At 35.5% G+C, this 72,089-nt stretch overlaps 2 protein-coding genes across 3 annotated transcripts; both read right to left on the reverse strand.

The window, feature by feature from the left end:
• Nucleotides 1-15,535: 15,535 nt before the first annotated feature.
• Nucleotides 15,536-58,324, reverse strand: pdgfra (platelet-derived growth factor receptor, alpha polypeptide). Of its 2 annotated transcripts, none has more exons than XM_056480869.1 (29): nucleotides 58,112-58,324; nucleotides 55,291-55,369; nucleotides 53,522-53,779; nucleotides 53,192-53,443; nucleotides 50,631-50,782; nucleotides 48,459-48,621; nucleotides 47,936-48,122; nucleotides 46,897-47,012; nucleotides 46,497-46,787; nucleotides 45,714-45,980; nucleotides 45,349-45,479; nucleotides 44,637-44,805; nucleotides 44,361-44,550; nucleotides 43,575-43,690; nucleotides 42,813-42,939; nucleotides 42,427-42,623; nucleotides 40,215-40,309; nucleotides 38,144-38,276; nucleotides 37,663-37,767; nucleotides 36,953-37,063; nucleotides 36,611-36,764; nucleotides 33,824-33,984; nucleotides 29,639-29,751; nucleotides 27,464-27,586; nucleotides 27,217-27,328; nucleotides 25,434-25,533; nucleotides 25,240-25,345; nucleotides 20,528-20,766; nucleotides 15,536-17,056 (listed from the first exon to the last, which is right to left on the reverse strand). In XM_056480869.1, exons 2-29 carry the CDS (start codon nucleotides 55,346-55,348, stop codon nucleotides 16,912-16,914), a joined length of 4,371 nt encoding a protein of 1,456 aa, XP_056336844.1. In that variant the 5' UTR covers nucleotides 55,349-55,369; nucleotides 58,112-58,324; the 3' UTR covers nucleotides 15,536-16,911. The 2 variants fall into 2 exon arrangements, with proteins under 2 accessions (XP_056336844.1, XP_056336845.1); XM_056480870.1 differs by having other exon boundaries at nucleotides 55,291-55,402.
• An 8,416-nt stretch (nucleotides 58,325-66,740) lies between these two features.
• gsx2 (GS homeobox 2) lies at nucleotides 66,741-68,259 on the reverse strand. Its single transcript, XM_056445252.1, has 2 exons — nucleotides 67,799-68,259; nucleotides 66,741-67,534 (listed from the first exon to the last, which is right to left on the reverse strand). Exons 1-2 carry the CDS (start codon nucleotides 68,184-68,186, stop codon nucleotides 67,194-67,196), a joined length of 729 nt encoding a protein of 242 aa, XP_056301227.1. The 5' UTR covers nucleotides 68,187-68,259; the 3' UTR covers nucleotides 66,741-67,193.
• Nucleotides 68,260-72,089: the final 3,830 nt, after the last annotated feature.

A 72,089-nucleotide genomic window follows, 5' to 3' on the forward strand; every position in this document is an offset into this window, starting at 1 on the left:
ATGATTTATTTAAAATTATCAGCCTGACATTTTTACTCCTCCAAAATACTTTACTACTCAAAATATATTGTGTTCAAAGTGTTAAAAAGGTTTTTTATTTTTTACCCAGACATTTATACCCACTATATATATATATATATATATATATATATATATATATATATACTAAAACAATTTATTGCTACAAAATGTTGCGTATATATAAAATAAATGTATTTGATATATTACAACCCTCCTCTATTATTCTGAATAATATTCTACACAAATAAAAGTGACCTGATTTGACTGAGCTCATCCTTGCCGCCACTATATCACATGATTCACCATCTGAAGAGTCACTCACTGAACAGTTAACATAAAGAAGAAAAATGTCACAAAAATAACATTAAAGCAAAGTAAATGCACGCACACACGCACACACTCGCATACAAACAGTGCTACAGTTTAGTCCTCCATTAAAACTCAAGGGCTGGCATCCCCTGCCTTCAGCTTCGATCTGTGAGAACTCACATGATATTCATGCACAAAAACACGCACATATAAACCATTGAGAATGGGAGGGGCCTCAGGTCAATGTCCCAGAATGCAACAATAAGCGGCAGTGTTCGTGAAGTCCCAGCACTGACTTTAGCAACTGCACAGGAGGGCTTGTAAAGCCAATGGCCTGACTTCTGTGCTGTGCTGGGAATACCTACAAGCACTCAGAGAAAAACCTTCATTCCCTTAAACCCCCCACAGATGACAGATGGACGTGAAAGGATTATTTGTTATTGTTTTCAATAATTACTGTATTTTGGCTAATGAATACAGTGGATTTGCACGACATGAAGCCCTTTCATGTTCTGCTTGAGGTCTGAGAGTCCCCCATAGGCCATCTTATTTATCTCATGAGAACTGACTGGGAGCAAAGTTGCACTTAAACAAGCCTCCATTATTTCTTTTTTTTCTGATGATTATCTTTAAGTTGTACTAGTCATGTTCAACAGTGTTTATGGATTTTGTCAAGATCAAGTTATGCTATACAGTCAGAATTATTAGCCCACCTGAATTATTAGCCCCCCAGTATGTTTTTTCCCCAATTTGCATTTAATGAAAAAAAATTTCAACACATTTCTAAACAAAATAGATTTAATAACTAATATCTGATAACCGATTTATTTTATCCTAGCCATGACAGTATAATATTTTACTAGATATTTTTCAAGATACTAGTATTCAACTTAAAGTGTTAAGGTACTAACTAGTTAAAGCTTAACTAGGTTAATTAGGTTAACTAAGTTAGGGTAATTATGTAAATCACTGTATAAGAATAGTTTGTTCTGTAGACTATCAGAAAAAAATATATATTGCTTAAAGGGGCTAATAATATTTACCCTAAAATATTTTATTTATTTATTTTTTATTTAAAGATGTTTCATTCTAGCTGAAATAAAACAAATACAGTTTTCTCCAGAAGTAAAAAATATTATAGGAAATACTGTGAAAAACTCCTTGCTCTATTAAACACCATTTAGGAAATATTTGAAAAAGTATAAATTATAATAATAATTTTGACTTCAACTGTAGGTTAGAGTAATAATTAGAGTAAAAAAAGAGAGGTAACAGCAATAATTATTCCTCCAAATCGTTTTATGCTTTTAAAAATGCATCATAAGCAGTATTTAAAAAAGCATTATAAGCCATTAACCAAACCAGAGGTTATTCACAGCATTACAAAGTTTGATACGAAGCAAATAAAGAAGTGTGTGAAACTCTGACAAAAAGATAAAGGTGCAAGACTGTATACTTAATCATGAGGAAAAAACTACAATCTAGAACTACTAGAATTGTGAATGATGCAATGAACTTACAAATGACAGAACAATATAAAACTACAATTAAAGTTGTTATTTGTATCCACAGAAGCAATACATTTCAGTTGTAGGCCTCCTGGAAAATATGCATATATATAATGTAGATTTTTCTTGGGAGAACATTTTTAATAATAACCACGATTGGTTTAATTAGTGGGCGACGCAGTGGCGCAGTGGGTAGTGCTGTCGCCTCACAGCAAGAAGGTCACTGGTTTGAGCCTTGGCTGGGTCAGTTGGCGTTTCTGTGTGGAGTTTGCATGTTCTCCCTGCATTCACGTAGGTTTCCTCCGGGTGCTCCGGTTTCCCCCACAGTCCAAAGACATGCGGTACAGGTGAATTGGGTAGGCTGAATTGTCTGTAGTGTATGTGTGTGAGTGGAGGAGTGTGTGGATGTTTCAAAGGGATGGGTTTTATATATATATATATATATATATATATATATATATATATATATATATATATATATATATATATATATATATATATATATATATATATATATATATATATATATTCAATACATATTCTGTATTTAAAGACCAATCAGTTATTGTAGAAAAAAAAAAAACATTATTTCTCTATGGAGGAAAATTACAACTTTGTACATTTGTTTGCATAATTTTTGAGACTGAAATTTACATTTGGTAGAGCAGAAACTAACTATATTGAGCTTAAATTAATCATTAAACTCATTAAATATGTACAGCATGTATCTGAACTACCTGTAAATATTTTTTTCTGCCACTTTTGTTACACTTAATGCATCTTGACAGCATATATGTATTAATATTTTATATATAGGCAAATATATTGCTGATCCCCAACTTTTAACAGCAATATTTTTCAGTAAGAGAAGCTGACAAACATTATGATAGTCCAAGAGGGTCACTTTTTCAGATCTTTCATAAAAAGGAACGCGAAGGACAAAAACTAAAGCAGAGAAAGACTTCTTCCTTTCCAAACCATATGTGCTGATTTGTGTGAAGGCATCCAGAAAACAAACACAGAGAATAACAGTCCCCCTCATTTCATTGTTGTAGGGATTAAAACAATGAGAATAATGCTGGATTGAAGGAAAGATGTCTCAAAGGGCCCATTTTTGTGGCCTAAAGAAGTGGTGAGGTTACACAGGGACAATGTATATTTGAATTTAATTGAGAGGGACAGAGAATAGCATAGATCAAAAGAGACTCATGACAAAATAAAATTATATTCTCAAGGAACTAAATTTGAGTTTGACTTCATAACCTTCGGCCTGTGTTTGACATGTGGAATTCCTGCAATTCACTGATCTTCACAAAAGGAGAAGAGTTTGTTCAGCGGGACGTCACTATAGATCAGATTTTGACCTCGTCAAATGAGGTCAGTTGACTTAAGTCAGTTGACCCCTTGAAATGATATATTTGTAGAATCGTGCATTAATCTTCATAGCCGTCCCACTGCGGATGTCCTATAGTTTTTCCATAGTGTTCTTCAATTGTGAGGACACATCCAGAACTGTTAAGATCCCTTCTTGCGTCCAATTTATAGAGGAACTACAACTTGAAGATACTAAACTGTATGCATTACACATTTTATGTATCAATTGCTTTTTAAACTCACTGTGTGAACGGCATGACAAAACTTTTAAAATGAGACTTACCTTCTCGTTTGTCTGTTAAAGCTTCTAGACTATTCGTTTATGTGAAGAACTTTGAACATTTTTGCTGGCAAAATGAAAGGAGTTGACGTTTACACATCACACTACTGAAATTCCTTGTCCATTCTGCAAAAACAAGAAATAAATGTTTATAATGTTTAGAATAATGCAGAAAAAGCCATTGTGCATGCACTGTAACATCATGCAAGAAGCATTTGCTTTTCTTGTAACTATAATGATATAAAGCAAGCAAATAAAATCCTTGAAACCAAATGAAAGACTGACTTGAGTGAATTTAGCTGTTAAGCTGTTAACTTGGTCAGATGGTTTACTTTTTTGGCTTGTAAATGTATTTTTTTATCATTAAATAGATTATAAAATACCTTTATGAGATTCAAAAGTGCAGTGTTTTACTGTATGTGTGTATCTGTGTGAAAGAGACAGTGTTTGTTTCTCAGCTTATAATTTGCCTGTAGCACATAGACTATTCACATGATAGAAAAAAGCTTGATCTTAGATCATAAGACCCAATATTCTCTTTATTAGTCTCTATACCTACTTTTTTTGGTGAAATTACAGCACAAAAAGAGAGAAAACAGCAGGGTATTTGCGTGCAGATAAATGTTCTTAATACTCATGGCATGTGTACATAATGCTTGCCTTCCAATTGTTTCATTTGTACGTAAGGCCGTTGATTTGTTCACTTAACCAGGATGTCTAAAGCTATAGGCCAGGTGACAACCTGCTGAAAACTGGACAAACATTTCATACCTGCCAACACATAGCATTGTGGCTGGATTAGTGTAGAAAAGAAGTTAATAGTGTTTACTGAGCAATTAAGGATTAATAGTATCAAGCAGCCGTGAAAAATCCCGTAAAAACAAGTCATGAGTGGACTAGTTATAACAACACTTTTGACTGACGAATAATGCCTCATTTCAGTCATTTGCTGGCAAATGCCTCCAATATAAAAAAGTATGAGTGTCTACTCACACAAATGAAGCAAAAAGGAATAATGATCTCTCAGATTCAAAGGATAAGTAAAAGTAAAAGGATAAAAAAGATTAAACGACCAAAGCTTTCTCATTCTCAATTCCTCTGGATTTATAGTTCAGTTATTTGTTTGAGTGAAACTTTTTTTTTTATTCCGTAAACATCTGATCAACTTTAAAATAATTCTGTTTTCCTTTAAAGCCTTTTGTTTTGCCTAAAATAACAAAAAAGTGCCATTAATATAGACATATACAGTTTCAAGAAGGTCACTGGTTCCAGTCCCAGCTGGGTCAGATGGTATTTCTGTGTGGAGTTTGCATGTTCTTCCTGTGTTTGCGTGGGTTTCCTCCGGGTGTTCCGGTTTCCCCCCACAGTTCAAAGACATATGCTATAGGCGAATTGGGTAAAAAAATTGGCCGTAGTGTATGTGTGTGAATGTGAGAGTGTATGGGTGTTTCCCAGTACTGGGTTGCAGCTGGAAGGGCATCCGCCGTTTAAAAACATATACTAGATAAGTTGGCAGTTCTCTCCACTGTGGCAACCCGTGATGAATAAAGGGAATAAGCCGAAGGAAAATGAATACATTTTTAGATATTACAATTATTATTATTATTTTTACTTCAGAAGAGTAAATAAATCACTTTTTAGATATATAAACCTGATTTTCAAATGCATCTTGACAGTAAATAATGAGAATTAGCACCTTCAAGTCCGAGGCCACGGTGCTCCACCGGAAAAACGTGGTTTGCCATCTCCAGGTTGGAGGAAAGTCTTTACCCCAGGTGGAGGAGTTCAAGTATCTTGAGGTTTTGTTCAAAAGTGAGGTAAGGATGGAGCATGAAATTGACAGGCGGATTGGTGCAGCGGCAGCAGTAATGCGGTCGATGTATCGGTCCGTTGTGATAAAGAAGAAGCTGAGCCAAAAGGCAAAGCCCTAGATTTACCAGTCAATCTACTGTACGTTCCTACTCTCACCTTTGGGTCATGACTGAAAGGACAAGATCTCAGATACACACAGCCTAAATGAGTTTCCTTCACAGGGTGGCAGGGCGCACCCTTATAGATAGGGTGAGGAGCTCTGTCACCCAGGAGGAGCTCGGAGTAGAGCCGCTGCTCCTTCACATGGAGAGAAGTCAGCTGAGGTGGCTCAGGCATCTGTTTCAGATGCCTCCTGGACGCCTACCTAGGGATGTGTTCCAGTCATGTCCCACTAGGAGGAGGCGTCGGGGAAGACCCAGCACACACTGGATGGGCTATTTCTCTCGGCTGGCTTGGGAACGCAGGATCCCCCAGGAGGAGCTGGAGGAAGTGTCTAAGGAGAGGGAAGTCTGGGGTTCTCTCTTAAGACTGCTGCCCCCGCGACCCAGCCCCAGAAAAGCGGTTGAAAATGAATGAATGAATAAAAGAAACAGCTGACCTAAATAACAATATATTGATCTGAAATTTAGTTATCAGTCCTTATAAAATCCATACCCAAGAGATCTAACACAGAAACTTTTATTCAAGTGGTCTCATAACTTTTCCCATACCTGTATTATAAAAAGTACCAAATGTTTTGTGGTATCGCTGGATTTAAGACACATGTTATACTTTACATTTTTGGGCTATGTTTAACAGTAAAAGTAGTTTTCACAGTGGCTCAGTGGTTAGCACTGTCGTCTCACAGCAAAAAGGTTGCTGGTTCGAGACCCAGCTGGGTCAGTTGGCATGTTCTCCCTAGGTTTGTGTGTTTCACCATGTATTCCGGTTTCCCCCGCAGTCTAAAGACATGCACTATAGGTGAATTGAATAAACTAAATTGGGCGTAGTGTATGTGTGAATGAGTGTGTATGGATGTTTCCCAGTACTGGGTTGCAGCTGGAAGGGCATCTGCTGTGTAAAGCATATGCTAGATAATTTGGCGGTTCATTCCGCTGTGGCGACTGGTGATGAATAAAGGGACTACGCTGAAGGTGAATGAATGAATGAATGGAGCACAATTTAATCTAAAATTGGCTACATAAATATCCAATATGTATGAAAATATATCAAATCTAAAATAAAAATAACAATTGAAGTTACATAGTAAACTCTGAAGTCTTTTAATCATAGGAGCCAGCGTTGAGGGAAGAGCCATTTTCCCGTGCACCTTTTGTCAGTTTTCAATTTGTATTTTATTGCGGGTGTTATTGTCTGAGTGATAAATCAATCAGGGTATCACTTACAGAAATGGCGTTTTAATCTAGATGCGATACCCTATTCAAACAAGGAAAGCGGTCTGAGCACCGGGCCGTGGAGACGGGCTGGTAATGAGAGACGGGCTCCGGGGAGGTTTTCGGGGATCCAAAGGCGAACAACAACAGCACAAAAGCCCATCCGAACTCACTCTGAGCCGATATTCTCTCGGCCGAGCCAAGCGATGAGAGGTGATGAGAGAGCAGTGGGGGATTCGGTTACACCTGAAAGACTGAGAGATTACTAATGTGATTATGCTTCACATGCATCTGCAGCCAAATACATCATAAATCCAATTCTAGCCCGCTGCTTTCGCATAAAGCACAACAAAGCAATATCTCATTTCACTTCATTGCCCTCTATGGATTGAGTTAAACGGCTCGCTTGTTTTGATACACGTTGCGAGAAAGCACCAGGTCTTGTCTTGTTTGCATCAATACGTTCAAAATGTTCTGATTGTTTTCTTTTTAAGGTTTTACTCTTCAGACGACAGGATGTGCGATTGTTGCACACATAAATGACAGCTGGGCTCAACACACAACACTCTGACAGGTTAAAAATGTTGAGGTTATGTTTACAAGACCTGTTGAACTCACTTGTTCAGCCGTTTATGGCGTCTGTGTAGGGAGACACGTTTAGGGCTCAATTAGTGAACTATCTGGTGCTTTATTTTCAGTGATGATGTCAGCCTTAGGCAGGTCTGGACTGGGAAGGGAGGATGATTGTTGAGCGAACAATTAGGTGGGAGTATTTCTCTAACCGACATCAAGTGCAGAGATCAATTGTGAGAAAAATGTACATATGCGTGATTTTGGGTGCAGATAATATTACTATTAATGTTTAATGTGTAATATTAATATATAATGTTTGTGATGAAAGTTGATTGAAGGTGAGAGGATACTTTAGAGCGCGTAGCCCTTTTCTGACACATAAGACAAGTAACCTGCTTTGGTACACAACAAATGTAACATCAAAAAAAGTTTTATTTATGAGATAAAATGTAACATTTATGGGATATTGAGTCATATTTTCAGAAAAAAAAATTATAAATTATAATAACAGGTTGAGATATTGAGTTCATTATTGTGTGCTACAAATACAGCATTTTGAGATCAGAATTATAAGACAAAATGTAATTTATGAGATACTAAGCCATATATTTCAGAGATAAAAAAAAGTTGAGATATTGAGATTATAAATCATAATAACAGGTTGAGATATTGAGGTAATTATTGTGTGCTAAAAATACAGCATTTTGAGATACTGGTCACTAATTATGAGACAAAATGTCATTATGAGATACTAAGCCAAGTTTTAGGGGAAAAAAACAGCCTGATCTCACGAGAAAATGTAAGTATTTTACGTTTTGTCAGTTTAGTGGCTAATTCGTATGAAATTCATGAAGTTCAGTCGTACGAAATTGTACGATTTTAAAAAGGAGGCGTGGCACCTAACCCCACCCCTAAACCCAACCGTCATTGGGGGATGAGCAAATCGTACTAAATTGTGCGAATTAGATCATACGAATTAGCCACTAAATCCAAAAAGTTACGAGTTGCCGTGAGATTGTTTTGGAAAAAACTAGAAATGTTGAAAAAATGTGTTTGGAAATATTGAAAATCCCACTAAGATAAAAATTGAGATATTGAGATATCATAATGTTATAAGATACTAAATGAAATACTTTAATGCAATAAAAAAATTATATTCTGAAATAAAGCATCAGATTGTTGAGAAACTAAGCCATTTTTTACAAGAAAATGGTTGAAAAGCAAAATTATATTAAAATAATGATATATTTAAAAAACTAAATCAAGAAAGTAGTTTGTATATTGAACTTTTACATCGTGAAGCAATAAATGTCAACATTTTGAGATACTTGGTAATAATTCTGAGATAAAATGTCAAATTTATAAGATACTAGGCCATATTTTAAGAAAAGAATTAAGATATTGAGACACTAAATTCTATCTAATTGAGATTAAATCAAAATAAGAAAATGTTGGCTTGATTGTGATTTAAAAACTCTAAATTATGAGATCTAAAAGAATTAACCAAAAGCTGTGATCACCTTGATTTTTTTGTTTACTTGGACACTTCAGCAATAGTTATATGTCATCAAACTCTGTAAAACTTTTTTAAAAGATAATTAAACTTAAAATACATTCAAAATGCAAAGTTAAGCAAGTTATGCATTTTTTTTCAGTTAATAGGTCACCCCATGACGTATTAATCTTGGACACAGCTTGTTGTTTTCAGTTTTTATGTTATAATTATGACTTCCATAATTATAGCTTTCATCATTTTGACTTTTGTGTGATGAAAATGTTCTTCCACACAAATATTCTATTTAAAAAGCATCTTGCATTTGATAAATCTCCATCTCTTTCTGGTATATTCCTGGACTTTCTTCCTCACCCACTCTTGTCATCCTGTTAACATGATCTTCCACTGGCTCTTCTTTTGCATAGAACTGTCAAGTGACACTATGCAGCTCTTTAGTTTGCATATGTACATAAAGGCTCACGCATAGCTTTGCTGAAAGCACCTCCCATTCTGTAAAAGGCAAAACTAGAATGCCATTTTCACGTTACACCAGATAAAGACTCTGACTCTGTACTCCACTGACCCTCAGAAATTATAATAACACTGATAATGAGAACACTTGATGCTGCAAAAAATTTGCTTTGCACATACTATATAACACTGGCATTATAAATAACCCAAATAGTGTTTTAAAGTCATTAAGTAAATAAATTTCTGCTGAGTAAATACATTAAATAAATAATTAATTATGAATAAAATTAATAAATATGCTAAACAAATTATTTCTTCTGTAGTAATATTTTCTTAATATTTCTCACATTTGTTTGAATAATGTGAACATTACATCTTTGCAGATTCATTGTGTGACCTCATGTGTAAAAAAATGAAGCTAAATAGCTTGCATGTGAGATGTTGATAATGTTCACACTACATTTGATTAAACCACAGAGTATTTACATATACTGTAGTTACTTGATGAGTTAACCAGAATTTCCCACAGAACTGAGAACTGGTAAACATAATAACTTATCAAAATAAATTAAATATATATTTTTTTGCTATGTTCTTCTGTTAAACTTAAAGAAAAATAATTAAATAAATGCTTTTGTGGAAAACTTTAAAAATTCAGTCTTCTGTACTTGTCACACTTATATATAAAGTATATTAAGCACAAAAGACTGAATTTTATACTGAATACTTGACTTATACAGACATATATAGCCTATCTGGCCTATACTTGTATTAGCATACATGTTTTGTCCTAGTTACAATGCTTTGATCGAGATCGACTTAAGAGTATGATTAAGAATTCCAAGTGCAATTGGCTTGTAGCCATGTTTACTTTTTAGACTGAGTATCCTATTAATCATTTTTCCACCTAATTATACACACCCTCATATACACCCTCATAAACAAGACAAAAGTCTTGTTGCCTAGACAAGTTTTAGGAACAATAAATAATAACTTGACTTCTAGTTGATCATTTGGTATCAGAAGTGGTTTATATAAAAGGAAAAGGCCTCTAGATTACGCTTATTTTACCAAAATAAAATATGATCATGGCTTGATGTTTAATTATTTAATTAGGACAGTAAGGTCTGACTTTGCTTAGACAGTCTTGTCACTTAACAGAAATAATGTACAGTATAGAATATAAAGTCATGGTGCAGTGGAAAAAGAATTAATATTGTGTATGACTCCCGTGAGCTTGGAGGACTGCATCCATACATCTCTGCAATGACTCAAATCACTAATTATTAAAGTCATCTGGAATGGTGAAAAAAGCATTATTGCAGGACTCCCAGAGTTCATCAAGATTCTTTGCATTCATCTTCAATGCCTCCTCCATCTTACCTCAGACATGCTCAATAATGTTCATGTCTGGTGACTGGGCTGGCCAATCCTGGAGCACCTTGACCTTCTTACATAACTTCAATTTATACCTCTACATCAAGTTACGCCTCCTTCATGTTATGCCCCTATCTTGCAGTCCGCAGACAGACACTACTCAGAAATACTGCACTAAATTAAACATAATAAATAAAATTAAAATAAATAAAAATTACAAAAATGCCATTGTTTTTAATAAGCAAACTGTATGTTAATTACTGCATAAATACACATTTTTTACCACAACCCCAATTCAAAATAATATAAATATTAAGTAAATTTGATTGAATTAGCTAAAAGAAAAACAGTGGGTACTTTACAGTTGTTCATCCCTTTTTGACTGGCTAAGACCACAAGTTTGATTCCCAAATAAGGGACACCAGAGGGTTAAAGCTGTACTAGAGACCTAACCATCAAGCGAGGATAATGACTCCTTTAAGTTTATCCAAGGAAATGGAAATTTTTCTTTGAAATTTAAGTTTTGTTTTTGAGGCACTAAAAATAAAACCGATTTGAATTTCAATGTTGTTTTTTCTACAATAAATGTTTTTAACAAAATCTCATAGTATACTTAAAATCAACGTTGAAATAATTAACCTACAATCTGCAACCTATTTATCATTACCTCAACCCATGTTCATTTAGTGTTATTTTATTAATTATTTTTATTTGTTTACTTTTCAATGCATGTGCATTATCTACAAATTATGTCCTTTCAGGTTAGCCACATCATTTCCAAAATACATTAGGTTTTATCAAAATACTTTTAAAAAAGGGTAAAAAAAAAAAAAAAAAAAGGTGTTTCAGTAATGAGAAAAAAAAACTGTCAAAATAAAAAACCCTGTTCATTTAAAAATAAATGTTATTTCAGAATCTCAAGTAACTCCACATCTGTCGAGGTGAATTCGCTTTTTTGCAGACTGTTGCGGTAATGAGATTTTTTATTACTTGTTTTGGAAATTATGCTCAAAAAGGTACTAAATGATATGTATATGTTTTCTTATTAATGTTGACAAATCCTTCAGACTTCGTTTCAATTATCTGCAAAAACAAAGTTAATTTGAACATTTTAAAAAAATTCATGTTCAAAATTTTTGTAACTAAATTTTCTAAGTTTGAGAATGACCCACTTAGACCTAGAAAATTCACCTTCCAAGCACCATATGGAAATACAATTCTAAATTAATGTACACAAAGTTTATTGATACTCACTGTAGTTTAGACTATACTACTATACCACTGAAATATTATGTATACTAAACAAAATACAGTTCTTGAACTTTGCTTAATAATACATTTGAAGAATTCTTATTTTTGGAATGGTTATCTTTCCATTAAACCTAAAATGTTCCTTGTAACACAAATGGAGCAGTCAACAGTAGGTAATGCACCATGATAATGCAGAAATAAATATTATGAACCCAGAGGTCAGTCTAAAACAAGGCACTGAGTGAACTCATTTTGGCAGTGTCCAAGTCACAGTACAAAAAATAAATAAAGTGATTAAAACCTATTGAAATCAGTGTGTGTTTTGAACACCCACATAGAGCCCTTCAAAACAGCAAACGTCATTGGCCATCATTCATTACGAGTATAGTCTAAAATGTGTCCAAGAGCTTGGCTGTGAAGAGCTCTTCCCAATGACCTTTACATGAGTGCAGGACACTTTCCACTAGACCTCCAAACACTTCCATAATTCTCACACACTTGAAATATAACGTTTTCACTAAATGATGAAGCTAACATGTTTACATCCCAATAAAAACATATTAAATTGTCTCCCGGCATCTATGTAGCCTGTATCTCTATTTCCTGGGTCACAAAAACTGTCCTTTAAAGGGGTTTTCCCCATATAGAGACGACTGCTTTCAAATCATTGTACACTTAAATAAACGTTTCACCTTATCACATTTATCATACACCCTATCTCGTTCTCCTCACTAATCCGTATATTTGCATATCCTGTTGTTGTAAAACCAGAAACTCTCTCAATGTTTAACTTTGGTATCACAAGGTAAGACGAAGGCGGTGCAACCAGAACTCCAGCTGTAACAATATTTAAACAAACCAGGCAAAGCAGAGATAGCAGCGAGTGCACGCGCGCACTCACTCGCGCGCTCACAGATAATGCCATTGTGCACTCTGGTGGCCATTCGGTCTTACTACATAACAATACCTTGAACACTTTGAATTCGAATTGGCGATGTGAATTGTTCCTGGTTAAGATTCCTCCTTCGAAAACATGGTAAATAATTTAATAATTTAATTTGTATGCTCAACTGTAGTCGAGATCGGTTGTTGGCATACTGACATACACACACCTTTAAAGAAAGAAATTATTTACCTTTTGTGAATGAGTTAACCGAGAAGCTGAAATGGATGTTTGAGCTCCATTTCAGCGTTAGGCTTCACCAGGGCGAAGATTTTCAAGCTTTTAGCATGATGTAAATAACTTTTATGTTTTCATACAAAAAACAAGCAAATGATTCCAAACGCGCGATTGTGCTCTACTAATAATCCGTAGTGAAAAATGTAATCCGTAGTTTTACCTTAATCTCTAATGGAAATATTTACACGTGACATTAGTAGCTAGTTTTTCGTGTTAGTCTATTCGTGGTCTGCTTAACAGAAATGTGAATTTCTAATAATTTGATTTGTGAGAAGATTCCACCTTGCTTTCCGTAATTCGCGCAAAGCTGCTTGGGAGAAATGTCTAGCTTTCAATATAAGACGTTCCTCATTAAAAGGAATGGTTTAATTATGGAAAATGACAGTGGTAAAAATATAGAAACGTTATTATTTAGTTTACAGTTTACTATGTTGGTGTAGTAAAACTAAAAGCACACATAAATTAATAGACCTACAAAGAAATATAATTTACACACACACACACACACACACACACACACACACACACACACACACACACACACACACACACACACACACACACACATATATATATATATATATATATATACACTCACCAGCCACTTTATTAGGTACACCTGTCCAATTGCTCGCTAACGCCAATCACATGGCAGCAACTCAATGCATTTGGTCATGTAGACATGCATGGTCAAGATGATCTGCTGCAGTTCAAACCGAGCAAAATGGGGAAGAAAGATTATTTAAGTGACTTTGAATGTGGCATAGTTGTTAGTGCCAGACGGGCTGGTCTGACTGTTTCAGAAACTGCTAATCTACTGGAATTTTCATCCACAATCATCTCCAGGGTTTACAGAGAATGGTCCGAAAAAGAGAAAATAATCCAGTGAGCGGCAGTTCTGTGGGCGCAATTGCAGAAGACCACACCGGGTCCACTCATGAAGGCCACTCTGTCAGCTAAGAACAGGAAACTGAGGCTACAATTCACACAGGCTGACCAAAATTGGACAATAGAAGATTGGAAAAACGTTGCCTGGTCTGATAAGTCTCAATTTCTGCTACGACATTCTGATGTTAGGGCCAGAATTTGGCGTCAACAACATGAAAGCATGGATCCATTCTCCCTTGTATCAACGGTTCAGGCTGGTGGTGGTAGTGTAATGGTGTGGGGGATATTTTTTGGCACACTTTGGGCCCATTTCAGCCTACCTGAGTATTGTTGCTGACGATGTCCATCCCTTTTTGACCACAGTGTACCCATATTTAGATGGCTACTTCAAGCAGAATAACGCACCATGTCATAAAGCGTGAATCATCTCAGTCTGGTTTCTTAAACATGACAATTAGGCCGTTAGGTGAAGCAGGTTTTCGTTTCATTCTGTTCCCATATATAGGGCACTACATTCTTTTCATTCGAATAAATTGATCAATTGGTATAGAATTAAAAAATGAAAGTTCTCTGTGTATAATCCTGCAGTTATATTTTTACTTGTGTTTAAAGTTAGCAATAGTCCCATCCTCGTGTAATCATTTGTTGATGGTGAGAGATGCTGTTTACTAAAATTAGTTTACTGTACTCAAATGGCCTCCACAGTCACCAGATCCCAATCCAATAAAGCACCTTTGGGATGTGGTGGAACGGGAGATTCGCATCATGAATGTGCAGCTGAGAAATCTGCATATGATGCTATCATGTCAATATGGACCAAATCTATGAGGAATATTTCCAGTACCTTGTTGAATCTATGAATCTCAAAAGGGGGTCCAACCTGGTACTAGTAAGGTGTACCTAATAAAGTACTAACAAAATTATAGAGATTAACATCAACATCTTGTGGCTAACAACTATATTTTTAAACAGCTTTTTTTGGATCTCAGTTACATAAACAGGATGTTGTCTCAATTGTTCTCAGATGTTTGCATCAGTTATCTATAATCAGATCTCAAAAAATAAAGTAAAACTTGAAGATAAAACTGCTCCACTACCTAGTCCATTAAATCTCATTTATTGAAATATAAATCTTTTGAATGTACATGGTCATAATGCATATTATAGCAAAAGATAGCATCTGTAAAGGGAATAACTACCTAGAATTACACATATTGTACCATAGAATATACTTCATACCGTTCCTTTGTTTTCCCTCTTCCTGCACAACAAGAACATTCACTCTACTGTCTCTAGAAATCGTTTACCATCTTTTTGTGGCACAGACAACTACACACATACACAACAAAAGCAGAACAGAAGAAACGCTCGAATAAGATTTTCAAAAGAAGAGTTTTTAAAAGTGCAATAGTTTTTTTTTTTTTACATATATATATACACACACACACACACTCATATATATATATATATAAATATGTATGTGTGTATATATATATATATATATATAATGTATGTATATGTATATATATATATATATATATATATATATATATATATATATATATATATATATATACATATAAATATATACATATACATACATATATATATATATATACACACACACACACACACACACATATCTCCTCTCGACGTGCCTGTGGAATACACCACAGAGGGTAAAGATGGGGGGCAGGCAGTGATATGCTGATATACAACGATACACATTTACAATGAACAATGATGTATAACATCAAAGAAAAAAAAATCTAAATGATGTGTCTCTACAATGCTTCAAGACTACAGGATTTGGCTATGTGTAAATCTACACTGTGATTTTTAATTGCATTGCTTTAGGGGGATCTGCATAAATCTTAATGAGCAGCAGACAGCACATCTGCCAGGGCTTGTTTGATATTTCCAATTGGTTAAAATGCTCATTTATAAAACCCAATGAACAGGAAAGTGAAACTTTAGGAAAATATAAGTCTGAAACAATGTGTTTGTGCATAGCGAACTCCAAAACCCAGGAAAATCCCAGAAATATACTGTAAGATTACATGAAATAAGCATTTTCATTTGGTTTATCTCTTTTTGCTTTTAAAAGCATAGCTCTAAATATCATTAATGCCTCAAACTGACAAGAGTCAAACATTTTTTCCGTAAAAACTTTGGTCAGACATTAAGATATCATAAATAGCATTGTATCAAATTGAAGTCACATAAATAAATGCGACTCACAGGTCAAAACACAGTTGCCATTTTCTTCATTTTAGGACTACATAACTTCTCCGGACCCCACCCAGAATTCACAAATAACACATCCAAACCGTACAAAAATAAATTTCAAACTGCCACACACATATCGAGACATTAACATAAACAGTTACAATAAACTTATATATCTTCCAAGGCTTGCGCTGTTTAGTTGGTGCATTGCATTGTATATAAGATCCTGGAAAACTGTGGGAGTGAGGGGGAAAATAACAGGCCTGATCCAAAATAGAAGCCACATTGACCCAGTTTTCAATCTCTGTAGTGGTTTTTATAGCTCAGATGGATTCATTTGAAAGGTAGCAGTTGTGAAACAACCCAGGTCAATAATATGAAAGACATGCTTATATTGCTGATCAGAATGCCCGTCAAAAATAAAGTTCGCACAATTCACTCTCATACATATCGCACAAACATAGGGAAATGATACACAGAAATCCAAATCTCCACTTTGTTGGTCTTTGCTCCATTAGAGTCCCTCACTGAGCCTCTTCAAGAGCGCTCATTGAGTCCTGCTCATTCCTCCAGACCTGTAGAGGGCGATGTATCATCCAAAAAAAAAAAAAACATCAATGACATTCACGTATCAAAAGTCTTCTTCTTTTTCTGAAGGCTCCGTAAGAGTAAGGTGAGGAAAAAGTGACAAGACGACGCAGAGAGAGATCTGCGCACTTGGAATGAAAAGTCTGCAGATGTCTCAGTTTCTCTCTCTTTGCATCTTTCTCTCACAGGAAGCTGTCCTCCACCAGGTCTCCTGAGTCCAAGCACATCTCGTCCAGCAAGGTGATGTCCTCCAGAGTCTCTCCCTCACGCTTGGTCGTGGAGCTGCTAGAGCCCGTATCTATCGCGCTTTCCTCCGATGTCTGAGAGCTACAGACAAAAAGAGGACAATTCAGTCATCTGTTGTGTACGGTAAAGAAAAGCCTAGAGGTATGTGTCCATTTTGCATTGTTCCATTCTATCTGCTCTATTTTTAAAGGTCCCATGAAGTGCTTTAAAATGATGTGCACTTTTTATTTGACGTTAGATGTAATCTTAACTGAAAAATGAAGAGAGGGTGAGACAGTGTAGCTCCTCCCCCTTTATAAAACAGCCAATAGTGATTTGTTTAATCACAGCTCTTCAAATTGAGTGTTTGAGCTCAGGTGGATCAAATGAAAAGAAAATGAGAAGTGTCTTGAAGTCAGTGGGACATGTCAGATACTAAAGAGCATTTGATGGGTCAAGATTTGATGAGAACCTGTAGTATGAGGTGATGTGGAGAAAAAATAACCCATTTAGGTGGAATTGACAAACTACAAGCTTTGGATGTTTGTCACTAGCTTATAGACATCATTAAAACTAACAGACTGATACTAACATCTAAATATACAGTTAAAGTCAGAATTATTAGCCCCCTTTTAAATTTTTTTTTTCTTTTTTAAAATATTACTTAAATTATGTTTAACATAGCAAGGAAATTTTCACAGTATGTCTGATAATATTTTTTCTTCCGGAGAAAGTCTTATTTGTTTATTTAGGCTAGAACCATTTTAAGGTCAAAATCATTAGCTAATTTTAAGCTAAAATCACTTAAGCATTTTTTTTTTCCAATAGTCTACAGAACAAACCATCATTAACTTGCCTAATTATCCTAACCTGCCTAGTTGACCTAATTAACCTAGTTAAGCCTTTAAATGTCACTTTAAGCTGTATAGAAGTGTCTTGAAAAATATCTAGTCAAATATTATTTACTGTCATCATGGCAAAGATAAAATAAATCAGTTATTAGAGTTATTAAAACTATTATGTTTAGAAATTATGTTTAATGAAAAAATTTATCTCCGTTAAACAGAAATTATACATAAACAAACAAAGAAACAAAAAAAGAAATAAATAAACGGGGGCTAATAATTCTGACTTGAACTATATATATATATATATATATATATATATATATATATATATATATATATATATATATATATATATATATATATATATATATACATTTTTTTTTTTTACAATTTTTCTTTTTACTGGACCTGTAAGTATAAAGAGTACAAATGTTGTGTTTACACAGCAAAGTAAAAAAAAAAGTTTACTTAATAACATGAAAAAATAAAATATTTAATGTTACCTAGTGGAATGTTACCTAATTTTATCTAATGCTGAATATTAATATAACAAAATAAAGTTCACACTGGGTGTTTGAGTGTGCAGAGCATAAGAACAGTGTACAAGTGTATTGTGCATTATTTGGGGAAACACAAATTTGTGACCTTCACTCGCAAAAACATTCAACAAATGTCCAAAATTGAAGACAAATCTCCGCTCATTAACATAAGTGATGACTCATCACATACGTGACTCCTTTGCCCCCCTTCATACACCCCCCACTTTCCTCGTAACTTATACTCCCTATATAGACTGCATTATTTATTATTTAAAATTTGCACAATTAAAATTGAACATATCACACTACGTTGCACTAATTCATCTTGAATTGTACATACCCTATTGTATTGTATTGTATTGTATTTTAAGGTTTAACGCGGTTTTGAAAAGTCAAGGTTTTAAAATCGTTAAAATATGGTATTTGTAAGTTGTTTTTTTAAATGTGTTTTTTTACGACTTTTTTTTTTTTTTTTTTTTGGAGTTTTTTTTTTAGGGCAACAGTAAAAAAGGACCCTTCACATCACAAGCTACTGGTCAGTCCATAATCTCTTATAAACCAACATCCAGCATGCTGTAGAGCTGAACAGTGCAGTGGCTTTACTTTATATCCAAAGAAAAGAATGATATCCAAAGATGCCTTTTCAAGAAGTCAATGACTTAATTAAATTATTCATCCTGACATTTATTGTTTTAAAATATTTAAAATGTGAAAAATATACCATGTTCAATGATGAAAAAGTTGTTGTTTTTTTACTTAGACATTTAAAAAGAAGATATTTTAGAGCAGTAAATACAATACTGCGATATCGTGGAACAGTGATATTTTTACCCAAGGCCCATGCCTACCCACTGTACATATACATTTGTAATTATGTTCATTTCTATCTGCATACCTCTGATAATTAATAGCAACCTGTACATGTATTCATCTATATTAAATCTCTGTTCATAGTTAATATAACCTGTATATATGTTCATAGTATATCCATCTGTAAATATCACCATGGTTTTTCTATAATTGCACTTTATAACTTCAACCTATATCCTGCACTTGCTTCTATTGCACTCCTGCTTAGACCTAAACTGCATTTCGTTGCCTTGAAATTGTACATGTTTAATGCCAATAAAGTTAAACCTAATCTAAAGTTGAACCTAAAGTGATAGTGATCACATAGTGTGCATTTTCAAAATAAAAAAAACCCTGCCCTCATCATCATCTAACAAATCTGTTTTCCATCCACCTATTTTATGCACGTTTTGAAATATTATGCGCATTTTGAAATGACAATATGCATTTAAATTTGATATAAACTATGCTACACACAGAATGGATGGAAAATAATCTGCGTTAAAAAAAAAATTCACAAAAAGTAAGAAAAACTAAACCTAAAGTTCTTATTTTTTAATATTTAGGATTGAATACCACACAAACAAAAGTGTTGTTCCTTAATATCAGTATGTTTGAAAAATGTTCAATAAGCAAGATGTTAGTATAAGGTGACTTACATCTTCAAATATGCTCTGTTGTGCTATAAAAAACAATTCATAACAATCCACGATCAGTAACTGTATTTTTTTTACTGAACAAGTCTAATTCAGTCTATTTCAGTTGAGTTAGTAATCTAATACAGGGGCTGTGTCCAAAATCGCAGGCTGTCTTCAGTAGATCCTTTGAATAAACAATTACTTTGCAATCATTAAAAAAAGTATGACCTATATCAGGGGTGTCAAAGTCAATTGCTGGAGGGCTGGAGCCCTGCTTTAACACACCTGTAGGTATTAAACAAGCCTAAAGCACTCAAGTATTTTGATCAGGTGTGTTTAATTAGGGTTGGAACTAAACTGTGCAGAGCTGCAGCCCTCCAGGAACTGGCTTTGACAAGTGCGGTCTATATAGTATGATTATGTGCAGTTTGAATGTAATGCAATTATCTTGGTCAGCAACTTTTTCCAATTCTGACATCCTTTATTTGTCCAATACTGTTTTCACCTACTATATAGTAAGGAAGAATGCAATTTTAGATACCACCAGTCAGTTGGTTTGTTCCTCAAATGAATCGTTTGAGCTTTCCTCACTCATTTTCCACCACCTACTGGGGGTTTAAGTATATCTCTAGTTGTTTCTTTACAACAGGCCTCTGAATAGCAGACCAAAGTGAGAATGCAATGCGATTAGTGTTGTACCTGTGGCGGTTCCTTTTGCTGTAGTCTTCACTTGAAAGTGGATCGAGGTCTGGCAGAGGAATGATGTAGCCGCTGTCAGAGCTGAGTCTCTGTTCATCAAAGCCACTCTCACGGTTCTTCATTTTGCCCTGGTTCTTGTAGAGCACACCCATGTAGGCATCATCATTGTCAATGCACTGCACTCGAGTCACAGCGGGGTGATCGCTCTTCAGGAAGTCATGATTCACACGTTCATAACACTGCGTAACAAAAGAAATACATACATAATATAATGCCAATAAATAAAGTTTGGGGTCTGCATAAAAATTACACTTATTAAAGGGTTTTATATACATTTGAAGTCAGAGTTATTAGCCAACCTATATATTTTTCCCCAAAATCTGTTTTAACGGAAAGAAGATACTACTCAATAATTTTATAAATAAATTGTTTTAATAACTCAAATCTAATAACATGACAGTATATAATATTTTACTAGATATTTTTCAATCCACTTCTATACAGCTTAAAGTGACATTTAAAGGGTTAACTAGGTTAATTAGGCAAGTTAGTCTACAGAATAAATCATTGTTATACAATATCGAAAAAAATCATTGCTTAAGGGGGCTAATAATTTTGACCTTAAAATGGTGTTTAAAAATGTAAAACTGCTTTTATTCTAGCCTTTATTCTATCTTCTTAAGAAAAAATATTATCAGACATACTGTGAAAATTTCCTTGCTCTATTAAACATCCTTTAGGAAATATTTGAAAAAAATACAAATAAAATTTGATTTCAATTGTACGTAAAAAACATTAAATACAAATAACTGTCTAAATTTGTAACAATAAAATGTCGAGATATGAATGAAATGTTCCATCACTGAAACTTCATTCCATTTCTAACTTGTATTTGTTAAATAATTTTATTATACTTTAGATTATTAAACATTTCTTGTTTAAGACAGTGGTTCTTAAACGTTTTTCATCACGTACCACCTCAGCAAAAAATTGTCTCTCCAAGTACCACCATGATGACGAGACAGATTATTTCCTATTATTAGGAATATTTATTATTGTCAGCCACTTTAAACATTATAAATAGTTTGAACATTAACACTGTGCTTATAGGTCAAATAAATAAATACATAAAAAGTAAACATTTAAGATGTGCTTTTAAAAGTTAATTAAAAATGGTAGGCTACTGTATTTAAAGTAAAACGTACGATAACGTGATGAACTAAAGTAAACACTCTAAGCACACCGATGTGATCGCACGCTTCAGGGAACAGCTGGTGCCAATCACATCAGTGTAATCGTTCCAGTCAAAGGGTTAGAAGTATTAATTTTTTCTATTATTATTCAATATTCCTCAGTGTACCACCAGAAGGAATCCAGCGTACCACAGTTTGTTATTAAAGTCATTAAATAATTATTCTACTAAATATTTTTTATGTTTGGTATATAAACTATTGTTAAAAAGAATGACATTCATCTTCTGTAACTTATAATATTAGGACACATGTTAATAATCCATGTAAAATGAAATAAAATATGCGATTTTACTGTATACAACAACAAAATCAAAGCTGCATTACACTTTTATTGTTTTGACGCTTGGAAACCTTGTCTTTGTTTCATAGCAGTTCAACTGAAAGTGTAATAGAGCATGAGCGATGACAAACATATATAAAAGAGTTTCTATATAAGATTTACGTGACCAGCAATAAATTAAAGAGCATTAATCTCCAATTAGGCCTGCTCTTGTTTCTTTTAATGCATCAGATTGAAGGAAATGAGGGAGAAATTGAATCATTTTTGGCAGTTGTAAATAGCACTTCATCGCTGCCATAAACGCGGCTCAACCCTGAAGTTCTGCCCCATTTCGGCAGTCATTCTGTGGTTACTTGAAGGCTTATAGGCCCATTTGCGAACCGCATTTCCCACCACACCCCAGTTATAGGTGCTATAACAGGAGCTAGTCTTTCGCCGTGCCAAAGTGACGTTTTGAAGTACCACGTGTGGCGTCTGTTTAATAGGGCAATTATGGCTAGCTAGTGGATGCTAAGTGTATGCTTCTGGTGATTAGCACTGCTGGTTTTGCCCTGCTGGGGCGTTAGCCAGCTGGAGCGCTAGTCTGCTAATCTCTGTTAGCGGTCTGGCAGTGTTGGCAGTGATGACATACACCTAGCCAAAGGCCTCAATGCCCAGATTGACACACTGCATTTAAGCTGCAGGAAGTGGGAAGCCATTTCCACCATACTTTTATCTGAGCCATTTATTAGGGCATGACAGGCTATTATTATTATAGGTTTAATTTTACATTATAGTTTTCAATTCCAGTCTATTATTATCAAAAAGAGAGTATTATAAGATTTAATTTAGTTTCAGAACAGATTTAATTACTTTAAAATCTCACATTCAGAAAGATGTGTTTTATTTATCACTCAGATACCGTCTTCCTGTGCAATTGGGTATTTTCTTTGACAAAATACATGGCTCATGAAAGTAAAATAACATCTCATTTATTCTTATTGTTTGTTTTCATATTGGGGCATCACGGTGGCGCAGTGGGTAGCACAATCATCTCACAGCAAGAAGGTTGCTGGTTTGAGCCTCGGCTGGGTCAGGTGGCATTTCTGTGTGGAGTTTGCATGTTCTCCCCGTGTTCGCATGGACTTCCTCCGATTGCTCCGGTTTCCCCCACAGTTCAAAGACATGCGCTATAGGTTAATTGGGTAAGCTAAATTGTCTGTAGTGTATGTGTGTGAATGAGTGTTTCTGGTTTCCCAGTGTTGCAGGCATCCGCTGCATAGAACATATGCTGGATAGGTTGGCGGTTCATTCCGCTGTGGCGACCCCAGATTAATAAAGGGACTAAGCCGAAAAGAAAATGAATGAATGAATGAATGTTTTCATATTGTAGTGCATATTCATAGTTCCAGTGTGTTTTTTGTGCTAATTTCCTTTTTTCAATCTTTTTATAAACTAGATTTTATAGATTGTAGATTGGATAAATATTAGATTTGTTTTATTTTTTGAGGGGATATTACAATATTATTACAATATTATTAATTGCAAGATTATTAATAGATAACATTAATATATAATTTATATAATATTCATTGCAAAAATAATGATCAAGTATTTAATAATCTTATTTAACTCAACATTTATTAAAACTGAAAGCTGTATTATCTTTGATGGACTTCTAACATTAGCTAACAATGAGCAGTTGATTTATTTTATTAAATTGCATTAACAAAGATTAATAAAATAGATTAATGGCTGCTATCTGTAAGAAGTATAATGTAAGCTATCACCTTCATGCTGATGATACTCAGCTTTTTACGCCCATCAAAATGGGAGAAGACGCTGTTTTACAGTCCTTTTTACGTGTTTTACCATGATTAAGGAATGGTTAGCGGGTAATTTTTTACACTTTAATGAATCAAAAACTGAACTGTTAGTGTTTGGCTCTCCGGGTGTCTGTGAATCTACAATTAATCAATTAGGTTCATTTAAGCCTAAGGTCCACAGTCACGGAAAAAGGAGTTATTTTTCGACACTGAGTTACAGTTTGACAAGCAAATAAATTCAGTCATCAAAAGTGGTTTCTATCAATTAAGGAACATTGCCAAATTGAAGCCTTTTCTGTCTTTTAAGGAGTTGGAAACCATCATCAATGTTTTTATTATATCCAGATTGGACTACTGCAACTCTTTGTATTCAGGAGTTTCACAGGCTTTAATTGTACGCCTGCAGCTGGTTCAGAATGCAGCTGCTAGGTTTTTAAACTTTTCTAGTATAGCACCAGCTTTATCATTCCTTCACTGGCTCCCAGTCCAGTTTAGGATTCAATACAAGTTATTGTTATTTGTTTTTAAAGGTTTGAATGGTCTGGCACCTACTTATATTGGTGAGCTTCTTCACCGGCACACTTCATTGAGGCCAATCAGGTCGGAAAACCAGTTTCAGCTAGTTGTTCCCAAATTATGGTTAAAATCAAGAGGTGACATGGCTTTTTCTGTCACAGCCCCTCGTCTATGGAATGGTTTGCCTTTACATTTCAGATCATGCTCTTCCCTTGGTGCTTTTAAGTCTCATTTAAAAAAAAAATCACTTTCTGTCTTCTGCTTTTTAATTGAAATTAATTAATTTTAATCTGTTTTACATATTTTGTTTATAGTATAGATTTTGTATGTTGGTCGTTTTGTAAAGCACTTTGGTTAACATCTGTTGTTTTTAAATGTGCTCTATAAATAAAGCAAAGAAACAAACATAAATGATGTACAAAAAAAAAGATTTGCTTTGCCAATCACTGCATCAGCTACAACTCTGGAATCTTTCTGCATACAAATTATAACCTATTATATTTTAGTTATGATATAACCAATTACTTATAGTATTATTATCTGATACCAGTGAAAAGGAATATTGGTGGCAACAATAATTGGCAGTGGCACTGAATGTGTCTGGCCTAAAAAGTTAAAACAAAGTAGGAAAATAAGCTGTGCTTGCTTGACATTTTCATTATAAATAACATTGGTCTCTTTCTTCACTCCATGTCATTATGCATATATTCACATATTGAAATGATCAGAAAACTGAACTAAAAACCACAAAAACTAAGCAGACACTCAGCTATGATCCAACAGTCAATCAATGGCTTAGTGTGTGATAAAACTGAGAAATAAGAGTCTTGAAATGCCATGCTGATGTTTCAGACTCACCCTTTTAAATCCTGAGGGCAGCAGAGATGCCACCGTATCACTCAGACTGTGGAAAGATGGTCTCTTCTCCGGTTCACTGTTCCAGCACTTCATCATAAGCTCATAGCTGTACACAGACAAACAACAACAGGGCGGTCAGAGATGTGCAGCAGCCGGAGACAAGAACAGCAGAAAAACAGAGAATATGCACGTACACATCACCGGATGCATGTTCAGGTTTGGTCATTCGGTATCCACTCTTGATCTTGTTGTAGAAGCTGGAATCCACAACCATGCCTGGATAAGGCGTCCCTCCTACAGAAACAACAACAACAGATGATATATGTGAGACTGTGTTTTTATAAACTACAAAAATATTTTGGAAATTACTGTTTCCATCAGATTTTTAACAGTAAAATTCTGGTAACCATAGCTGCCACCTTAATATACACTGTAAAAAATGTTATAATTAATATTTTAGTCACCGAACATCTTTATAAATAGTAAAATAATACATTTAAATTCTTATGAATTATTGCATTTAAAAAAACTGCAAAAAAAAACCCTACAAAAATACAAAAAACTACAAAATAAAACTACAAAATAAAACTACAAAAACCCTACAAAAAAACTACAAAATAAAACTACAAAATTAAACAAAAAACTACAAAAAAACCTACAAAATAAGACTACAAAATAAACTACAAAAAAACTACAAAATAAAACTACAAAAAACCCTACAAAAACCCTACAAAAAACTACAAAATTAAACTACAAATTTAAACTAAAAAAACTACAAAAAACCTACAAAATAAAACTACAAAAAACCTACAAAATATAACTACAAAAACTACAAAAGCCTACAAAATAAAACTACAAAAAATTCAAAATAAAACTACAAAATACTACAAAATAAAACTACAAAAAGCCTACAAAATAAAACTACAAAAAACCTACAAAATATAACTACAAAAACTACAAAAGCCTACAAAATAAAACTACAAAAAATTCTAAATAAAACTACAAAATACTACAAAATAAAACTACAAAAAGCCTACAAAATAAAACTACAAAAAACCTACAAAATATAACTACAAAAACTACAAAAGCCTACAAAATAAAACTACAAAAAATTCAAAATAAAACTACAAAATACTACAAAATAAAACTACAAAAAGCCTACAAAATAAAACTACAAAAAACCTACAAAATATAACTACAAAAACTACAAAAGCCTACAAAATAAAACTACAAAAAATTCAAAATAAAACTACAAAATACTACAAAATAAAACTACAAAAAGCCTACAAAATAAAACTACAAAAAACCTACAAAATATAACTACAAAAACTACAAAAGCCTACAAAATAAAACTACAAAAAATTCAAAATAAAACTACAAAATACTACAAAATAAAACTACAAAAAGCCTACAAAATAAAACTACAAAAAACCTACAAAATATAACTACAAAAACTACAAAAGCCTACAAAATAAAACTACAAAAAATTCAAAATAAAACTACAAAATACTACAAAATAAAACTACAAAAAGCCTACAAAATAAAACTACAAAAAACCTACAAAATATAACTACAAAAACTACAAAAGCCTACAAAATAAAACTACAAAAAATTCAAAATAAAACTACAAAATACTACAAAATAAAACTACAAAAAGCCTACAAAATAAAACTACAAAAAGGAACAAAAAAATACAAAATAAAATGACAAGAAACTACAAAAATTAGAAAAAATAAAATTACAAAAAACTACAAAATAAAGCTACAAAAAACTACAAAATAAAACCACAAAAAACTATATATATATATATATATATATATATATATATATATATATATATATATATATATATATATATATCACAGAACTTACTGGGTTTTTTACAGTGTAAGGATATATGGTATTAAGTAATAGTTTTATTACCCTATTCACCTAAAGTATCTTGCCTTAAGAAATATATGGTGATTTGAAACATACCGAGAGAGAAGATCTCCCATAATAAGATGCCAAAGGACCAGACATCACTCAGCGTAGTGTACAGATTATCAAATATACTCTCAGGCGCCATCCACTTCACAGGAAGAAACGTCTGTGTGTCAGAGACAGAGGAAACAACAATCGTTATGGTGCTTTTTCCAAAGAAGGACAAGTAAAGTACTGAAAATATACATAATCTAAGACGAGTAATCAGAAACACCAGATTTGGACTAAGACTAGCACTCACGCTTCCTTTGGAGACATAGTTGTTATCATGCATGATGTCTCGGGCCAGGCCAAAGTCACAGATCTTCACTATCTTGCCTTGAGACAGCAGGACATTTCGTGCAGCCAAGTCTCGGTGTACACACTGAGAGGAACAGACAGAAAAACACACACTCAGAAAGAGGTTTGGCACTGTGAGATATGGTTCAGCTTCAGTAAGTTGTGGTATATAGACAAAATATATGCTTATTTGTAATGTATGTGTTTTGTATCTTTGTGTTTTTATGTTGTTTATCCTTATTTCCCCATGAAATGTTCAAAGTAATATACCATTATCAAATCAAAATCAGCAATTAGTTTCTTTAAATCTTTATACTGTATATTGATATTATAATTTCTATCATTTAGTACTGACAGGTTTTAATACCATGCTAATTACAGCGGAAAAAAGATGAACAATACTTCAAATATTTTAGTCTATGAATGCCACACATATATTTACAGATTTAATAATGACAATTTTTATTTTATTTTGAATTTAATGTTAATAGCTTAATTAAATACTGTAATTTTAGTGTATTAAATGTATACTAATTTATACAACATTTGTCAACGGTTCTTGAATCTGATTGGCTGATAGCCATGCAATATTCTGCAAATAACAGTACTCATACCACCTCTTCACCCTTGTGTATTACTCCGCCCACATACAGCGACAAGCAGAGGACACTCTACAGTTTGACAAATATTGCTGCTGTTGGGCAACAATGTATTTTTAAGGCTTTTTTAGGTGAGAATATAGTTGTTTAGATTGCAAATATGCAGTTTATTTATAAAGGATAGTGCCTTTTTTAAAATATTTATAATTTTGGAGCATCAGACTCAGTGCATCGGCCACCATCAGCCTGTCTGAGCAGACCAAAGAAAGTGACAGTTGACAGATGAAAGTGTCAGTGCCACAAGATGGTGACAGAGACCGCATAATAAGTCCTTAGTGGTGAAAAACAGCATTTTCTTACAATAAGTTTCAAACTACAGCTGAACAAATCATTATAAATTAGGTAAGTGACATTCTAAGTCGATCTCTCTCTTTTGTATTTTGTGCTGTATTTATACCAGAAAAACCGGTAGTGTTTGCTTTGCTCTGGCTTTTTCGGGGTTAATTATTGTGATAGCCCGATTGCAACAGAGAAATACTGGGAAATCTCTGTAGACTTAATTAATTCCATTCAACCTTATAATCTTAAAATATGAGCAAAAATGACCTGTTTTGTCATTACTTTAGATATTGACATATCTGTGAGACATTATGCTAGTGAATAATTCAAATACTAGCTCTAATGTGACATTTGTGAAGTAGCAGTGGTTTCTGCTGTTCTGACTATAAGCTGCAGATGTGAATGAGTGGCGGAAGAAAGTAGTTCCCTATGCAAAAGAGTTATTGAGACTCTCCGTGTTTGATTTTCTTTTTTATATACACGATTATACCATCAAACTTGTATAAATGCAATATTACACGATTACCAGTGCAATAAGGCTGTATATTGGCACTGGTGGGACACTAAGGCACTCAGCCTGCAGCCTCGAGCCAATGCCGATATACAGCCATATGATATGAATATCCCTCATGTGATATTGCTCATTTATATTATTATTATTATTATTATTTACAAAATTCATATTTCTAAGATTTATGTATTATTTTCTGTTATATTTAACATGTATCTAGTTAACTAAGAATCAAAGAACTAAGTGTTTAAGTCTCCCTGATGCAGCTGCCGATTTATGCGCTGTTCCTCCTCCTCATCTTCAAGGGTGGTCTAGAATGCCTTTTTCATTTGTAAGACGAGATTTGGGAAAATCTCTGTTACTAGATTTTAAACAAACGATGTCTAATTAACATTTGCTTGACAGCATTTTCAATTATTGACCTCTCTTTCATAGCTTTCAGTTAACCAGGGGATTTCTGCAAACCCTCAGTCCGATGTATTTTAACTATACAGCCACAGCACACACATACAGCCACTTTCTCAAATATAGAAACCTGCCATCAAATCACCTCCTCCGCAAAGACATCCAGAACCGCTTTAATGTTACGCCTCAATGTTATGTCTAAACTGCAGGCATAAGCGAGATCAAAAGCAAATGTTTACCAAATAAACCAACAGTTATCCCACTGAAACAGGATTTAGCTTACATTCTTAGAGGCCAAAAACTCCATCCCTCGAGCTACTTGATAGGTGAAACTGAGGAGGTCCATCGTGGTCAGGCCTTCAGCGCTGTCATCTGATAGAAGACTCTCGGCTTCATCTGTTCATCACACAAACAAATAAAGTTAAAACAGCACGGATAAAGCAATTTGTGTGTCTATTCTGGCTTAAAGGACTCATGAACAGTCTTTTTTGAATGTTGTACCATTCTCTGATATCCATGTATAATGTTATCAAGGTTTTTGCATTAAAAGATAATAATTTAGAAGTAATAGGCTGTTTTATGTGTTTTTTTACCTCTTTTGTTGAAATATACCATCTGAATAGGCATTGCAGATAGTGATTGGCTGAGTTTTGAATATTTAACATTTCTAACGCTTTGCTTTTGAAATTAGGTTCTAGGACAAACTTTTTAGTTTGAAGGGCCAAAAACCAAATATCATTGAGAGCCTCTAACTATTTTACAATAAAGTTGCCGTGGGTAATTTCCTAAGTAATTTCATAATATTGATAAATAGAAAACATTACTTTGAATTGTATTAACTAATGCAGTATAACTTTTTTAATTATAACTTATAGCAATTAGGGATGCACGATATATCGGCGGCCGTACCGTTATCGGCCAAGAAATACTTTTTTTTTTTAATTATCATTATCAGTCCAATGTCAAAATTAGGTCTATATCTTTAAATGATATAGTACGTAATTGTATAGAACTGCCTGCCTCGCGCATGCGTGGGCGGAACTTGTTCAGACTTGTCCAGTGCACTGTAATGGAGCTTACCTCACATTGTTTATTTCTTCAAAGTCCGTCCTTTCTTTGTGCTGTATTGCAGTGCGTTATTTACTCTTTACGTAAGTATATACTCCTTATCATTGTAGCTATGTTTGATAGAGTGTCATCGTGTATTTTGCTTTAAATCGCCTCAGGAAAAATATTACATGTGTAAACCTGATAGCAGCACACGTGCTAAACAACTCGTTGGGTTGTTTGCAATATAATATAATTATTTGTTATTATCAACCATGCCTACCATGTGTTGTTGGTGTAAGATTGTATTCAGTTTGATTGGAATATTTATAATGATTATAACGAGCGCACACATTTATAACAGTGTGCCTTTGCCTTGATTTGCTCACCAAAGTTGCATTGTCTTCTATGCATCTGATTAACTAATCTGATTAATTCAAACCATCAAAATTTAATCATTTACTTTCAGTTCATTTACTTTCAGTTTACTTTGCAGCTGAAGAATAAAACAAACAAAAAAGGTTACATACAATCTCTAAACCATCCCTATCATTCTCCCTCTCTTCTCAGATGGCATGGTGGCCCAAATCAAAGGTTACCATGGGCCAACTTTGGCAAGCGGGCCCTAGTCTGCGCATCTCTGTTCCAAATCAATAGTGAACATGTAATAAAGTGTTATGTGCCCTTGTGTGTTGCAACAATACTGTCATATCCAATATAATCGACAAACTAACTATATTTTAATTACAGTACTTCTGAAAATCCATTAATTAATTACGTAAATAAGTGGACAGAGCTAAATAGTCAGTGATGTAAAAGCAGGCGCTGATCTTTTTTTGTGGAGGCAGAGTTTAGACACTATTGTGTAATAAAATGTCAAGTTCCTCAACTTGTTGTTTTGGAAGGTTGACTTCTATTCAGGCTATTTTTAGACTAACAAGAAAGTGTTTTGATTTCTAAAACTTAAAGAATGTTTCTATAGTAAAGTGACCTCTTATACTGTATGTCAAGATAATTTTAATCTCTCAGTTCATAACCCTGTTAAAGGGATAGATCACCCCAAAAATGAGAATGTACTCACTATTTACTCACACTTTAGTGGGCATAAAGCTTTATGAGTTGTTCTGTTGAACACAAAAGAAGATATTTTGAAGAAAGCTGCAAATCTGTAACCATTCACATCTGAAATCGAAGTCGATGGTTAAAAGTTTTTAGCTTTGTTCAATAAAAGAAAGAATCTCAAATAGGTTTTGAGTAAGCGAAAGAAAAGCAAATGATGACAGAATTTTACATTTTGGTTGAACTATCACTTTAAATATTGTGATATTGTTAAATATTTACTTTTATATTGCGAGTCTCAAATGTCCTCGCAAGGATAGTAAAACCTGACATGATTTAGCATTTTTGGCCAGCTGTCCTCACTTGGGTCATAATTTATTAAAACTACTACGAGGGGTTTATTTGAAAAAGTACCAATATGTCAATATAAAAACAATAAAAGTTCAAGGCATCCCCACTAAGATTGCTGTATGAGTACATAAAATCAGAGGAATGGCAGGCAGATGTATGCATTAAGACATGTGCTACAATTATCCTTTGTAATTGTAGGGTGCACAGACTGCAGTAACATGGGTGGACCGCTCTGCTATCACTAGCTAAACATCAGTTTGTGTGTGTGCGCACGTTTGTGTGTCTCGACTACCAGTCAAGCCAAACCAGACCACAGCATGCCAGACCGACCGGAGTACGTGCAGTAAAGGAGGGACAGACCGAAAAATAAAATGCAGAAGGGAAAAAATCTGAAGGATTAAGAATGAGAAAACAGAGCAGGAAAGGCAAAGAGGTGGAGATGTGATTTATACTTAAAGGAAGAGTCCATCCAAAAATATTTATTCACTCTGATAGTTCCAAACCTGTATGACTTTCGTTTTTTTTACAAGAGTTTTTCATGCTCTTTTCAATGCAGTTACAATGAACTAAGGTTTTCAAACTTCAAACTTCGGATGTAAAAATCGGCATGAGGTAGAATTTAAAAGCACAATATGACTATGTTCAAAGTGTGCAGAACAGACTACTGTTAAAGATGCAGCTCATGGATGAAATTTGCTTTAGATGTGTGATTTGGAAACAATTATTAGACACTTTTTAATAAGTCATCTGACCGGACATTATTATAAGTAAAATCAGCAGAGATGGCAAAAGTACACTCATCCTATAATCAAGTAGAAGTACAGATACTCATGTTTAAAATGACTCTGGTAACTACACTTTTTTACTCAAGTAATAAAGTAAAGTAATATGGGCTCAGACATGCACTTAAGCAAAAAGTAGCAATTACTACTTCCTATTTTAGTCTCATGCTGGTAACTGGACATCATATGAACACTCAGCATATAGAATTAAGTACATTTATTTTCCAGTGAAAATGTGAACATGCTAACCTTAGAAATATATCTACTGTAGTTAGTTACTGTAACTTAATGACCATTTACTAAATATGTAGCCTTAGCAAACACATGTACTGAAATGTACAGTTAATAAATAGCAAAATTAATTTACACTAACATTGCTAAAGAACATAGAAAATAATAATTATTATTATTATAATAATAACTATTATTATGCCATTATTATAATAATAACTTTTATTATGCCATTATTATAATAATAACTATTATTACAGAAAGCATTGAATTGACTTGCTGATAACTGATATGTTGATGATAAGAAAGTGATAACAATAAAACATCGAAGCACTTTGGTCAGACCAATTTAAACGTTGCTGTAAGTTTGTTTTTAAGGAGAAAAGAAAAAAAAACTTAACAAATCTGAATGTTCTCATAATATTAATAATGCAAATTTAAACAAGTAAAAACTAAAGCAAAGCACCTGATTTAACAATATAAGTAGCAACCACAGATATTTGTATAATAATGTATTGAGTAAAATATTAAAAAATCTAAAAAAATTTATTTAATTAATAAATAATTACTGTAATGATGTATTTTTACTTCATTACCTCCCATCTCTCATTTTTATTCTGAGTATATTTTCTTATTTAAATTGTCATGCTTTACATAGTCTAATATTGTTATTGTGTAGTGTGCTACTACCTAAATATATTGTGTTAATTGTAATACAGTAATTGATGTATATTTGACAGGATTTTGATTTGATTTGACTGCTAAAGTTACTCTTTATTACGTTTACAGTGTTTGTGTCTATTTTTAAAGTTTTGGTCTCATTTATTGTAAATAAATGAAAAAGAGCAACCAGTACATTCTTTAAAATATCTGCTTCTGTGTTTTATAAAAAAAAAGGAAAGTCATGTCATTTTGGAACAACGTGATATTGAGCAGATTATGTCAAAATAGAGATTTTAGCATGATCTATCATTATAAGAGGGCTGTTGCTTTCTCACCACTGAATTGTCTGTGAGAGGGAGGATGGTCGTAGTCTGATCTCTGGATGGGAGAGTATTTTGAGGCTTCATTCATTTCCAGCATGGGGACGTACTGCATGGTGTCTGCCTGCTTCATGTCCATATAATCACCTTTCCCCTCGAAAGACAGGATGACATAGCTGCACACACACACACAAGCACAGAAATAATAAGTCAGGGGAGAATGCTAGACTCTAGCCAAAGAAAACACTCACACTATCTGTACTATTGGTCAGGCTGATGAATGACTGGGCCGTTTAGCAATAGGACATCCGCATATTCTCATCAGTAAGTGAATGTCCAGATCTAGATCAACAATTTTTGTGCTTTAGTTTGAAATGTACACCATGTAAAATCCAGAGTATTCTCTGAAAGAAGTGTCACAGTTATAAGTTATTGTTACCTACAGTACAAGTATTAAAATTGCTTTCATTAGGTCCATCCACTCCCATTAAACAATTAGAGTGGTGCAATAAAACATTTGTTCCCAAAAGACATCAATATTTGTATAGAACTTGTAATATATTGTTTCTGTACATATAGACTAAATATTTTATATATTTTATCATGATATTTAATTTAATTGTGTCATCTCAATTGCTTTATGTGTTTGCAGATTGCAGATCTTTGTCTGCTTTTCAGATAATTGCTTAATGTGATTAACCTCCTAGAACTTGATTGTCCACATGAGTTTCACATGAGTGCAGACAGCACATTTTAGCGCTTCAGTGGCTATTTAAAATACTTTAAATGTTTTATATTTTGTTACAGACATACAGTGTCATCCTGCAACTGTTTTGCAACATATGAAATGTCCCAAACACTATTTTTAACTGCCCAAAATGGGCGAAAATTTGTTTTTTACTCTAGTCAAAGCAAGTAAAAAAATTCAGGAAAAAGTGTTTTATGTAAATTTGGTCCACAAGTCCACATATATGGACATCATTTTTCTCTAAAAGTACATCGTATCAAAAGATAATACTTAGGTTTTTATTCTAATCAGGTTCCAATAAGCCCAAATAGCAAAGAGAAATAAAAAATGCAAAACACCTTGGGCCTTAAGAGGTTATATCAGCTGATTGGTTTGGCCTAAAGCATATGAATATATGGAAAAAAATGGAAAGATTTGTGGTACTGAAAAAGTTACACTTACAATAATGGATTTTGTTTGCTGCCTATTTTTTTTTTTTATTAGACGACAAAATGATTGCTTTAGAGGTATGATTTTCTTACATCTAGAATCCAACAGGTTAAAATGGGAGGTTTTATTTCAGATAAAATGTGTACTTCAGTTGGAGCTCCCCAGGGTTACAATGTAAAATGTAATGTGTATTTATATAGCGCATTTATTGTGTATGGCCATACACCCAAAGCTCTTCACAATCATGTGGGGGGTGTCTACACAACTATTAGTGTGTAACATCCACTTGGATGATGCGACGGCAGCCACAGGATAACAGCGCCAGTGCGCTCACCACACACCAGCTATAGGTGGAGTGGAGAGACAGTGAGACAGCCAATTTGGTGGATGGGGCCAATTCGATGGTTAAGGGCCGAAGGAGGGAATTTGGCCAGGACACCGGGGTTATACCCCTACTCTTTACGAATTTTTAACAACCACAGAGAGTCAGGGCCTCGGTTTAACGTCTCATCTGAACTGACTGTATAAGCAACAACCTTCAACAGAGAATGTCCTTTTTAAAGAAACTCATGTCTTTTAATGTTGACAAACATTGTTGATCATGTTTTATAGTGCCTTTATCGAAAGTATTGCAACATTTTGTGTAATCTGTTGGTATGGAAATGCTTCTGAGGTCTTGAAGAGGTCAATAGGGAAGGTGGTAACAACAGCCAGTAAGTTGTTGGGAATAAAACTAAAGAGCATTGATAGTATATACAAAGAAAGAGTGCTAAATAAGGCTATCATGATTGTCAATGATGAGAGACATCCTTTATCAAACACCATCCAATTGTTACCATCAGGTCGTCGATATTATGTTCCCAGGTGTGTAAGATATAGGAAAATTCAAGAGTTCACACTTAGATATTGTTTGACAACTGTTAGCAGGTTTGGCATGCTGTCCCGGGAGAGAACCCTGAGCTCGGAGATAGGTGAGCCCAGGGCTCCCGCCTGGTCCATAGAGCATATGCGGGGAGTACGAGATCAGGTGGTTCTCGAGAGCTCCCCGTGTTAAGAGGTAGAAAGGAGGAGGAGATGGGGTGGATGGGGGGTTTCTTCGAAAAACGAAGATAAGAGAGTAGTTCTAGCTAGGCCACTTATAGTGAGTTGGGGTTAATCTGATTGGCTAACTAGTGAATGTAGATGAGTGGCCAGCTGCAGTCAATCATATCACGTGCTCCTCTCGAAATTAGTTTGAAAACTTCACAAAGATCATTTATACCCAAAGCAATTAAGTTTTTAATTTCTCCTCCCAAGTAGCAGTTGATTGCTAGTAGACTGGATATTTATTTAACGTAGGGGTGCCATGTTTTTAAATTATTTATTTATATATGGCAAATGTGAAATGTCAAAAGTCTTTGTGAGTGTATGCTGCAAATGAACAAAAGTTAACTATAGATACTGTATAAAAAATATCAGTAGTTTAAGATAACTTCAGCAACCAATTATATGTTAATCACGACACTCATCTCTCAATCAGATTAGCAAGCAAGGTAAATAACTCCTAACATAATGTTTGAACCTAAAACTACATTTTTTCTATGCAGTGGATCATATCTTTCGTGTGGGTGTGTGTGCTGGCTGACCTCCTGCTGCTCTCATCGGCTGGGTTGATGCCAAAGATGTCTAGATCTTTCTTTCCCTTTTCTGTGTGCCGGCTGAGAAACCCATCTCTGTTCTTATGAAGGTAATTCACCAGATCTCCATAGAAACAATACTCTGTTATAATGTAGATTGGTCCTGAGAGAGGAAAAACAGAAAGCGGTGTTAATAAAACTGCTCTAATCTTATCAGAGACTCGTAAAATGTCTAAAAGCAGGGGTTTAAGCTCTACATTGCACTTAACTTCACCACACAATAAAAAAACCCTCAGACCAAAAAGACAACACCCTAGAGATGGCCTGGTTGTGTTTGTGTATTTTTTTCACCTGATTTGGTACACGCTCCCAGAAGGTTAACAATGTTTAGGTGAGGGCCCAGATGGGTCATGATTTTCAGCTCTGACATCAAAGCCTGTTTCTCACTGGAACGGGCTGTCGCTGAAAACAAAACAAAATGAAAACAATCATATAAACTACTATCTAATGCGTAAATAAAAACATTAAATGTGCAAGAGAATGCACTGATTCAATATGTTAAAGTGTTCTCTGATATACAGTAGGTTTGTGGCTTATGCTGGGTTCTAACCACAAAATTAAGTATTTACATGCTCTGTTTGGTGTGAACCCAGCATTAGGTGCTCTTACCTTGAGAAATTTGCTCATTTATAACCAAAGGAATTACTCCCAGAATAAAAATCTTGGTTTTGACCATATCTGGTATGGTCATAAATATTAATTTTAAAAATTGTAATGGTTTAGTTTGATTTTAATGGCTTTGTTGTAAATTTTTTTACACACACTTTGTATGTTTAATACAAGCTTAGATAATAAATAAAATAAATTTATATAAATATATAGATAACTATAATTAATTTCCCCTTAAAATTAAGAGAGAAAAATATTATACAAATTAAATGGTTGTAATTGTTTGGGATGGTGATACTGAACTTTTGTTATTCAGCTATGCCTTGGTATATCCAGATTTTGACTTTATGGCACCTTTAACAAAAATTAGGTTTATCTTTCAGTTAACTTACGCTTAAGCATTTTCACAGCAACTTTCATCACAGGTTGAGAACGGCTTAGTCCATATGCAGTACCCTCCACCACTTTACCAAAAGCTCCTGAACCCAGGACGCGACCTGCAAAACACACACATACAAACACACGCAAATACTTTCAACTAGTTTGCATAAGCAGAGGATGCCACAGAAACATTATCTGGTGTAAGAGAGCATGCAGACACAAAGCGTTGTATTACCACAGTGATTTTCCGCTAGTGCAAGATCATTTATTGAAGTTTGAGTTAAAACCTTTGCGAGTATGCAAAAATAAAACCTAAATAGCCTAAATAGATCTGCACATGCAATAGTAATAATGCCCGATTAGGACAGAGTTAAAACAAAACCACAATCTAAATGAGTACATGACCACAACAAAGCGTCATTTGAAGCTGGTTCCACACAAAACCCACAGGATAGGATCATGGTGGGCTGATTCATTACAATTGTGACTCACCTAGAACGAGTCCATCCCGAGGGAACTCCCAGCGGGAATCATATGGAAGCTGCATGGGATCGACATAGATGTACTCGTGCCCGTCCGGACTGACTGATTCAATCACACGCCATCTGATCTCATAACGTGGTTTCTGTAAAAGAGATGTAGAAAGAGAGAATGATTCTTATGCAGTCTGTGAATGAGATGCTTACAGATGCTGGAGGACGACCAGGTTGTTCCACAAACGGGCTTAGAAGGGAGAGGTATCATTCACACACAAATAAGGTGAGAGATATTCAATTTTAAATCTCATTTAAGCCACGGCTCAAGGTAACATGACTGTATTGATGTATGATGTTTATGCTTTGCTCAAATGTGCTTAACTGACCACAAGAATGAGTGAATTGTGGATTTGTGAATGTGTGCATGAGTGGGTGAATAACTGAATAGGTGAGTGGGTGAGTGAGTGAGTGAGTAATTAAACAGGTGCATGAGTTAGTAGGTGACTAACATGGTTCCATTTGGAAAGAATTATGGGTAAGTGAGCGAGTGATTGAGTGAGTGAGCTAGTGATTGAGTGAGTGAGAGAAAATGAGTGATTGAGAGTGAATGAGTGAGTGATTGAGTGAGTGAGTAAGTGAGAGTGAACGAGAGTGAATTTGTGTGAGTGAGTGAGTGAGTAAGCGAGTTAGTAAGTGAGAGATTGAGTGAGTGAGAGTGAATGATTGAATGAGCGAGCGAGTGATTGAGTGAGTGAAAGTGAATGAGTGAGTGGGTGGGTGATTGAGGCTGAATGAGTGAGTGATTGAGTGAGTGAGAGTGAATGAGTGAGTGAGCGAGTGATTGAGTGAGTGAGAGTGAATGAGTGAGCGAGCAAATGGAGTGAGTTAATTTGAGTGAGTGAGTGATTGAGAGTGAGGGAGGGAGGGAGGGAGTGAATGATTGAATGAGTGAGCGAGTGATTGAGTGACTGAAAATGAATGAGTGAGTGAGGGAGTGAGTGATTGAGTGAATGAGCGAGCGAGCAAGTGATTGAGTGAGTGAGAGTGAATGAGTGATTAAGTAAGTGAATGAGCGAGTGAGTGATTGAGTGAGCAAGAGGTTAAGTGAGTGAGTGATTGAGTGAGAGTGAATGAGTGAGTGAGAGTGAGTGAGTGAGTGAGTCAGTGAGTGAGTGAGTGAGTGAGTGAGTGAGTGAGAGTGAATATATGAGTGAGTGAATTAGAATGAGTGAGTGAGAGTGAATATATGAGTGAGTGAATTAGAGTGAGTGAGTAAATGAATATATGAGTGAGTGAATTTGAGTGAATCAGTGAGTGAGTGAATTGGAGTGTGAGTGAGTGATTGAGTGAATGAGTGAGTGAGTGATTGAGTGAGTGACTGAATGAGTAAGAGTGAATAAGTGAGTGATTGTGTGAGAGATTGATTAAATGACTGAACGAGTGAGTGACTGAGAGAATGAATGAGTGAATTAGATTGAATGAGTGAGCGAATGAGCGAGTGAGTGAGCGAGCGAGTGAGTGAGTGAGTGAATGAGTGAGTGAGTGAACAGATACATGAGATAGTAGATGACTAAGTGTGAGGGAGTGGATTGGTTGAATGGGTGAGTAAGCAGGTGACTAATTGAGAGTAAGTTAGTAGGCGAGTGATAATGAGAAGTTAATGATTGAATGGGAATCTAAGTTAGTAAGTTCCAAGTGTGAGTGAGTTAAATGGTTGAATGTCATTAAATGTTTGAATATATTTATGAGTGAGTGATGATTAAACAGGTACATGAGTTAAAGGTGACTGAGTATGAGTGAATGATTGACTAAACATGTACTTGAGTTATTAGCCGACTGAGTGGAGGAGAATGAGTTTATGATTAAATAGCTATCTGAGTGAGTGAGTGAGTGAGTGAACAGCCATCTGAATGAGAAAATGAGTCAGTGTGACTGAGTGAACAAAAGAGTGACTGGGTGAGTCATTGAGTAGATGAGTAAATGTAAAAGAAGTGTATGTAATTGGAAGACTGAGTGAGCGTGTGAGGAAGTGAGTGAACGAGAGAGTGAATGTGAATGAGTAAGTGAGTGGATGAATGAGTGAGTACCTGTTTCCAGATAATGACCAGCACAATGAGTGAGATGATGACAATGACCAGCAGCACCAGAACCGCAGCAGCCACCGTGAGCTCCGAATGCGGACCTGAACACACCAGCAGCAATGAGGAAGAGGAAGGTGGAAGCATATGATACAAAACTGACAACCGCCAAAACAAACTAGCTTTTCCTAAAGATGCCTAATAATGTCATCATAAAAGTATAAATATTTCGATCTGCATCAGTCTTGTACAGTATGCTGCTGTATTAATCAACATGCCCAGTGTGAGCAATTCATTTAAGCTGTATCCTAGTGAAGCAAAACCCCTGCCAACAGAAACTAGTGTAAACACATATGGATTTGTTTCGAAAGTCTGTGGACGGTCCACCTGAGGAATCTATCACGGGAAAACAACATGGGGAGCCGGACAAGACAGGCATGGATTACAAAATGAGGCTAACAGATGTACAGGCTACTGAAGTAGTATTAGCTGCATCTGAAGTAGCGCTGTGCAATATGACAATGTATATCGTAAGGACAAAATAAAAAGCCTATTGCTTCATATTATGCTCTATTGTTTATTTCATGGTGTTGCAAAATACATTGTTTATAGTAATACTTTTTCATAATTTATATGAGTGCAATATTACTTGCCATTACGGGGATGTAGACAGAAACAAGAATGACAACATGATGAGAATATTGCAATCTTTAAAGTACAATGTTTGCATTGTATATATATTAAATATACTTATATACTTAATCAAACATTTGCCCTGAAATACTGAATAAATCGAGAAACATGATCACATATGATCGAATAGATTTTCAATATTTTATATACTTTAAAATGTAAAATAAATATATACTTTCAAACGTAAGATAAATTAATTAGTCTATTCCATGTGGTCAATGTAAATAAACGATTAATTGATTGAATTTAGAGAAAAGGTAATATATTGTGATATATACTCACCGGCCACTTTATTAGGTACACCTGTCCAACTGCTCGTCAACGCAAATTTCTAATCAGTCAATCACATGGCAACAACTCATTGCATTTAGGCATGTAGACATGGTCAAGAGGATCAATTTAAACCGAGCATCAGAATGGGGAAGAAAGGTGATTTAAGTGACTTTGAATGTGGCATGGTTGTTGGTGCCAGACGGGCTGGTGTGAGTATTTCAGAAACTGCTGATCTACTGGGATTTTCTGGGATCTCTAGGGTTTACAGAGAATGTTACGAAAAAGAGAAAATTTTCAATGAGTGGCAGATCTGTGGGCGCAAATGCCTTGTTGATGCCAGAGGACAGAGGAGAATGGTCAGACTGGTTCAAGCTAATAGAAAGACAACAGTCAGTCAAACAACCACTCGTCACAACTGAGGTATGCCAAAAAGCATCTCTGAATGCACAACACGTTGAATCTTGAGGCGGATTGGCTACAGAATACGGTGAGCAGAAGACCACACCGTGTGCCACTCCAGTCAGCTAAGAACAGGAAACTGAAGCTACAATTTGCACAGGCTAACCAAAATTGCTCAAAAGACAATTGGAAAAACGTTGCCTGGTCTGATGAGTCTCGATTTCTGCTGCGACATGGTTGGTAGGGTCAACAACCATGAAAGCATGGATCCATCCTGCCTTGTATCAATGGTTCAGGCTACTGGTGGTGTAATGGAGTGGAGGATATTTTCTTGGCACACTTTGGCCCATTAATACCAATTGAGCATCGTGTGAACGCCACAGCCTACCCGAGTATTGTTGCTGACCATGTCCATTTCTTTATGACCACAGTGTACCTTGCCTGGTATTAGTAAGGTGTACCTAATAAAGTGGCCAATTAGTGTACGGTATATTGTTATCAGGATATGAGATGACTTATATTGTGAAATGAGATGTCTGTCATATGGCACAGCCCTAATCAGAAACAAAACAATGAACAAATAACCATACAAACACAAGTTTTCTAACACTGACTGGAACCTAAACAAACAGAACATAGCCTCTGAGCAAATCTACTCCCAGCAATTCATCGCTAAATAAACTGTACACCTGCGATTCAAATTAGTTTCAAATCAGCTTGAAACTTTCTTTACCTTATGAACCCACAACAAAGAGTGAACACTAGGAGATTGAAGAGCACTTCGGATGAACAGGTTTCTAAATGTCATCTTTGTTGCCCTTTAAAATAAAAAAGCAGCCCACAACAGTCTTCTTACCACTTGACATGAGTTTAACCTCCCGTGAAACAACACCCATGTCATTCCTGGCCAGACAGCGCACAGCGACTGTGCTCTCAAGATGGTGGAAAAAAATGTGGCTCTCAATGTGGTTGTCCGCATTCATTTGCAGTTCCACTGTGATGTCTGTCGAGTTGATCGGAAGTGGCATCCACTGGGAGGAATCATTGGCACAGCTGGTGGAAGAAAGAAAAATGAGGTCAGCATGATTCATTATGGTGACTTGACTTTATACTCTAGGGATGTGGCTCAGTCACCAATGTTGTGCTGCTTAAATTGAAGGAAAGAGTATAGAATGAAGACAGACAGAAATAAAGAGATAATACCTGTGGGGTAACAGAGTGAAAGAAGAAGGAATAGCTTACTGTTTAAGGTTTTTGCAGATATACCAGTCCACTTCAGGGAATGGGGAGCCGCCAGCAGTGCATACCACTTCCTGACCCGCAGCAGAACCATGATGGATGTCCATCAGGTCCACAATCACAGGGGGAACTGAAGAAGGGAAAGGTTTTTGTTTTTACTTTCCATGCCAACATTTTCCCTGCCATTTTTTTCATGTAAGCCATCACATACAGTAAATGAATTGCATTTTAAAATATTTTAAAAATCTATTCATTTAAATGGTTATAAAGTAACACATTTTACATAATAAATGCAACATTGGTGAGAATTTTTGTGCATTAAAATATAATATAGGCCTGAGCTGTCATTGAAACACTTGTTTAATGCGAAAATGATTTCAATAATTTGCAAAAGCTGAAAAAAACCCTCAAAATGATGTATATTTTACACTGCTAGATACAATTAAGTGTGGGCAATGAGTTAAGTGTGAGATTAATTAAATGTCGAAACCAGTAACATTTAGCAAATTTAACATCTAATTATTTTTAGTACTCCACCTTTGATTAGCAGAACAGACCCAAGAGAACCAGCACTTATACTGTATGTACATGTAGATACAGATTGGTTGACAAAGATTCTCCAGTTGACAACTATCAAAACCTAAACAAATGTATGTAAAATATAGCCAAAAAAGATGTAGAGGTGCATTGAGATAAACAAACAGCAAGCACAGCCAAAAGCAAACATGTGCAAATGTACTGTAGGTAAACAAAAAAAGCTCCTACCTTTAACCTGAAGGTAGAAACTGTAGCTGGTGCTTATGCTGCCTATTTCTGCCCTGATGGTGTAGTTTCCACTGTCCTCTGCTTTAGCTCTGATCAGGTTCAACACACCCTGGTAACTAAGGAAATACAATTATAACATTTTTTTAAATACATTTTTGTCAATTTGTGCATAGAAAAATTAGAGAAAACTAAATTTCCTGTACCTTTTAAGAAATAAGAGGTCATTGTTCTACGAAAAGCATTGTGTTAAGTTTTAGAGCTCAAAACATTCTTGTTATTCTATAAAAAAGCTTAATATTAAGGTCAAAACCTGCCAAATCAACAGGTTCTGGAATTAACTTCTTTATTATGCTTTGCTGCCAGTTTAGGTCTGTCTACTGATTCAGTATGAGAGAGGCAAATGCAGGTCTTCGGAAAACAAACAATGCTGAATTATGCCGTCTGTCTGATCACAAATATTAGGAAAGAGTGGATTCATTTTATTTTACATTCAATTTAAGTTCCAGTCCGCATCAGTAAGAACATTGTCCTTTGTTCAGCCGATTGTCCTTAACAAACAAAGCACAATTCAGTGCTGGATTTCCAGAAAAACTGAAACTAAAAGACAATGATGTGCTGACTACATTGAATGCTACAGTAATGTTGTACCACGTAAGTGTGAATAACTTCTATATTTCAGCCAGTCATGTTTTTATTGCATGGACACTATTGTTTTGTCTGCTATTACAGATCAGTTCACATGTACACAGTATTTAAGCATGTTGGTGAGGAGGAAGTCGTGTTTACCTGGTCTCGCCGATTTTCAGGAGGTTGGTGCTGATCTCTGCAGTATCGTCTCCCAGAACAGAGCCGTCCTTTAACCATGTGACTTTGGGTGCAGGGAAAGACTCTATGTCCACCTTAAACTCTGGCACCTCGTCCAGCCTGGCGGTCTCCACTGGACCGATCAATGGATTTATGTGGACAAATTCATGATCTGAAACCAAATGACCAGATTAGGAATGCCAATGAATGAAATAAGTGTGATTTTATGTGAGTATATACTGTATGAAACCTCTGTACCATAGACTGTAATAGTCAGCTCTTTGGTTTGGCTTTCGTTGCTCATGATGTCAGTGATGGAACAGGCATAGATGCCGCTGTCTTTCGGTGAGGCATTAGTCACTGTCAGAGTATAACAGATCTCCAGATTTAGCTTATTCTCCTTTACGGTCTTTGTTCCACGATTAGCCTGATAGTGAACGACAAGACAATGTGTAAGGGATAAAGAACATTCAGGCTGTTGTTTTCACAGAATAAATCAAGAATAAATCCTGCAGAATAAATGTATTCTGCGACAACAACCATCTGGATGTACTTTATGCAAGTCAATACATGGCTACATGCCACAAAATGTAAAAATCTGACAAAGAAAAACATTATTAAATGCAAAGCTGACAGAAATGGAAATGGCTGAATGTAGCATAGACTAATAAGTAGGTTAGTGTATGCTCCATTCAGCCATTTTCGTTTCAATCACAATGTGACAGACAAGCATGTTCTGTATATTGAATGTATAGTATTCACTGATAGTCTAGATGATTCAAAGTACCCAGATGAGCCTGTGTTATTTAGTGGTTTTTATCTTGGAATAACATACCATGGATTGTCATGACCGACCAATCAGAATCAAGTATTCCAGAGAGGAGTGTAACAAAATTAATTAAATCTAAAAAAAAGTGCTTAAAAATCTTATCTTATTACATGATTTTGGTTAATAAGAAATCTGTCTTACCACTTTGCCAGGATATTTCCAGTGGTCCTCCAGCATCTCACTGCCTTTGGCTACACAGTCAACAGTGATGGTCTCACCCACCAGCAGAGTCCTCTTCATCGCCCGCAGCTCCACTCGCAAATCAGACCCTCCTGATTAACAACAAAACGCAGTTGAGATAAGTTGCATTATTATGCATTGTAAGAAACAAAATTCAGTATCTCCTGAAACACAAACTTAAACATTAAACTTATTATATATCTTTACATCAACATGATGAATTTGAACATTTAATTGAAAGTATTTCTTTGAAGAATAGCTAAAGAAACATAAGACAAAATCCAAAATGTATCACCTTTAAATCCCAAAATCCAACCCTTTCTCACCTGCCCATCCATGAACAATGTACTCAACGCTATCATGATTCTGTCCATAAATGAGGGCTCTGCAGACATACGTCCCAGCACCGAAGAGTCCGATGAATCCTCTCTTGCTGTCGTAGACACTGGGCATAACTTGATTGGTCTCCATGTGGATGAGAGAGACGGCGGCACTGGGATCCGTCACACGGCAGGGAATCTCCATTTCATCATAACTCGTCAGCACATGGTTTTCAAACGGAATCATGGACGGCACAAATGGGGTTTGCGCATCTGTGTGCAGGAGAAGAAATAAATTTGTCAGCTCACCATGTACAATTGAGGTAAAAAACATTTAACGCCACTGAGACTGGAACTATTTTGACTGAATTAGATCCAGATTTTTTTGATATTTGTTCATTTTTTGCATCTGTAGTGTAGTGGCTTAGTAAAAATGATAACATATTTTTTGAGTTATGTGATTTGTTTGTAATATAGTTAAGCCATAATTATTCAGCAAAGCTATTTTTAAGTCATTCAATTGTATGATATGTCACAAAATCATGTTAAAACACAGTTTAGCCTTTCGAAACGCTTAATTAAACAAGACATAATTAGATGGTGGAAACATTAAAACAGATAAATTTACTTCATGCATATTCTGAGTAGCATATGGCCAAATAAAAATAGGTCTCACAAAATCTACACAAAAGTTTTTTTTATAACATTAGACAGTCTATGGCTGAAAGACCCTTGAGACAGAAAAAATGACTGGATTAAAGGAGGTTGGGGTGACAAACCAGTTCATACCTGGCACATAAATGTAGATGGTGGACTCTTCAGTGCTGTTGAAGGATTCAGAGGAGCAGACATACTCTCCTGTATGGGCGGCTGTAGCATTGCTGATAGTCACAGTGCTAATATAGAGTCCTTTCTTTACACTGTTGGTCTGCTCATCAATATAAACAGGGCCATTCCAGGAGAGCTCTGCTTGACCTCGACATGTGAGTCTGAAAGTTGAGTGCAGAGACACCTCCATACTCTCCCTCTGGGGCCAAATCACTGGAGCCTGAACTGACTGTGGCAGCTCCGGGAACATGGCTGTATAAAAGCAATATAGTCACTTATTATAAGGGCAAATGCTGTAGGTGTGGGTTTAAGGAACATTGTGGGCACTTCATACATAGTTTGTACAAAACGAATACTGAACCTTCAATGAGGAGTTTGAATGAAAATCGTGAAGTCCTGGAGCCGGTGGAAGCAACAATCTCATAAACGCCACTGTCTTCTTCTACAGGGTGACGGAGAATCAGAATATTCTCATACCTTTGTAGGAAAGAAGGCATTGCAATTGTTGAAGTGGTATTAATAAACTAGTGATCCTTTCAAAAGGATTCATTTGGTTAAAACAAATAGATATCATAAACTATAAACACTTAAGCACAAACAATAGTTTCATGGCATTAGATCATTTTGATTCATAATTAATTTATCCATGTGCTAATATTTTTAGAGTTTTTCAAAATGCATGAATATAAAATAAACCAAAATGACATCTACTAAAATAGAAGAAATAGAGAATCTATTTATATAATATATATTTTTTAATTAAATTAAATGCATCCACACCATAATTGAGTTGTAATAATGTAATGTGATGTTTTTTATTTAATGCCTTGTCAGCAACCAAGGCTGTTTTCAAGGCAAGAACATTTCAATAATAAATATACAATTAAAAAATCAACAAACAAATGAATACATAAATTAAATAAAAATTTTAGCACTAATACATGATTCTAAACTTTTTCCAGGTGTCACTTTGATAAAAACGAAGAGAGTTCATTTTATTAAAAATTCTTCTGGAATCATTAAAAACAGACCAGTCCAGTAGAATGTGTTTTACTGTACAAACATTGAGTAAGGTCTTCATCTTTGAGCAAAAAAATGCATGATGTCCAAAACGACATCTGGTAAAAATCACTCGGTCAAATCTAGTTTTAAAATGTCTTAAAATTCTATTTGAGATTTCAGGTTGTATTTCATACAATTTATTATTTATCAATGCATTCTGCATTGTAATACATGATCAAATAAATTATCAAGTTTACGACACAATATAAAGTGTGCCATCATTTTCTAAAACAATTTTTACAGTACTAATTAGGTTAATAGTAATAGTAGTCATTTTAAAAAATTGTTTAAACATAGTAGAAACAGTAATTAGAGTAATTTTATTTAAACAATTTTACCTGAGGCTTTCTAGATGAGTGGTCTTAGAGAAGATGTAGCTGTCCTCCAATGGCTGTCCATCTTTAAACCACCTGACCTTTGGCTCAGGGTCAGCATCAATGTAAATAGTGAACTCCTTTTCCTCCAGAAGAGACACAACTTCCACTGGCCCAATACCATTAGATATAACTTCCACAAATGAGCTCTCTAAAAAAGAAAGAAAGAAAGAAAGGAAGAAAGAAAGAAAAGAAAGAAAGAAAAAAAGAAAGAAAGAAAGAAAGAAATAAGGAAAGAAAGAAAGAAAGAAGGAAAGAAAGACAGAAAGAAAGAAAAGAAAGAAAGAAAGAAAGAAGGAAAGAAAGAAAGAAAGAAAGAAAGAAAGAAAGAAGGAAAGAAGGAAAGAAAGAAAGAAAGAAAGAAAGAAAGAAAGAAAGGAGACATTGATTGATTGTCTATTGCACATGTTCAGTCCATCTCCGTTTACTGGTTTTAATGGTGAAAGCAGAGGTGTGTGGAGTGTGAGTGAGAAAGAAAAAATCATACCGTGAACTGTGATACCCAGGCTTTTGGACCTGGTTTGTCTAGTGAGCTGGTTGGTCACGGAACACTCATAGCGTCCGGTGTCTTCCACAGAAGCTTTTGGGATGTTGAGGATGTATTGAATCTTATCTTGGAGAGTTAACTTTATTGGGACACCCTCTTTGGCCTGAGTATGGTGAGAGCAAGGACAGAAAAAAATATATAATCAATATTACAAAACATTGTGTTTATTATGAATAGACACGCTGACTGGATTTTTCTTTTTTATATTATATAGACTATATATATTCTATTGTATCTATAATAGTCACCCTTTCCTTTGCAAAGAAGCAGGTTTTATTCCAGGGCTAGCCTGTGCCGTGTATCAGTACAGTCTTCTGGAGATAAATCAGCTCTACACCAGTAGTACACCACTAACTAACTAACTAACTAACTAACTAACCATCTTTTAATGTGTTATTTACATTTATCAAATACAAAAAAAATCATCAAGCTAACTTGGTTAAAAGTTACAATTACCAACAAATAACAACAAAATGTTTCGAACTGGAACTAAGTAACTATCTAACTAACTAACTAACTAACTAACTAACTAACTAACTAACTAACTAACTAACTAACTAACTAACTAACTTACTTACTAACTAACTAACTAACTAACCAACTAACTAACTAACTAACTAAATAAATAAATAAATAAATAAATAAATATATTAATAAATAAATAAATAACCATCTTTTAATGTGGTATTTACATTCATCAAATACAAAAAAAAAATCATCAAGCTAACTTGGTTAAAAGTTACAATTACCAACAAATAACAACAAAATGTTTAGAACTTAAGCTAAGTAACCAACCAACCAATCAAGCAACATCTTTACATTTGGTTCTCACATTCATCAAATACAAAAAAAAAAAAAACATCTAGCTAACTTGTCTAGAAGTTACAATTACCAACAAATAACAACAAAATGTTTAGAACTGGAACTAAGTAACCAACCAACCAACCAACCGACCAACATCTTTACATTTGGTTCTCACATTCATCAAATACAAAAAACAACTAGCTAACTTGTCTGGAATTTACAATTACCAACAAATAACAACAAAATGTTTCAAACTGGAACTAAGTAACCAACTAACTAACTAACTAACTAACTAACTAACTAACTAACTAACTAACTAACTAACTAACTAACTAACTAGCTAAATAATATCCATTTATTGGAGACTCTCATTATTCATCAAGTACAAAAAATACACCCCTAAACAATCCTATTTATTTTGAACTCATGCTCACCAAAAATTAGATCCAAAAATAAATAACAAATGATAACCCTAAAACTATCTGGTTATTTTTTTACGTAATTTTCACCAAATAGATCTAACTAACTAGATCTGTAGATCTAAATTAGAACCATAGATCTAACTAACTAAATAATTTATATTTGTCTTGACACATACAAGAGTTACATTAACTAAAACAGACTAACATCTTGTGATTTGGAGCTAACATCACTGTACACACAACCAACAAATCAAATAAAACTAACATTGGTTGATTGAAACTTACATTAACCATCAGGATATTGTCAAATAAAACCAACTAACTCGGTAACTAATTATCTACCTGACAGACTGACTAAGCTCTTTTCATTTTCATTTCAACTACATTCAACATCAACAACTAACAATCACACTTCTGTATTCGGAATTCACAATAATCAAACATACACAAAAATATAAACTAAAAACATATTAACACTATCCCTAACTACAACTTACTACCAGAATCTTTCATTTAGGAAGCTAATTTCCTTAATCATGTTGATTCAACTATTTGTATGTTCCTGACCGTCGCACATGTGGATTCACAAGAGCACAGAGGTGAGAAACGCACATCTGTCTTCAACACTCACAGGACGGGCAGGTCACAGGTCAAAGCACATGGTAAATTAGTGTCACTCCTTTCCTTTGAGGTTTCTAACTTCACTTCTGTAGCTTCACATTTTTGCATTTCCTTCCTACTGTTAAAGACGGACTGAGGAAATATCACCTCTCCATCACACCATACGTCTTCAGTTCTGGACTTTCAGATAAGCCTGTTTTTCTTCTGATAGATAACCACAAAACAGAAAACAAAAAGGGAGAAATAAATCAGATGGAAGTCTTGCCTGTTTCTGGGGATGCAGCCACTGTTGGTGGAAAGCCATTCCAAGAGGAGTCTCACAGGTGAGGTTGACTGAATCTCCTTCTTTCAAATCCTCAATACTGGCGCTCAGCTGGATGCTGAAGTTCTGGTCTACAACCTCAGGAACTTCAGTAGCTTTAATGCAAGCATAATTGTCCAAAACATGAGCAATGCTGCACTGCTATAAATGACATGATCAATAAGTCATGAAAACATACAGAGTGATTAATTCTAGATTCGTGGGTAGATTTCAGGCCTTTTCATTCATTTTCCTTTAAACTAGAATGACATAAAGAACAGAAATGTATCATTAATATTAAAGTGAATCCGTTATCAATGCAGAAAATGCTTAAATGTGATAGGATACATTTGAATATGTTACTTGTTGTTAAACCATTAAAATCACTAACAGATTTGACATTTTCCAACATTTTCTGCTTTAGTTCAAGATGCTAACCTCAAACCAGATACCGCATGACTAACCACATGTCTAAACCTGAATTGCATGTATTTTCATCATATTGCTATAGCTTTTAAGAAAATGTATTAGTAATTGACTGAACTATTACAGTAACAGAATTGACAAATAATTAATCTATATATCTAATGTTGGTGTTTCCTACACTGTAAAACCAAAAAAATTAAGGTAACTCAAACCATTTGAGAAAACTGATTGCAATCATCCATTTAAGTTCAAAAACTAATCCTAATGAGTACTGTGAACTTAATCCATTTGAGTAAACGAAGCACAGTAAAACCCAATAAATGAAGAGAACTCAAACCAACTGAGTACTGTAAAACACAATAAGTTAAGGCAACTTAAATCATTTAAAGAAACTGATTGCTACAAACCATTTTAGTTAAAAAACTAATCTGAGTACTGTGAACTTACTCCATTTAAGCTGAAGTAATGAGGTATTTAATTAGCTCATTACCTTCAACAATGAGTTCAAAACTCTTTTCAAATGAGTAGAATTAACTTTTTTTGTGTTAACTACACTACAGCTATTTTGTACAAATTATTGAGATGAGAATAAATGTTTCAATGCCTTCGAGAGCTTCCCCCAGATCAAGTGGCATCACTTGAAGCAAGTCACATGATTTTGAAGTAATAAGCATTTTAAAGCAGGTGTGCCCAAACCTTTTCTTATGAAGGGCCAAAAAAACAAACTTAATTGAGGGCTGTGGGCTGAAGGTAAATATATCATGCTGTATTACAAAGTTTTCCTGAATAATTTCCTTGTTTATTTAAAAATAAATAGAAAACATTACTTTAAGCAAATTAACTATTATATATTATATTATTATATATTATATATATAACTATTATATATTTTTTACGTTTTATAATGAACCTATTATAATAAAAACATAAGAATTCAATTTTCAATTCAATAACATTCTGGAGTTTAATGTGGAATACACTAGTCAAGCTGCACCTGCCTTTATTTACAACATTTACTTGAAACATTTAATTCAAGTTATTTATTATTTTTTTTGTAGCTTAAAAATAAAACTAACAAATGAAAGGTTATGTTAAATTGGAAATGATAATGTCTATTAAAACCCTTAACCCCAACCCTCCCCAAAATTCTCCCTCTCTTCTCAGATCGGACGGCGGGCCAAATCAAAGATTGCAATGGGCTAACTTTGGCCCACATGCCCTAGTTTAGGCATCTCTGCTTTAATGGTTGCTACACTTTTTTTTATAACCAATGTAACAGAGTTGACCAAATTGTAGGAACAGACTCGAAAGGCCTTTTTTTTTTTTACTGAAATAATAAATAATACAGAAATTAGATGTTTCACACCAATGTTTTTAGCTTACTAGAGAAAACACACAAAAAAATTAAGAAAAATTTATTATTTCATTAAAATTATAGCTAAATGTAAGATTCAGAAAGCGAAGACAGTCAAAACAGGTATAGTAGATATTGTATTTTCAAGGCAAAATATCAATAAAGAAACATACAAACATTATTTTTAGAGTAAACTTGACATAATTTGTAATATTATTCAAAACTATTTTTTTTAAGTTATTATAATTTATTTTAACATTCAACTTAATTCACACCTTAATTTTAAGGTTCATAATAATTCAACTAAACTTTTTTGTCATACTAGCTATTATAAATCCAGTTAAGGGTCTTTAAATTTAAATTATTTTAAAGTACAAAGTCAAAAATGTAAAGCAACCCCTTTTTTACAGTATACAAATACGCTTCCAAGACCAAGACCAATGTAGAAACACCCAATCACTCTTATTCAAAGTTATTCCTAAACAAAGCTTAAACTGTGACCTTTGACAAGCTATAAAGAATTTCTCTGTGCATTTTATACTGATCCAAAATGAAGTAAGTGTGTGTCAGCGTCCCACACCTGCAGTGCACTTAAAATCATGTCATCACTATTGGTCATCAAGAATATGTCATCTCCCTTGATGCTCATGTAATCTTATGAGCTCATGTCTCATTTGTTTTTGTCAAAAAGGATTCATTATTATGTTGAAATTTGAAGTTTAATGAATTGTCGAGCATTACTTACTCATGTCATTTGTCACATTATAAACGATGCTCTGCACTGTTTTGCCATTCACAGTTGTCTCGCAGACGTATCGTCCTGGTGATATTGTACCAAAAAAGCCATGTTTGGGGTCATAAAGCACAGAAACCTCATCCCCGCTCTGCAAATCTCTGAGCATCACTTGAGAATGTGGGTTTGTTACATGGCAGGGGATATGTGTGCCTATTTCATCTGTCTCAGCATCGTGTTCAGACACAAATGGAACATCGGGATCTGTTAAACAAGAGATGAGCATCATTTTACAATTGCATAACGCACCAATTCATTTTTTTTATATGAGCACTAATGTACCTTGAACAAAAATGTAGATATCAGTTTCAATTTCAGAATCATCCTCCTGCTGGCAGGTGTAGAAACGTGTGTTAGAGGCCTCCGCATCAGTGATCATTAAAGTACTGTAGTTAAATCCAGAATGAACTTTGATGTTGAACGGTAACGGTTCGACCCAAGTTACTCTCCTCTTTCCAAAGCAAGTGACGTTGAAGTCGGAATGTGGTGTCAGCAATTCCTCTTGCTTTTTATCCGTAACTAGCCATGGCTTCGAGACATCTGCAAGGAGATATTTCATGTATTCATTTCATTACTGCGTTATAAAAAAGTGGTGAAATTAATAACTATTCCGGTATTATTTGAAAAAATAAATATAAAATAAACATTCTGCTTCCTTACAAGTTGGGTTTAGACTTTGGGTAGGATTGGGGAAGCAGAATAAGATCATCCTTTATAACTAATGAACAGTTATTACCTCACTATAGGCAGGTAATAAGCAGTTAATGGCATCAATTGTGACCTAAACTAAAGTTTTGACCTAAAGTGTTACAGAAAGTTCCACTAGTGATAGATTTAAAAAAAAACCAATACAAAACCTAAACTAACCAGCAAAATAGCTCATTAAAAATATTGATTTGTAAATCAAATAAACAACATTGCATACATTTAGTAACTTGCTGATTAGTTTGTAGCTCACATTCAACACCAAACAAGCAAAAAGCACATACAGTTAACTGGAACTAACTCATTAACATAATTTGATTTGGAACTCATATTAATAACCATAACAACTGACTGGTTAGTCTGTAACTTTTAACATTTATCACCAAACAAGCAACTAACTAACTAAGCAACTAAATAACTGACTAACTAACATATTTTGATTTTAAACTCACCTTAATCAGGGGCGGATTTAACCGCAATAAGTGAGATAAGTGGCCACATAGGGTCCCAAGAAATCTGGAGGGCCCAAATAAATATCTACAAGCTTCTACACTGTATAAAGAACTCCTAGTTGCCTTCAATTTTTAAGCTGAATCAAATTAACCTTATGAGTCCACTGAACTTATATCATGTTAAACTGACTTAAAACAGCTTGCATAACTTATGAAATTAAGTTAGAACATGATTAACTTAGATTAATAAATTACAATGACCTAAAACATATGCTGTCATGACTAATTGATCATATTATTCTTTACTGTGTATAAATCATATATATAAATCATATTTTCTATTGTATAGGTCTAACAAATACAATTTTAACATAAATATTACATCAATGCAAATGTGACATCCCTCCACACGTTCAAGCATGGAGCAGTCCAGCGGTCAAATCAGCAAAAGAATTAGTATCAGAAACAAAATAGTATTTATTTTTTATTTTTAGTTGGCTTTAAGTAAACAAATCATATTAAATGTAACGATTGCATTAAGATACAGGCAAAATAAAAATTAATTCATTAATAAAAATGCAAAGGGTGCATATTAGGATTGTTTGGGGGCCCATGGCTGCAAATGCGTATAGGGCCCCTAAATAACTAAATCTGCCTCTGACCTTAATAATGAAACCCATGAACATTTCTTAAACGTTTTAACTAACCAATTAGTCTGGTCTCTTTTACCAACAATTTTTAGAGTGAACTATCCCTTTAATGTCCAAACACACGCTAATTACACAAGCTTTATAACTAACTGGTTAGTTTAGAATTAACATTGACCACCAAACACACACAAATTAAATAAAGTAAAACAAACTTTTTTTGTATAGATTTTTCCCTTCCACATACCTGAAAACACCCCTAGAAAGACAATCCCAACAACGAGATGTGTCTTCAGGAATCCCATGGTCACTTAGATTGTGCTCAGCTGAAGGAAGAAAAAGAGGTCACCATTTAAAATCTGTATAGAAAATATGAATTCAGCTTTAAAAAAATGACAAAGAAACTAAATAATATACAATTTAAGTATTTTTGTATCAGCTCTGGGTTGTACAAAACACAGTGGAATGAACCGCCAACTTATCCAGCATATGTGGATTCCATTCCAGCTGCAACCCATTACCGGGAAACACCCATACACACTACGGCTAGTTTATTATATTCAATTCAACTATAGCGCATGTCTTTGGACTGTGGGGGAGCACCCAGAGAAAACCTACGCGAACACGGGAAGAACATGCAAACTCCATACAGAAATGGCAACTGATGCAGTCGGGACTCGACCCATCGACCTTCTTGCTGTGAGGCGACAGTGCTAACCACTGAGCCACCGTGTCGCTCACAATTTGACTAATTTAATGCAAAAAAGTTGGAGTTGACCAAAGTGCGCTACACTATACAGACACAACAACAAATGACGTACTATATTGAACTCTTGTGGTTACTCCAGTGTAAATGATGAACTTCTGTGCAGAAATAGCTCAGGTAGCCTGAAGAGAGCATTGAATCATCGGTTGCAGAAAGTTTTTGAAAGGTTCAGTGCCAAGACATAAAGGCTGCTTAAAGAGTCTGGACGCTGTTCAGTCTGTAAACGGACGCCAGACTTTTTTTTTCGACTAAGCACTTGGATAGCGAGATCAGCTTTATTTGACCACCAGGTGGAGACACAGTACACGTTTTCCCCAAGCAAGTACAAGCAACAGTTTCTGCTCTTCCAAATTCTTCCTTTTTTCTTTCTTTTTTTAAAAAGTGTTTTTACCCTATATACGAAAAGCTGCGTCTTTCAAACTTTGTATAACATTTCACATTTAATATCAGGATTAAGATTGTACCTATTTGTACCTCTTAATGCGACTTCGAGCGCCCAATATGAGGTAACGGTTTATGGGTTATTTTTTCTCCATCTAAATTAGCCTGTTGAACAACGTCTGAATTAAAAACATACATTCTACGTTTTTTTTCTCGTCAGCAATACTAACATGGATCAATAACGATTAAAGTGCTATAGCAGAATTTTGGATTTATTTTTCTCGTGATTTTAAAAGTCCAGTCACTGGTTTAAGCGCTTGTTTCTAATCAGACATTCCGCGCGCGCGTGTTTTATCTCTGTCTGATGCTCGGACCCCTGGGTTCCATCAGCGCTCCAGCAGACAGTCAATGCCAATCAGTCTGAAGTGTTTAGCTCTGCAAAAACTCAATTATATTGCGACGAAATGTAATAATTATAAAAATGTAGTTTTTTGAAAACAAATCAAAAACTGAGAAAATTATTTAGGTCCATTTAGATTGAAATTGAAAAAAAAATGGTAGCAGTTGTTCTTCTTCAAAGTGAAGGGGGAAAAAACTCAAAGCAAAGGGGGGAAATAGTTTTACAGCCCAGCGAAGCTGCCGTTTGCTCGTGTCATCCTTCTCAAGCGAATTATCCTTGGTGAATCCGGGGGTGTCGAGTAAAACTGTAATTAGTCGACCCCTTTCTGTGCGGAGTCCATCGGATTGCCGTGGGAATCCGTTGTGGAATGGCAGACTGGTGCGCGTTTGGTACCGCTCATCTGTCCAGCCAGCGGTGTCGGGAGCGCCCGCACATATCTCCGCGCGCACCCCCCATCGCAAGGCGCCCACACACACACAGATGCGCAACTGGCTGCCAAACACAACCTATCCGCTGTGCTTGACACTTTCGGGCAACAGCTGAGCGAGGGGTGCCGTCCAGCACCTGGTTATTTCACGCGTAAAAGCGATTTCCATGAGAATAAAAGAAAGCGGTGTAAAATGAGGAGACGTTCAGTCCAGAATAAAAAGTAGAAAAGGAACGAAAAAAATATTAATTTAACCTTTTCCAGTCTTATTACAGTCGCACAAGCTACACAGTCTCATCAGTCCTTGGTAAATACAACCTAAATTGCATTAAGTTAATCCAGATGTTAGAGAAGTTCCCCATTCATGCAGCTTCATCATCATCGACTCGAGCTTCAGCGCAGAACGCGGCAAAGAAGTTTGCCAAACTCTCCTTCTTCTTCTAATTGCAATAAATAAATATCCTTTCAGAAGACTAATCCATTGAGTGGTATTCCAGTAGAGAAATGGTCATCCCATTCAAATTTTAAGGCACAAAGAAGTCTCCAATTCCAGTCAGAAATGTGTTTGCCATTAGATGCCAGCGGAGCGCCTCTCCACGGGCTGAGACACCCCCAGCTGCGCGCCTGCGGCTCCAACAGAGATCCAGCACAACCAGGCTTTGACTTTACGGGTGATAACGCTTTTCCTTGGGGGAAAGAATAATCCTGCTTGATGCAAAAGTGTCCAGAATAAAAACAAAAATCTTTTTTTCTGAGGTAAAAAAAATGACGTGTCCATTGTGAGCGTTGATGGGAAAAATACTTAAAAATGATTATTTATAAGTCAAAACTTTTTAACAAGTTAACAAATCGAATTTTTTAAATGTATTTATTTGCATGTATGTTTAATTTATCTTTACAGGTCCTCGCAGAGATAAAAGAAACGAATTAATAAAAACCCTAACTCTTAAAACTGTTAGAAATAAAGAACACCTTTAATTAGTCTAATCCTGAGTAAGTGCAATTATGTTCAGAGGTTCAACCGTTTTCGAGGGAAACTTTGCATGAACGAAAATACAAAAGAAACTAATTAAACTAATTTAAACATACAATACCTTTTTAATCCCTTTTGGTTGTTCCCTTTGATAAAAAAGAACAGCCAAAATGAATGGCAAAGCTCTTGTAAAATACTCTAATCAGCCCAAGGGTCCTCAGTTGTAAAGCAGTAGTAATCCTTTCCCTTGTGCTGCGCTCCTCCGTCCTGCTCCACGGCCACTCACACAAATGCGCCTCTGCAACAGCAACCTGTAATTGATTCAATGCTACAGTCCATCCTTCCCAGAGAACTAATCATCTGGCTCAAAGTAAATAACTCTCAGGAAACTGCCCCTCCTCTCTCTCTCTCCCTCTGCCCCAGGCGTCCTTTCAAAATAAGAGTCCGTGTTTTCACACTGCGGCTCCGAAGAGGAGTCAGATTTCTCCGTGCTCTGCAGTTCTGAAGGAGGTGCATGAAAAGAGGTTGAGCGGAGAAGAAAAGGACCATATGTTTTTGTAAAGTCTAAGAGGGGCCCTTTTGGAATAAAGGGATCTTTTTGCGGGGACAATGAAGTCAAGTGACCCATTAAAAGTGTTTTGATACAGGCTTAGGTAGGAAAGAAATCAAAGAATTGGGAATGCACAATTACATTCGGTAACTCGATTAACCTTGTCATCATGCTCCATTCTTCACGTTCAGCTTTTAGATGATTGTGCTTTTCAGTTCTTCTTGCTGCTGCTGCAGTTTTGCGCATTGTTTTGTTGATGTTGATTCAAAATTACAGTTGTATTGTGTGGTTTCTGCACTTTGGAGTGCAAGTGCAAGTTGGCACACTAACCAAATGTGATTAAATTATGTGATTCTCAGATAATAATGGTAAGTGTGGTTAAAATTTGTTATAAATTTAGTGTCGAGTACAGCGTGTTTCTGAAATAGCTCATTCAGCAGAAAAAAATTGGGGGTCCATCACATGCGCACGCGTATTTACACAGGGGGCGCTCTAACATAAGAAACACATTTAGTGGTTCTCGTTCTCCCTCTCGCTCTCCCTCTTTAATTTATTACAGCTTAGTTTTGAATAAATAACATCAAAGACATATGCTATATAATTTGTTGTCGATATCTGAAAGCAGTAAAACTCCTACAACTGACATCAACGACATCTTTTCCTGACTTCTCCCTTCGAGCTTGAGACGTGCCAGGCTGCAGATAATGGCTCATTATGAATTAGTACCTTACGCGGCGCAGCACACGGTGATTTGCAGCTCTGTGCAGATGAGTGAGCCGGTATGTGGCCAGTGAAGCCCCGGGGCAGGCTTGGCCCCCTCTAGCCCTCTCCGCTCTTCCTGCAGCCGGTTCGGAGGAGCCCTCCAGCCTTGCACCTCACCCTCGCAGAGAAACACACATCTCCAATTGCTCAGCACAATTATTTCCACATGTTCGTGCCGCCCGGTCGCGCAAGAGAACAGAGTCCCTTGTTCTAGAAACAAAAGACTCTAATCTCTGAGACTAAAACTGAAGCATTTAGAAATAGCGGCGATCGGTGCTTAGTTTGGATTCCGTTAAATGCACTGAAGAGAGCAAAAACTTTCTGCCAATAAGCACAATTCCACAGGTATAATTCAACCGTTGCTGTGTGGTAATGTTTTCACGGTTTCTGCATAACAGGCTTTTCAATTAAAGAGTGTTAAAATGCACACGTTTGATAAAGACCGAATACATTTGATCAACACAGTCTCCAAAAGTGGACAGAAAAGTTGCTGTGCAAGCTAAAGCATCCAGACAGGAACTTTTCAATTCACGTCTTAAAATGCAACTAATTACTCTAATTAAACGTATTAATTTAATAAAAATGAATGGCCTATAATTAACTATAGGCTTATTTTAGTAATGTTTTATTAATTAAAATTAAATTTCCAGCTCAAACTGTCGTAAGTGGAACACAATCTAAGTTTGGTCTTTTGCAAAACTTGGCAAAGTATTGTGAATGGAAAGTACAGATTAACTGTGAGGAAGAAACGAAATGAAAAAGTATAGTAATAAATAGCAATAAAAAAGTTTTTTTTTTTATTATTATCATCATCATCATCATCTTTATTAGCATATTTAATTGCACAAAATCCAATATATATAGGTAGTATGTTTTTTTTTCTTCAAATGTGCTTTACTATAAAGTAAAAATCAAAGCCATAAATATAAAGTTGTGTTTCAAATTAGAGGTTATATTTTCCTTGGGCGCAGTACCAAACATTTCCGCTAGATCAAAATAGTTTCTGATTCGTTTCCAAAGCGGTGATTTTTGACAGCTTCTCTGAAACTGTTTGGTAAGATCGTCTAACCACCCTTTTATAGTTGTTAACAACACTATAAGTAGCTTGCTATTACATAGAAACTACTTTTTCCCTCATAGAAACTACATTTTTCCCCATAAACAGAGTGAAGAAGCGTTAACGTTTTAAGTAAAATATTTGGTACTAGTTTAGGTTTATGGAAGCTTTTTATTTATTTATTTATTTATTTATTTTAAACACCAAACCAAGATATTGTTACGTATTCCACATTCGGCTATGATGCGTCTGTTTGATTGAAACTCTTCTTCAGTTAAGAAGAATGTCCAGTATGCGCGAGCGGGCGGGAGAATGTGAGTAAGCTCCGGGACACCAGCACTTCACTCGATCTCCTTTTAGTTTGACTGACGCCAAGACGAATAAAACACTTTCACAGGCATATGCTCATACGGAGAAAGACATTTCTGATGTTTCGACGGAGTGTTCTTCTTGAAGAAGGAAAATCTGTATACCTACGTCTACAGAGAAGTATTACCACATGGTGGCGTATATGTCCATTCCATCTGTGGGAGAGCCTGCATTCGACTTCAAGCCCATTCACAAAGAGAGAGAGAAAGAGAGAGAGTGAAATTTGGGGACCAGTACTAAAATTTGAAAAATAAAAGTTTAATTGAACGAACACAATTAGAATTTGCTAAAAACATATTACATATCCACAGAAACACCTCTAACATTGCCTGCAGGGCTGAACTGGGTTTATACCCGCTGAACTTGGAGATTCAGAAACGAGCTGTTCAGTTCTGGCTGCACCTGCATCAGTCGGACCCCCAGTCTGTCCAATATAAAGCCCTTCTGGCCAATGAAAAACCTGTAGTGTCTCATCCTTTAAACACACTGGTATCTGAACTACTGAAGAAAACTCAAACCGAAGCCGTACCCAAAAAAAAACCCTTCACAAACACATTGACAAAACATTAAAATATAATTATGATGAAAAACTAAAAACGGAATTTAACCTCCAAACTAAACTTCAAAGTTATTCAGGCCTAAACAGAACCACACAGCTGGCAAATTATTTATCATTAAAACAATTCAAAGAAAAACACACTCTTTCTAAATATCGCCTCTGTGATCATGACCAAGAAATAGAAAAAGGCAGACATAAAAAATCCTGGTCTCCTACAGAACATAGAATAGGTAAACAGTGTGACACAAAACAAATAGAGGATGAGATGCACTTCCTTCTGTTTTGCCCCAAATACACCACAACTAGAGAAAAATTTTTCCCCCAATTTGAAACATTGACTAATTCATTTTTTTATTTAAATGACTCAGAAAAACTTTACCATATACTCGGAGAGAATGAATTGACGTATAGACTAGCTGCAAAATATGTTTACACCCTACACACAATAAGAAATGGTTAATGTAAATTCATGTATCTTTTTTAAATAATCTAGACTTTTTATTATAATTATTATATTTATCAAATATATTATCTGCTTGTTTGTTTTTTTGTCATTTATGTCTTATTTACTGTATTATTATAATTTTTAATATTTAATGATTTTAGTATACTACATACGTGAAGTGCTTTGGCAATACTGTATTGAATGTCATGCCAATGAAGCAACTTGAACTTGAAGAGAGAGAGAGAGAGAGAGAGAGAGAGAGAGAGAGAGAGAGAGAGAGAGAGAGAGAGAGAGAGAGAGAGAAATCTCTGGGGATAATATAAATACAAATGGCTTCAACTTTATTAGCAGCACAATATCTGAAAACAGCACAGATCTGGAGATTGATATTTTGATATTGGCCTTTACGTTATTTATGTGCGTGTGTTTATGTTTACTTGAAGTAAATGATGGTACATTCAGCACCATTGGGTAATTGGGTAAACAACTTAAAGCCATACTAAACCATAAGTTTTATAAAATACAAACTGCGTAATGTTTTCCATGAATGTTAAGTTTACTGGTAGGTTTAGTACTTACAGTTGAAGTCAGAATTATTAGCACCCCCCTAAATTATTTTTTCCCCAATTTCTGTTTAACGGAGAAAAGATTTCTTCAACACATTTCTAAACATAATCGTTTTAATAACTCATTTCTAATAACTGATTTATTTTATTTATTTTAAAGTGACATTTAAAGGCTTAACTAGGTTAATTAGGTTAACTAGGCAGGTTAGGGTAATTAGGCAAGTTATTGTATAATGATGGTTTGTTTTGTAGACTATCAAAAAATATATAGCTTAAAGGGGCTAATAATTCTGACCTTAAACCGGGTTTTAAAAAATTAAAAACTCCTTTTATTCTAGCCGAAATAAAACAAACAAGACTTTCTCCAGAAGAAAACATATTATCAGACATACAGTGAAAATTTCCTTTCTCTGTTAAACATAATTTGGGAAATATTTTAAAAAGAAAAAAAAATCAAAGGGGGCTAAAATTATGACTTCAACTGTATATCAAAACCTCAGTATGTCAATGATCTGGAAGTACATTAAAAATGTAAAAATACAGATTTTTTTTGTGATGGTTGGGTTTAGAGGTTATGGAATAGAATATGCAATCTGTTCAGTATAAAAATCATCATTAAGTCTATGGGAAGTGCCATGAACATAATGTAAATCTCACTATGACAAAGTCCAACTACAGGAAAATATTATATATAAAGCTTTATGTTAACTGACTTTATACGGTTAAGTCCCCATAAAACAGATATTTAGATTGTGAGGATGTGTGTGAGAGAGTGAAATAGCTATTCAAAAACAGACAATACTATCACATCCTGCTTTGGATATATTATCGCATCACCAACTGACAACACAAATGAAAAATTCAGTTAATTGACTGAGGTTAACAATTATAAATATTAATAATTATAAATCTTAATTAAAAATCGTATTAATTTATTTTATTTTAATTTTTGATAACTGAAAATTATATATTTAAACTTGCATTACTATTTTTGATAAAGAACATCATGCTTTAAAAGATAATATAAAAATCCGCTGACAGTGAATTTTAGACAGGATTATTTTTAATTTTCATTATTATCCAGACAAATTGATAAAACAAAAGTTCAGAACTCTGACTCTTAAATTCAAAGCTTGCCACTGTTTGTTTCATGTGCTTTGGTTTAATATGAGAAGCAGTGAAGTCAGATTGTTTGATTGGTCAGTAGTCAATGGGCTCTGACGCGCTGCTTACACACACGCGCTGTCCAGCGTGCTGAAGCTCGCCGTTTTTTCTATATCGGCTATATATAGTGGGCGTAGAGCTGAGCTGGAGGCGCTGCTGCTTTGCTCTCTCATGAAATGCATCATAATGAAAAAAAAGTTGACCTTGGACACAAACAGTCGGCAGAGGCTTTTATCACGGGGGGTGTCAAATGTTAAAAGTGACACGATGTTTTTGTTGCATCTTAAATGTCAAAGCAAAAGTGAAGTAACCTTTTCAAACCTGAATAATCACATTACTGGGCTCTAAAAGAGCATAGTTATGTTATTATGGGTCCAAATAATAACTTTCATGTTTTGCCCCTGATTTTCATGCTCATATAATTTTATCTCCTAAAAAGGTTCAGATACTCAACGCTGAGGGAACCATAATTTGAGGAATGCCTGTTCGTTTGCCTTGGCTAATCTACATGAAACTTAGCTTGCATAGTCATTAGGATTTGCTAAAAAAGCGTCATCAAACGTCGTCTTCATTCATGGGTCCTGGAACCAAAAAATGTGGATACCCAACACAATCTATCGCAGCGATCAATCGATGAACTTAAAATTAACTTGTACAGAGTTGACAATACTGTAGCCAGAATATTACAGTTATATAAAAAGGAGACACATACACAGGAAAAATATGAACAATCTTAAAATTGAAATGAACAGTCTAATTTATTTAGGCCAATCTGAACCAAAGTAATCATAAAAGAACATCAAAGTAAGAATTAAATCTACCTTTGTTAGTCTGTTATGATATTTTATCTTTGTCTGTTTCTCCCTTATTCAGACTTTTTAATATTGCTTTCACTATTGGAAACTACAAGTCCACTTATAGCAAACCATATAGTTCAGGAACGAGTTGGCTAACGTAATGAATAATATTCTTTCTTCTAAAATATAATATGATCATATATTATCTCATTGAAAGCTGACTTTTTTTACAACCTCTATACATTCTAATCCAGCAAAGCCTCTAAGCACACTTGATAATATAGTGGGCACGCTCAGGAGCGCAACAATGGGACGCCTTAAAGAGTGGCTGACAAGTCTCAGAAAGAGCCCATTCTAGAGAGCGCCACAAAAGCGCCCAGGACATATTGTGTGATGACCGAGTTCCCACTAAATTAAGTCACCATGGACAGCACTGATGGGACACGTGTCTAGAATTCCCAGTCCCATCATCTTTGAAACAATCGGTTTTGGACGGGAAGCCCAAACGATGTCCTCGAGCTCAAACGACGCTGAAAAAGCCCGAAGAGAGTGTCACGTCAACTTTGCAGCATTATAGAAGCGGTTTCCGCGACTGAGGACAAAACAGGTTTGGGAGGCATTCATTGCCCGAGTGCCCCACTTCTCTCAAGGCGAAAGCAGCTGCAAGCGCCTAAAAGGGGCTTCTATTAATTGCTCTTTGTCATGCGTAATTGCCCATTTTGCGACAGCGAGTATCCTTTAAAAGCGGAGCTGTACTTTGTTTTCATTTAATATTTGGTTTAAGGATCGGATTATCTAATATAGACTACCTGCTACTCAACGAGGCTACAAAAGCCGTACAAGCGATGATAGATGCCATAACATCAGTTGAAAGCTTGCATTACCTTGCCTTACAATACAATTAGCCAACAGAACGAAAAATAAAACACGAAAAACAACTGCCTACCTAAATAAATAAATGGAAAATACATTTCGAGAAAATCTATTTTACGTATTCATTTTAGTTTCATTTCTAAGTAACCTAAAGGACATTTGCAGTTTTAAAGTTACAAACGCCAAACTTAAATGGAATATTAATAAAGTAACAAGTGACAGTGTCCGGGGTCAGCCGTGTCATGTTTGAAAAACGGGAGTCAGTCCTGAAACGGCTGCAAACTCTTTTGTCGGGAGCTCTTTCTCTCTCGCACCTGCGAGGGGTGAAGTCTAATTCGATTAATAAGAAATTCAATATATATTCATTAGGTGCCTTCCCTCGATAATATATGATCGTGAAGCGAGACGTGAAAGGAGGCCATTTATTCCCCCTCTGAAAGGACCTGCGTGGGACCAAAATTTCACCTGCTTCCCCTCTCAATTAGGAATGTATCCCAAACTCTGACGGAACACGAGTTAAATTAAGCGTTCGCTAATTTCTTATCACCCCTCCTACGTAATCCCTCAATTTTCAGCATGCCCCCTCAATTTGGCCCAAGTTGAAAGGTTCAAATAGGGCCTAATGAAACAGTGACTAAATCGTTTTCTCGCGCGCGGAGGAACCCTGTAGACGTCTCGTGAAAGGCCTTGAGCTCGCCGCCGTCGGGGGTCCGCCGGCTAAATGCGAGTTCCTGGCAGGACAATCTAACCTGTCAAAGCCTTTGGCCAGCTCTGCGTAGCTTTTTCTCCCTCGCTCGTATTGAAGGAATTGCTACATAAGCAACCAACGTGGGACAAAAACTGCAATTAAACTCCTTTCGGATTAACTTAACAGGGAGACAACCGTCTCTTAAAAAGCGCACACAGAATAGATGTATAATGGACAATCACCTGGCTCGTGAGATTCAAATTCTCTCCTATAGGCCTTTTGTGGCCTAGTAGAGAATATATGAGAAAAACACTAAACATTAATGAAAATATATCGGATATCATTTTGAAATTATACTATACTTAAAGATCAATCTGACAAACATCCAGAAAATTGTCAAAAACAATAACAAAGTATTAAAATAAGCTAACAAGTGAGTCTTTCATATGATGCAATTCATGAAGCTTTTAATGGAGTTTATTGTGTTCTCTTTGAAGAGTATTCAATGGGTCAAAAGGCTTTGCGTTGTTTTCTTAATAAAACTAAGACTTCTGGGATCTTAATACTATTTGTCACTTGTTGCTTGAAATGCAACACATTCATGAACTTCAATTGTCGCAGTTTGTCTCTCAAAGTTGTATTCATGTTGAATTTAAATTGTTTACCAGTGATGTGTTGCAGCTAGAAGGGCATCCGCTGCGTAAAATATACGCTGGATAAGTTGGCGGTTCATTCCACTGTGGCAAGCCCAGATTAATAAAGGGACTATGCAGAAAAGAAAATTAATTAATGAATTTTAATTGATTTGGCTGAACTTAGTGTATTTACATTCACGCATTCCTTTAAAATCATAAGGGTAGAGTTTTAACAGGTGTCTAAATGCAATACGATAATTTATAATAAATTCCAGAACTCATGAGTATAGTCACAGATGTATTTTTTATTTAAATAAATACAAATATACACATTTTCATTAATATGCACATAAAATTCGGATAGGAAAAAAAATCACAGCTTCTCAGTAGTCTAGGATTAACAGTCTGCATATTTACAATATCAAACAGGAAATATTTCATCTTCTTCTTGAGTCCAAAGTTTATTTTTTAAAGAACAGGGAAGACAATGAATTACCAGAATTCACTTAAAACAACCTGTTAAAAAGTATTCTGTCACAGTGAATCATTGATAAAACACACGACTGACTTGAGTGGCAGGGTAAAACAGTAGTTTGTGGTAATACAGACTAAACCTCCACACACTTTGGATTATAGAAAGAAGACAACGTCCCATGAACTCAGTAGTTTCATCCGATCCGTACGTTTAAAAGTGCCACGTATGGTACAAAATTGAAGTCTGTAATGTTTGTGACGCCCCTAAATAGGTGAAGTCTCCTTCTCCTCTGTGGCTGATACAGGTGACAGGGATTCTTCATCTTCTGAGCGCGGATAGTGCAAGTGGCTGCCCGAGCATTTGCATCCTGCGTGAGCGCTTCTTTGCGTACCTTTGCCTTCTTTCTTGTGCTTAACGCGTCGGTTTTGGAACCATATTTTCACCTGTTTCTCTGACAGATTCAGGTATGTGGCTATTTCGATCCTGCGTAAGCGTGAGAGGTACATGTTAGACGAGAATTCGCGCTCCAACTCGAGCAGCTGAGTGCTGGTGAAGGCGGTGCGCATCCGTTTGCCGTTCTGTATGTGGCTGTTGTCAGATGCACCTAATGAAACGAAGAAAAAAAGCATTTCAATTTAAAATAAAGTGCGTACTCATTGCATAAAATAATCAACAGTTGTTGTTAACACAACATTTTTTTTCTTTGAGGTACAAATGCGTAAATCTGCAATTCAATCTGTTTCACAGTAAGATAAAGTAACTGAAAGAGAAAGAGAAGTCGACTTCTGTTAATTTTCCTATGCTAAATAGTGGAGTGCATCATGACAAGCAGTAACAGGTGTATAAGCATGCGCGCGCACTCACTCACCTAGAGACAGGCAGTGATACCTCCGAGGGTCAGTGACGCTGAAGCTTGTGGGCGTGCAGACAGGCGCGTGTCCGTGTCCCGGGTGCGCTAACGCGGGGCTCTGTTGGTGTGCCATCCTCTGGCAGAACGCCGCATCACCGGCGGTGAAGCCTTGTCCCTTGAGCAGTGGGATCCCGCCGCGGGGAGAGTGGATGTGTGAGGATACGCACAGCGGACAAACGCAGAAGGTGCCGGTCTTCCGGGACGGGCAGATGGGCGCAGTGACGCTCATCACGCCGGGAGAGTGCATGCCAATGGGGATTAGAAAGTCCTGCCCCGTGTGCTCGCTCAGAGTCGGGCGCGCGGGATCCTTGATAATCAAAGAGTCTACGTAGAAAGACCTCGACATGATTGCTCCTGTCTGAGCGAGATGCTGATGGTGTCAGTGATACCGCACTGATGGCGTTGCTCCAAGAACTTGCGCAGTGGCCAGTGGTCTCAAAACTGTTCTGAAGCCCTCGGGAGCTGGCTTATGTTTGATAGTTCAACAAAAGGGTCCCTGGAGAGGGCCGGCCCTAACGTCACCCACGTGCGCTCACGGCCTAGGGGCTTTAGTACCTCTAGTGTCCCGGGACACGTGATGCCCATGCGAACCTCCAATCAAATCTTTGCCCATGCAGTCTTGCTAAACCGCGGGTTTACGCTACTCGACAAGTGGCATAACAGCCTTGGCAAGTGCGCCTACTGAGATATTAACAATTATCCCATATAATATGTAGACTTTCAGTCAATGTTAAAAAGGCCTACATTTATCAAAAAGCTTGGCTTTGTTGCGTAAAAAATTCGCCAGTATCCAAATTATACAAATAGCAAAGCAGATTATTTTCAAATCTACACAAAGTCTGTAACTATAAAATGTCTTCCTTCATTCACAATGCTCTTTATACTTGGTTAAAATCCCAGAGCCTCCCTAATGTGACCTACATTAAGTTTAATAAATAATGCATTATAGAATTTATGGCAAATGTCACATAAAAATAGAAATATCAGGTTATTAGATAAAGTGAAGAACCAATTGTGATTTCATCGACTTTTAAAGTCATCAACTGAGTGTTTTTATCACATTTGTATTCAATTTTCATATCCAAATGTAATACATGAATACAACTTTTGATGTCAATCTTTCAAACGAAGTGATAGTTGGTTTCTGCGGTTAACCTCCAGACAATACATTTTGTATGGTTACACTAAATACTTCATTAACCTATTAACAAATGCTTATTAATATTATTAATTAATAAATTCTCATCTATTTTAGAAATATGCACGTTTAAAAAAATGGAAAACATAATACAGGTTTACCAGTGGTGAATAATGAACTGGATTCACCAAAACAAATACTCCATTACGAAAATGAATGCATGCATTTATTATTGCAGAAGTGTAGAAACCAGGTTTGTTTATTTATCTGTTCGTTTGTTTTAGCAGATTGCTTATACAGTATGTAGAACCACGCCTTTAGTTATGGCTTTATTTTCACAACGTTTCGCAACGTACTGTTTGTACAAAAACATTTCATAAAAATACAAAAAAGTAGACTGAATCTTCTAATATTATCGATTAAAACAGCACATATTCAATTCAAATTCAGTTATAATCTTGGTTCACGTCTGTTTGCAAAGAACTGGAGCCGGCAATTAAAGATTTATGATTCTCAGTGGAGTCTGGGCGCTTGCAATTTGATAGCGATTAGGATTCAATTAGAAAGTGTTTATTGTGGAGGTTTTGGAGTGGATAAACAGCCAGCTATTTCAGAAATGCGTTAATCCCTCATCTTGTGACAATAATTAGCGGGTTTGATCTCTCGGCGGGTCAGCAGCGGGGTGAACTTCCACTTTCATCTGCGCGCGAACGCCTCTTACCTCCAGACACTGCGCGCGGAGGCCAGTGGCGCGCGCGAGCAAGCTTTGACGAGGTTAAGTCTCGCCATAACGGTGGGTCAGGTTTTATTCTGCCTCCTGTTCTTTCGGAAGAGACTTCACCTCGTCAAATCTTGTCTGAAGATTACAGTGAAAGTAACGCTGTCAATCTGAAAGAGCTGTAGCTACTGCTTGCGTCTGCAGGCTGCAATTATCTTTGCCCAAAACCCAATTACAGGCCTGACACCTAATCTTTTTTCAATACCATGCAAAACACAGAAAAATGGGCTCTCGTTCGGGGCGGCTTTTATGGATGTTATGATAGAACTAAAAGACTAGTAATGATAATTGAGGGCAGAGTTCAAGCGCCGTAATGACGATTTCATATCAGCATTTAGTGCTAATATCACCAAGACGCTTTCACAGGCACATAATTGCTAAAATCAGCGTCTTGTTCCTAAACGGGGTAGAATATGACTTTAAAATGGGCTGAATTGGGGAGGCGAAAAAACAAACACATCTGTCATTCTGTCTGTAATTGTTGTAATGGATGAAACACGGCGTATGAGACAAGAGAGAAGAGGGAGAGAGAATGACTGACAACCCATGCGGAATGATTCGCGGCGCGCGCCCATCATACCGTCCAGTCTTCAATATAATTTTTTTTTCTCTGCATAATGCTTCACGATAAAATTTCATTGTCTATTAAGTAATCCCACAAATGAGAGCCTTTATGAGTCTGTAATGAGCTCTAATTGCCACGACTAGCCAGGCCACGTGGAAGGATTTAAGACTTAAGCCGTCGGGTACTGTGCACAGAGTGTTACCTAGCCATTACTTTCATAATTCAAGGGGAAAATTAGCCCATTTAAGGGGAAAAAATCCTTTGATTCCTTTCATTCTGCTCGGGGTGATAGGAATAGGCTACATCTTTGTCTGCTTCGTTTAAGAAAGCGAGTCTTGAAAACGGATACCAAATTTTAAAGAGAGAGGACTGTGATTGAATCACGTTAAAATTGCAGATATGTAAACATATTCCTGTTTTTTACTCTTTTGATTAAACTGAAATAGGGCCTACTGCTTGTTGGGCCTAAATAAAGCCGTATTTATGGCTTTTAAGTGAGCATTGCAGTGTTCGTAATAATTTACAAAATAATTGAGTAAAAGAATCCCATTCTGTTGTCATTTTAACCGTTTTTGACAATGGAAACAAAGAGAAAATCATGTTTGATTGTCAAGAACTTCTAATGAAAAACAATGCAAGAAAAGTTTTATCATAATCAAGTGGTCCTTCGTGATCTTTTAAGCCAATTAGACCATGTATTCCAATAATTACCTCGTTTACCTTATATATTAACCTTATATATTACAATAGATTATAGCCCTCTAACATATATAAAGGTCATCGGGGGTAAAAATTCCATTTGACGTAATTTTCTTGCATGGCTTGAACCTTGTAATACTTTTAGAAGTCGTTTTTGATAAGAGTGCACAGATATGTTGTGACGTTTGTGCAAAGTGTATCAAAATTCTGTTTTTTAAGATATAAAATAAGAACTAACATCTTATAGAAGTTATGAATAATACATAATTTGATATAAAAATTTATGTAGACCCCTATGTAAAATATCAATGAGAATCGGACGACGTCAGGTGATCAGGTGAACTGTTCCGAAGTTAGGCCTTCTCAAACAATCATTCTTGAACCAAATGTAAATTCTATTTGTATTACTATAGACACGTTGGGTTCACGTGAAACGCTTTCATTAACACGTAACACCATTAACAACAAATGCACGCGACTTTGACGGATTTCAATTAAATTATATGGTGGGAGCATTTTCTAGAAACACATGGGGGGAGTCAATGTGCTATAATTCTAATAAACACAACATTTTATTGAATACATTCACATCAAACATGTGGTTATTCCAGTGTAATGTATTGAAAAAATGGCGTATGGTCTCACCTCCAGTGCCGTTCAATATTGCACTATAAGCGCTTCATAACTGCCGTATTGCATAAGTATCATTAATTTGTGTCAACGCCTTCTCACAAAAGTTGCATTGTGGCGCAAGGGGCCAGCCTGCGGCCCGTCCCGACTGATACAGTGGGTGATTCCCCCCATTCCCAGTAACCAAGCAACACACGGTGAATACTGAAAACTGAAAAGAAACACTCGGGTTTTCAATATAGTCTTCAATAGCAAGGGGAAAATGAACAATGATCCCGCAGACAACATAATGCGGCGCAGTGACTTTTCATTGCCAATTATCTCCTTCATCTGAATAGCAGCTGCAGGGCCTGCTCTTCATTTCATCGTTTTGGGGGCTGAGTGGGGGGCTTAAATTCAATTGCCCGTGTGTGTCAAAATCTAATTTATGTCTTAATGA

The sequence above is a fragment of the Danio aesculapii genome, chromosome 20 (assembly GCF_903798145.1).
Source record: "Danio aesculapii chromosome 20, fDanAes4.1, whole genome shotgun sequence".
Classification (NCBI taxonomy): domain Eukaryota; kingdom Metazoa; phylum Chordata; class Actinopteri; order Cypriniformes; family Danionidae; genus Danio; species Danio aesculapii.

Bases quoted from the DNA above. Each gene is read 5' to 3' on its own strand.
- pdgfra (XM_056480869.1), bottom strand. From the start codon at position 55,348: ATGGGATTCCTGAAGACACATCTCGTTGTTGGGATTGTCTTTCTAGGG. The intron at 48,123-48,458 runs GTATGATTTTTT...TTTCTTTTTTAG, and splicing joins CCTGGGTATCACAGTTCACG to AGAGCTCATTTGTGGAAGTT. The intron at 37,064-37,662 runs GTAAGTTAACTG...TTTTGTTTTCAG, and splicing joins TGCTGTGAAAATGCTTAAGC to CGACAGCCCGTTCCAGTGAG.
- gsx2 (XM_056445252.1), bottom strand. From the start codon at position 68,186: ATGTCGAGGTCTTTCTACGTAGACTCTTTGATTATCAAGGATCCCGCG. The intron at 67,535-67,798 runs GTGAGTGAGTGC...TCGTTTCATTAG, and splicing joins GTATCACTGCCTGTCTCTAG to GTGCATCTGACAACAGCCAC.